The following is a 54651-nucleotide window of genomic DNA, read 5'->3' as shown; positions in this document are numbered from 1 at the left end:
ACTATTTCAACCAGGGGCCTGTACCATGATGGTAGTTGAACAAACTCAGGGTTGCAGGATTGGTTTAGAGTTGACAAAACCAAACCGATGCAATCAGGCCTTATTGGTACCATGACGCAGCTCATCAACTTTCTTTGTCAACTCAGGCTTTGATCCTTAAACTATGATTACTCCACGGGTGCGTGCACATAAAAGAGTGACGTCGGCACCGAACAACCAATCGCGTTCGATATGGATAGAGCAAGAGCTATATATTTTTCTGCGGAGGAGCAAGAGATTATTATTCAGAAATATGAAGAATATAGAAATGTCTTTCAAGCATGCAGTAACACCGTCTCTGCTGCCAAAGCAAGAGAACAATCTTGGAGGAAGATTGCTGATTGCGTTAGTGCATAAGTTAAACAAATACATTCTATAGGCCATTAATGTAAAATGATGTATATAATCATATAACATTTTTTTTTAAATAAAATGAAAATGTGTGTATTCATGTTAATATATAAAACATATGGCTGACTCTATGTTCTGCAGTAGAGGGAAATACAGTATCCCTGTTGAAGCCAGCACACATGCACACAGTCTCCCACACAGAGGTCAGTATACAGCAGACAAAACACAACAGTTTTACAACAGTTATGCCTACTTTTATTTATTAGGGTGAAGCAAATGATGAAGACCCTCTGTCTGTGTGTTCTGAGATAATTGCTGAGGTGAATGCATTGGGCTTTTTATTATGGCACACATTTGAATTTCATAATTAAGTGACTGACCCTTACACATCTCTTTATTGTAGGGTTTTTCACAACCTGACCCAGAAACTGAAGCCTCTACCTCAATGGGCTACAGAAGGAATGTGAACAAGGTAATACTTTAAACCCTTGACATAAATTACAGTCATTCCTATGTTTGTAAAAAGTCATGCCACTTTTTGTGATTTGATTAACCTCCAGAAAACTTGTAATGATTGTTTGTGGTGGAATTGTTTCAGGTGGAAACCGACTCAGTCAGGGCCCTTTACAAAAGGAGTCTAGAACTAGACCGTTCACTTAAGGAGCTGGGCTGTGAGCGGAGGAGGCTCCAAATTAAAAAAATTTAATTGGAGATCAAACAGCTGGAAAAAACAGATCTCAGTGTGTGAACTTATTTAACCAAGTAACCCTTTAGTATGAACACTATGAATATTTATTAATGTAACTTTCTCTTTCTCCCTCCCTAGCCACATGACCAATAAAACAGTTTGAGACACATCTGATTCTGCAGTGTCAATGTGCTTTTATTAAGTAAAATATTGTGTTGTGATTGCATCTCTGACAGCTGTGCCAGCTGGGTGGTCAAGTGTGATGGGGTCAATTTCATCGGGGAGAAGCTGGTTTTGTGGTGGTACTCAAATCAAATCAAATCACTTTATTGTCACACTACCATGTACACAAGTGCAACACTAGGTGAAATTCTTGTGTGCAGTTCCGAGCAACATAGCAGTCATGACAGTGACGAGACATATACCAATTACAGTAAACAACATACTTACACAACACAATTTACATATCAAATGTACACATACTTACACAACACAATAATTATATACAATGCACAGTAAACAATACACACAATATACAATACAATAAGTAAAAAGTATACATTATATATATATAAAGTAGTTGTATTGAGGAGAATATGTTGACAGTCCAGTGTGAGATTATAGATGAATAAAGTGCAGTGCTAATTATTGATCATGGGAGATCAATTGTTCAACAGTCTGATTGCTTGGGGGAAGAAGCTGTCATGTAGTCGGCTGGTGCGGGTCCTGATGCCGCGATACCGCCTGCCTGATGGTAGCAGTGAGAGCAGACCATGACTCGGGTGACTGGAGTCTCTGATGATCCTCCGAGCTTTTTTCACACACCGCCTGGTGTATATGTCCTGGAGGGAGGGAAGCTCACCACCGATGATGTTTCTGGCAGTTCGCACCACCCTTTGCAGGGCTTTGCAGTTGTGGGCGGTGCTATTGCCGTACCAGGCGGTGATGCAGCCAGTCAGGATGCTCTCTACAGTACTAGTGTAGAACCGTGTGAGGATGTGGTGGTTCATTCCAAACTTCCTCAGCCGTCTCAGGAAGAAGAGGCGCTGGTGAACCTTCTTCACAATGGCCTCAGTGTGGACGGACCATGTGAGTTCCTCAGTAATGTGGACACTCGCTCTTTTCTGATAGTGGCTATATTGTGCAGAATGGCACATGCAGCCACTATCTGTGATGCTTGATCTGGTGATAGTCTTTAAGCGCCTAAGGCAGTTGAAACGTGCCTTTAGGATGCCAAAGGTCATCTCGATCTTGACCCTGGTTTTACTGAGGGCCACACACAGAGGGCCCACTGTTTTGTGGCCCTGTCTGAGGGTCAGGATAGGGGGTTTGCAAAAACCTCTGGCATGCATAACCCCCGTCTCCGACCAACAGGCCATCAAAAAGCCCTACCACAGAAAAGGGAAAATTGTGTAAGTTTTGCTGTGTCACAATTAAAATGAACACTTTAAAGTTTTTGTACTGTAACAAATTTAACTTGCCTTCCTCAAAGCGCTGACACAACATAGACTCACGGAAAATGTGTGAGTCATGCACTGAGCCAGGCCATTTGGAATCCAAGCTTGTGATCATGCATTCATGATCACAAGTCATCTGCAGATGAAATGTACAATAAATCATTGTCCTATCTGTTAGTTACTATTCATTTAAAGATTGATCTAAATTGCAAATAAAAATCATCTCACAGCCCTACCTGAACATTAAGGCACATAATCCACCTCATGTTCTCCTAGAGCTGTGGAGATGCAACATGTGTGCACTATTGCTCCAAATAATGACTCTAGGGAATCCTATCATAGGAATAATAAAACAAAAAAATAGGCTACATATTTAAACCCATTCTTAACATGTAGCTACTTTGGACTATTGTATAATACATTGTATTACAATACAAGTGCTCTAAGTGAAATCTGCTTTTTGAAGAAAAAAAAAACAACTGAATGTGAAAGGTTACGTTTGTTCAAGTCACCCTATCAATATATATTTTATGGACATGGTTGTTAAATGTCCAGGGAACACAATGAAGCATTTATGTACCCCTGCAGTGCGAGGACCACCTTGGGAATGGTTCGACAAACTGTGTTTTTCCCTAGATTCTCTGCATCACCGACTGCATACAAGTATGTTCCACTTGCAAATAAACGCAACACAATACATACCATTTGCGGTACAGTAAGTGCATAGCTTCGACGAGTCACATTTGTTATGCAAAGATAAGGCAAGGCAAGGCAAGTTTATTTATATAGCACAATGGTAATTCAAAGTGCTTTACATAGAAGAGATTAAAATAAGAATAAAAAATAAGAATAATTGAAAAAGTTTAGAATAAAATAAAATACAGTACAAACAGTCGGACACACAGTGGCACAGTGCTCATTCAGTAAATGCACAGCTAAACAGATGTGTTATGAGTCTGGATTTGAATGTGACTACTGTAGGAGCACATCTGATCTCTTCTGGAAGCTGGTTCCAGCTGTGGCTGGCATAAAAGCTAAAAGCAGACTCTCCTTGCTTAGAGTGAACCCTTGGTATTTCTAGCTGATGTGATCCTAATGATCTGAATGATCTGTTGGGTTTATATTCAGTGAGCATATTTGCAATATATTGAGGTCCTAGCCCATTGAGTGATTTATATACCAGTAATAATACTTTAAAATCAATCCTAAATGTAAATGGGAGCCAGTGTAAAGACCTGAGGACTGGTGTGATATGTTCATATTTTCTGGTTCTGCTCAGAATCCTGGCAGCAGCATTCTGTATGAGCTGCAACTGTCTTATGGTCTTTTTGGGAAGGCCAGTGAGGAGTCATTACAATAATCCACCCTGCTGGTGATGAAAGCATGCACAAGTTTCTCTAGGTCTTGACTGGAAACAAAGCATCTAATTCTTGCAATATTTTTCAGATGATAGTATGCTGATTTAGTTATTGCTTTGACATGACTACTGAAACTAAGGTCTGACTGTAGAGACACACCAAGATTCCTGACTTGGATTTTTAGTTGTTTGATCCCTAGCGTCAAGGTATGCATTCACCTTGAGAACTTCATCTTTGTTTCCAAACACAATGACTTCAGTTTTGTCTTTGTTTAACTGAAGAAAGTTTTGGCACATCCAACTGTTAACTTCATCAATGCATTGGCACAGGGAGTCAATGGGGCTGTAATCGTTAGGTGATAGGGCTAAGTAGATCTGTGTGTCGTCTGCATAGCTGTGGTAAGCAATTTGGTTCTTTCTCATTATTTGGCTCATTGGGAGCATATACAGGTTGAAAGATAAGACATTCCTTCCGTGGAAAATCTGTATCTTTCATACAAGTATCAGGAAAGTCAAGGGGATTTTGTCTGTCCCTAAAAACTCTTTCTCTATGAAGTGCTCGTCTAACAATTTGCGCAGAGATGTCCACAGGATTTGGAAGAAAAGGTGAAGCCATTGCAACAGAGAACAGAAGCTGGGAATTAGTTACTTCACCTATATGTTTCTTTGCTCACAGCTGATTGGTCAAACTTCAGTCTGAAAACTCGAATCCAGAACATAACCTGCCCCGGACCAGGTTAGCCATGGAGCGTTAGTTACTATGGCGATGAACACTGCTAAAAGCCAAACCACTTTCATGGTGCCTAAAACCCAGGGTTGGCGCAAACTAAACTGAAACATACCTGGCTTGCCACCTAAACCAGCTTCATGGTATAGGCCCGTTAATTTTAGTGAATCAAAAACTCACTGAACCACAATTGATTCATTTCGCAATGTCCTAATCGGGAGACTTAAATCAGAGTAATCACTTGTCATGTCCACACATACAACCTTTTCCATAAAAATTACCTAAAATGTTTAGTTTAGAGGTCACGTGTAAACACGACCCTTTTGAAAATACTGGTCAATTTTGCTCTTTTTTTTTTTGGCTCTATACACCACCACAATGGATTTGAAATGAAACTAACAAGATGTGCTTTAACTGCAGACTTTCAGCTTTAATTTGAGGGTATTTACATCCAAATCAGGTGAACGGTGTAGGAATTACAACAGTTTGTATATGTGCCTCCCACTTTTTAAGGGACCAAAAGTAATGGGACAGATTAACAATCATAAATCAAACTTTAACTTTTTAATACTTGGTTGCAAATCCTTTGCAGTCAATTACAGCCTGAAGTCTGGAACGCATAGACATCACCAGACGCTGGGTTTCATCCCTGGTGATGCTCTGCCAGGCCTCTACTGCAACTGTCTTCAGTTCCTGCTTGTTCTTGGGGCATTTTCCCTTCAGTTTTGTCTTTAGCAAGTGAAATGCATGCTCAATCGGATTCAGGTCAGGTGATTGACTTGGCCATTGCATAACATTCCACTTCCTTCCCTTAAACTCTTTGGTTGCTTTCGCAGTATGCTTCGGGTCATTGTCCATCTGTACTGTGAAGCGCCATCCAATGAGTTCTGAAGCATTTGGCTGAATATGAGCAGATAATATTGCCTGAAACACTTCAGAATTCATCCTGCTGCTTTTGTCAGCAGTCACATCATCAATAAATACAAGAGAACCAGTTCCATTGGCAGCCATACATGCCCACGCCATGACACTACCACCACCATGCTTCACTGATGAGGTGGTATGCTTTGGATCATGAGCAGTTCCTTTCCTTCTCCATACTCTTCTCTTCCCATCACTCTGATACAAGCTGATCTTTGTCTCATCTGTCCATAGGATGTTGTTCCAGAACTGTGAAGGCTTTTTTGATGTTGTTTGGCAAACTCTAATCTGGCCTTCCTGTTTTTAAGGCTCACCAATGGTTTACATCTTGTGGTGAACCCTCTGTATTCACTCTGGTGAAATCTTCTCTTGATTGTTGACTTTGACACACATACACCTACCTCCTGGAAAGTGTTCTTGATCTGGCCAACTGTTGTGAAGGGTGTTTTCTTCACCAGGGAAAGAATTCTTCGGTCATCCACCACAGTTGTTTTCCGTGGTCTTCCGGGTCTTTTGGTGTTGCTGAGCTCACCGCTGCGTTCTTTCTTTTTAAGAATGTTCCAAACAGTTGATTTGGCCACACCTAATGTTTTTGCTATCTCTCTTATGGGTTTGTTTTGATTTTTCAGCCTAATGATGGCTTTCTTCACTGATAGTGACAGCTCTTTGGATCTCATATTGAGAGTTGACAGCAACAGATTCCAAATGCAAATAGCACACTTGAAATGAACTCTGGACCTTTTATCTGCTCCTTGTAAATGGGATAATGAGGGAATTACACACACCTGGCCATGGAACAGCTGAGCAGCCAATTGTCCCATTACTTTTGGTCCCTTAAAAAGTGGGAGGCACATATACAAACTGTTGTAATTCCTACACCGTTCACCTGATTTGGATGTAAATACCCTCAAATTAAAGCTGAAAGTATGCAGTTAAAGCACATCTTGTTCAATTCATTTCAAATCCATTGTGGTGGTGTATAGAGCCAAACAGATTAGAATTGTGTCGATGTCCCAATATTTATGGACCTGACTGTATTTCAAATGTATTCTCTGTTGAACTCACGCTCTGCGCAGACCTCGGTGTAGCAAAATACCTACATAATACTGTGCTTTTCAGCGTCGGATTGCATCTCCACCTTCGGATGCTAGCGACAGCATTTGTTCTCTGTAGTCTCATTTTAAGTCATGGCATATGTTGAGTACATAAATAAAAAATACAAAAACATTACTGACCACACACATTCAACTTCAAAATCATACCCTGCCATGTTATCAAACTTAAAGCCCACATTTCTGATTTTCCTGTAATTTACCTGGTTGCATGTGTGAATGGGGCTACTGACTAGATTATATGTACTGTAGTTAAATATACACATTGATTCAAAAGATCATTCATGAATAAAATATCTTCAGATCATCATTTGTTATCAGACTACTGAGGGCAGTAAGCCCATAATACATAAAATGTGCATTTCTTATTTACAAATATTTTTCCTCAAGTATAAGATTCATGAATGCAATTGTAAAGGAAACAGAACTGTTCAACTCCAATCCCTAAATTCTGTGATCGTCACATTCTTTAAAACATCTCCTGTTGTGTTCCACATAATAAAGTCATATGGACTTGGAACAACTCACTTCATTCCTGTTGAACTGAAAGTCTCTGCATCATTCTCTCTCTACAGGAGACAGCAACAGAACTTCCTTGATGGGAGAGCCCCTGTGTAACTATAACAACCTGGAGTACAGGGACTGACTGGAGAGAAAGGTATTACAGCTGTATGTTCACTCTTGCTTATGAAAAGGCACAACACGGGACAGGACAACACTCCTGGTATAACAACTGAAAAGAAATCAGTAAATGGAGCTGTCAGTGATCATAAATTGAAAAGTCATTGTACAGTATCAAACTGTATCGGTGTGCTGTCAGCACTCCCTTTGACGATTTCCATAAAGCTGAACTCTGCTCAACTTTGTCGTATCGCCAGCGGTTGCTGACGCTTATGTCGCCTCAAAACTCTAATTGAAAACCAGCGACTTCCGGTTTCTTGGTTGCTGCAAATCACTAAGTGTGAACGCCCTTTATTTTCTGGATTTACTGTTATGGGGTAGGTTGAGAAATTAAGACTTTTCATAAACTAACTTGCACTAATGTAGGAGCTAAACATCAGCATCCAAAAACATTTAAGATGCATTTAATAAAAATACTGTGAAATAAAATGATTCATCAAAATGAAAGACAATGCCACAATTATTTGAAGTTTAAAACTTTATTTTTTTGGTCATTTTTATTGTTGTTGTTTTTTTGTATGTTTTCTATGTTTTATTATGTCCTCAGGGAAAGGGTGGAAAGGTAAAGCAAGATTGGTTGGGTCTCTGGGAAAGGCAGGTTGCTACAAGTATAATATATTATTTAAAGTTATTTTTCCTGATAAAAGTCCCATCAGTTATTGTTTCCTTCCAAAATTCTTTCAAATTAAATTTGTGTCTGCATGTTCAATTAAAACATCTTAATTAATGGTGTCCACCCGCAGGTTATTGTTCATCTAAAACGACGATGTATATGCCTCTTCTTTCACAAAAAGCAGAGGATTCTGAAAAAACTGATCCAGACGTGGGTTCGTGTTGTGTGATCCAGTTCCATTAACAGTGTTTTGATCCTGGCTTCATTTACATCCAAACCAGAAGTCTTGAATTCAAGAGAAAGCTCATGATGAGTGGGCAGCTGTGTCTTCATTCTCTTAGTCTCAGCGGATAAGTAGTTTGAGAGGTTCAGTTTCCTGGAGGGTGGAATGGGATCTGCTGTTGAGGATGATGTTGAACCGGAACTGTTGAGAGAAAACAAACATTATGAGCTGCATTATGGCGTGCACAATATTACAACGAGAATGCTTAATGATGCCAACATCATTATAGGAGCCATTTATATTATGTTTATTTTCCTGTATACAACTGATTCATTATTCAATCAGTGTATTGCATGAATAAACAAACTAAAAGGCATGGTCACATTAACCATAGCCTGGTGAAATACAGTCATCATAAGGGGAAACTGTGCTTTGAAGAATTTCGCTTGATGGTTTTTCGGTGGTGAAGAATTTCCCCTCGCAGATATCGCAAGTTCAAGATTGGTGAACTTTGTCAGGCGAATTTGCCACGTTGACCAATAGGAAGTTGCTTGGTTTGGCAGTGACCTCTGTGTGGGCAGTGCTTCGTACACCGCTATACTGAATATTCACAATGGACATCATTTTAGTGGTGCGTTTCTACCAGAGTATAAAGTGAAGCATTAAAAAAAAAAAAAAAAAAAAAAAAGAGGCTGCTTGGCAGTTTTATGTACTTCATCCGCAGAATTTTGCCGTGCAAATGTGACCGCGCCTTAACAGGAATGAATGAAGAAATGGACACAATAATAATGTTTTAGTTTTAACTGTTGTATATGAATTTGTACCCTGATGTAAATAAGCATAGTGTTGGGGTGGTCCTTGATGGGGGCCATGTTGTGGGTGTTGAGGGGAGGAACCTGGGCCAGTCTGAGGGGGCGGGGCGTGCAGCATCACTACCTGTGGTGGTCCATGATTGCCTGAGTGGTGTTGGCCTGACATTGGCCCTGAAACATGAGCCTGCAAAACACACAACCAATTACATCCTAGAGCCTTTGACAAAACCTCTTTGCATCAGAGAAGATGATCTGTTAACAAATAAACAGACTGGTTGAAACAAACTTTACACTCTTTTTAATCATCATTTGTTTTGTCATCAGACTGTATTACCTGAGTGAGCTGACTCAGAGTAGGATATGAGTAAGGCATGGGCTGATGTCCGTGCAGACTGTAGCCCTGGAGCGGGTATGAGGTCTGTGGTGAGGTATGTCCAGGCGGCAGGTTGGGGGGCGTGGGGGCTGACAGTTGCCCAGAGTGATATAACTGCTGCAACTGAGGACCTGTCTGACCCGACTACACACAGAGAGAGAAGGGGAAAGAGAGAAATCAAAAGTAGGAAGAGGAATAAGGAAATAACAAAAAGGAAGCTATCATTTGCTCTGTTCCCAACTGTCTGCTGTCCACATAAGCAGCCATGTCACTAAAGTGACTCATTTCGAACGCTCAAAGTGCGTGAAAGACTCCACTCACAATTGATTTCAATATATTAGCATGTTGCTAAACTAACAAAATTCAATTCACTAATGAGCATAAAAACATAGCACAAACATTGGGTTAATTAGTCAATCTCTATGCTCAAATACCAATACTATTGAAGGAATAGTACTCATCGCATTCTGGGATTGTCTTATCCATGAAGGATCCATGTGATGCTGCCTACATGCCAAATTAGGTCTGGATGGTATGCCGATATACACACACTCTGCACATTATTATGTACACCTACTTATTCATGCAATTATCTACTCAGCCAATCATGTGGCAGTAGTGCATTGCATAAAATCATGCAGATACGGGTCAGGAGCTTTAGTTAATGTTCACATCAATCATCAAAATGCGGAGGGCAGGGAGATTTACAGTCAGTGAGAATCATTCACTTTTACATTTATGCATTTGGCAGACATTTTTATCCAAAGCGACTTACAGTGCACTTATTACAGGGACAATCCCCCCTCCAAAACCTGGAGTTAAGTGTCTAGCTCAAGGACACAATGGTGGTGGCCATGGGGATCGAACCAGCGACCTTCTGATTAACAGTTATGTGGTTTAGCCCACTACACCACCACCACTCCTTTTATTAACTAATATCCAACGAGTCAAAGTTCTTGCATGAAATGATACAGAGACAGATTTTCACTCTCTTTGTTTTGATTATTATAACTATAGCATTGCAGCATTGTATCAGTTTGTTTGCCATGTGAAGTCTCTGATAATCAAAGTACCCATCAAAGTCACAAATCACAAAAAGATCTCCATCTTTGACATGTTTGTGTTTAGTTGTCAGGTAACTGTCACTGGATTTCGAATTAAGTGAAAAGTTACATCATGCGTGATCACTATCGATCATCATTTTCATGATTGATCACTGCTGCCACGTCATAGTACCGAAGTCCTCGTGCCAATCCATAATCCGGTGCGCAACCCCATTTAATTTACCCTGTTGCTCACACTTTCCAAAGTTGTGTTGAGAAATATGTTTTCAAAGAATATTGTGCAACGTACAGCCCAATTTATGTGAATAAATCACTAATATATATATATATATATATATATATATATATATATATATATATATTGATAATCATCTGGAAAATCTTCTGATTATTGATGTGTGAAAAAGGCATCGATCCCAAGACTAGTTTTTTTGTATACTATTAGTGTTCAAGTTCAAGATAAAGAGAAAGTAATCAAATGAGATTTAGTACTTTTTATTAAGTATTCACGGACTGGATTATACAAAAATATGCATTACCACAGAGTTATTTCATATATATATATAACTTTTTGTTGATTTTCCAGAAAAGAATATCTATGACGATAACGACCATCAGCTGGTACAATCATTTTGCGATAATGAACGGACGACTGTAGATTTTCCAGCTTTTTACAAGGCTACCTACCAAATAAATAAATGGACATTAAATACTTGTTCATAAATTATGTTAGTATGTGAGAAGAAATCACAGTCACTAGAAACAGCTGAATTCCAACACCTGTTTGAGTCTGATTACTGTTGGTGTTAATATTGGGAAAATGAACGTCTGACTGCCCGTATCCTGCTTATTACAAGACTACTTGCCAAATAAATAAATACACTGACATACAAGAAATATCAGACTGCTAGATGGTCAATTGGCCGATCAGAATCAGAACGGTTTTCAGAGAACAGTGTATTAAAAACGTGATTTTCAATAACTCTTACCATGATATCGAATTTTGGTCATATCACCCACACCTATGCCAAATTATTCACAGTCATGTCACGAGCATACCTATAATAATAATGCCTTACTATTCTTTCTATTATCACTAGGGTTGGACTGAGCTATAAAAATATAAAACTAAAACACAAGACAATTGCATTCTACACTTTTACACATTTACATATTCATACATTGGAAACTGTAGAACAGCACCAGCTGAGTTAATGTGTGTGTTACCTGTCCTGGGCTGGGTGCAGTGTGTTGAGGGGGCTGGTTTCCTGTCGGTGTGCTGGAGGGTTGAGGATGATGAACGGAAGCTGTATGATGCGAGAACGTCTGTGGAGCTGAACAGAGAATAATAAAACCTTAATAAAAAATATAAGTTCAGCGAGTATTGATGCTGACTACCCCTGGAGTCACGCGTTTGAATCCAGGGTGTGCTGAGTGACTCCAGCCAGGTCTGCTAAGCAACCAAACTGGCCCAGTTGCTAGGGAGGGTAGAGTCACATGGGTAACCTCCTCATGGTGGTGATTAGTGGTTCTCGCTCTCAATGGGGCGTGTGGTGAGTTGTGTGTGGATCGTGGAGAGTAGCATGAGCCTCCACATGCTGTGAGTCTCCACGGTGTCATGCACAACGAGCCATGTGATGAGATGCACGGATTGACGGTCTCAGAAGCGGAGGCAACTGAGACTTCTCCTCCAACACCCTGACTGAGGCAAGTAACCGCGTCATCACGAAGACTTACTAAGTAGTGGGAATTCGGCATTCCAAATTGGGAGAAAAAGTGGATAAAAAAGGTATTATTTATTTTATTAATCAAAAGCCACATTGTAAAGCTGAATTGAATTTTAAATGCTTAATTTTTGTGGGTCTACTTGAAATCTCTGTTCACACATCAAGCAAGTACACTAACTGCTAGGAGTCATCTTACCATACAGGCCTTGCTGTGGCCCCTGAGGGCCATCAGGCTGTCCAGGGAACTGTGTGCCTGCAGGTAGGCTGAGAGCCTGTGGGTGACCCTGACCTAACATACGAGCTCCACTCTGCAACATTGAGAACATCGGCTAAAAAAGAGAGACAGATGGTAAGACAATGCTTCACAAGCATGCTAATTTTATGACATCAAAGACAACTATTTGGGTGTATTTAGTGGAAATGTGGGGCACCTTGAATATACACAGATTTGTTTATTCAAGTTAATTAAGTATACGCTTAATAGGGCAGGTATTCAAAAAGTTGTCACGCTGAAAATGAACACACACTGTTGACAGGCCTGAAAGGGTACAGGTCTCTGATGAAAACTTCACATGCCCAAGCAAAAGCGAAGAGCATTCTGGTCACTCATGTTGTGCTAATGTTACTGATAAGACAGATAAATCGGATGATAATTTGTCATTTTGAGATTCAGCCGATAGCCATCTATGCTTGGCCGATTAACAAAATTGCCAATTAGAATTTGACAAATATCAGTTTTGCTGATTAACTTGCACAGACAGTTGCTTTTGGAACTAGCGGTTATCGACACAAATCAACTCATGATAGTTCACGGACCGTATATATATATATATATATATATATATATATATATATATAATGTGTTCACAAATTGTAATCCATTGTAGCTGACTGCAAGGCTACATATTTTATTTTGCATATCGGAAAGTGTGAGCAGAAATGGAGCACCGACATTTCAAAATAACAATGTATTTTGGGCTTGTTTACTGTTAGAAGTCCTGCATTATGCACCAAATCTGACTTTTTTTTTGGTTATTATTGGGATTTTGATGCACAACTGAAACTGGGACTCTTGTAGCCTTTGTCTGAGCTGCCCTGACATGGTAGGGAGAGACTAAGAAAAATGTTTAACACATCTAATATATCCATTTTATCGCCATTTCCAACACCTTAACACAAAAAACAATATCGGTTGACCTCTACCAAAATCTACAAAAGGGCTTGTTATTTGCATACTTTGTTTTATTTTTGTGAATTACAGAGCATATATTGTGTTAAATAAATCTCAGATGCTACAAATGCACTGTATTATTGGATAGATCTCTAGTTATCAGTACTGACATGGACTAATAGTTAATTCTAACAAGTAGGGATGGGCATTTTATTCATTTTGTATACTCGAGTACTCAGACTAATTACTTGTCAAGTACTCGAGAGGCAATGACATGTTCATAACTGTATATATAATAGCATGTCTGACAAACATCTTTGGCTGCTGCATTGCGTCTTGTTGTTCCAGTATATCATCTATTCATTATTATAGGCTGTTATAAAATAATCTGTTACAAAATGTCCAAAAGATTGCATGATCAAAAGATAATGCATCATAATTTGTCATTATGTGAAGATTAACTGCCCATCTCAATGAAAGAATGTGCACAGTGTGCGTCTGTCTGTTCTTCCTTCAGGTTACTGTAGTAATCTAAGTGAATGTCTGAACAGTATATTTTCAAATCATCGTTGGCTTAACAGGAGACGCCATAACCATCGCGCTTTAAATGTGTGTTAAATTGAAAATCAGTTTTGAAGACGCTGCATTGTGCTCCATTCAGCTGCGATCTGTCTAGCTGTTAGAAACACTTGCCTGCTGTATATGTGCTGCTTAACCTGGTGTGTGTGTGTGTGTGTGTGTGTGTCCAAGTGTTCACTCCTGTGGTAAAAGCCGCAATGCTCTGTATTGTTGTTGCTGTAATGATTCATGAAGCATTCCATTAAACTCAGAGTCGGAATTTCCACATTTCATCTGGTGAGAGTGCAACGGAATGATACTTTTAATTCTAAATCTGAAACTCATACCGAAATCTTTAACTCCCATTTCGTCGAGATGCAGGTGTGTGTTTCGGAACACATTTCGGCACTCAGGGCAGTGAGGTTTACAGTCAGTGACAAACATTTACTTTTATTAACTAATATCCATTAACGAGTCAAAGTTCTTAAATTAAATGATATAACGTGTTTAGCAAACATTTGCAGAGACAGATGTTCAAAACACCGTTAAATACACATTTTGATGATCATAATGATAGCATTGCAGCGTCGAACATCAGTTTGGTTGCTATGAGACTCTCTGATAATCAATGTACCCCTCAAAGTCACAATGTAATAAATCAAAAAATTATAAATAAGCTCCCACTTTGACACGTTTTTTTAGTTGTCAGGTAACGGTCACTGGATTTTGAATTAAGTGTCGTCACATAGGGCTGGGCGATATGGCCCAAATTGTTATCACGATAATCTTTTTCATATTGTTCGATATCGATATTTATCACGATATACATTTACACATTGCACTTTCTTTTTTATTTCAAAGTTGATGGAAGAAAAGAAGAAGAAAATAATTCTAAACAGTCAAAATAGTCTCTATAAAACTGCACAGGGGGTCCAGAGACGGCCAAAGCAGTGGGGTCTGTGGGATCTTTTACCCATTTTACCGTTTATCAATTGAAAATGAATGTTAAAAGATCGTCTGTTTGTTCTGAAGCATAGTGACAGCAGTCCAGTATGTGTTGGAATATTTTTACATTAAAATGAAATCTTTATATTTCTTTAGATTCAGATACCCAATATGGGGAATAGAAGCCCTTGTGACTGTGGAATGATGCTGAATGTGGGTTCAGGGGTGTCCCGAGAGAACATTTTGAAAACGTTTGATAAAAAATGTAAAAAACATTTGTATATTTTCATTAAAGTGAGAGACTAGTGTACCAACTAGTAATTTTAGTCTTTCCTTATACATTCCAGACATCTAATTCATTTTCACAAAATTAGAACAGAAATCGATTTGTTTATTATTAAAGGCTCGTAACATGCCAATTAATAAAGACACATTTAGAAGGGAAAAATGTTTTGGTCTAAAAGGTGCTTTGAAACCACGTTAACTCATGCGGTGCTTCATGTCTACACACATGCAGGGAAAAGAGGCAACGCATGCGGAGCGGGACAGGGCAGAAATGATGCATGTTTGTTGCTAGAGAACAATATTCAAGATTACAGTGCAGAAAGATCAGAGCTGTTGTCCACATCACTGTTGTTCTGTCACGCTCTTTACTAGAGACGATGAGAGAGCACAACCGTTGTCATGAAGTCTTGCGGTGCGGATGGAATCAATCCGGTGTCCGACGTAACCTAATTGTTAGCAAGGCAGCTAGCATTAGCAAGTTCATCCAGTCTGACCCTACGTTACCACTGGCGCGTTGTGAGCGAAGCTGAGAGCGTTTTCAATTAATTCCTATGAAAGCCGAGCATCATGCTCGCAAGGTGGATCGTAGGATTGGCAGCGGTGCGGAGCGAGCTCTCTCCTAGCGCTGTGAGCGCCTTTGAGCGGATTTCGTCTGCCCCTGTGGAAACGCAGCCTGAGAAAGCCGAACTGCTTGTGTTTTAGCGATACGCAGTAAATATCGAAAATCCCTCAAAAGCTTATCGTGGATTTTCTTTAAAACGATATCGATATAGATCACGATATCGCCCAGCTAGTAATAAGTAAATAAAATTAAAAAAAACTTGAACTTTAAGGATTCTTGGGAATGCACTGTTTAATTTTAAAATCTTTTTTATTGGTTTATTATCAGTGTGTAGGGCTAAGATAAAGTAAACTGTGTAGTACAAGAGTAAATAGAAAGCATCAAATCATACAGCTTCAATCATGTATGCTAATTTATAATGTGTTGATAAGCTCTGTTATTTGTACGTGTTGTACCTGTGCATATGGATTCATGGCCTGTAGGACCTGTTGTTGTGTGTACTGCTGCGGGTTGTACTGAAGATATGTCTGATTGTACGGTGACGCCACTATTGATGCTCCCGCAGCAGATGCAGCTGCCTGTAACATGGGTGGCGCTGTTGAGTTGTGATCCGACCGTGAAGCCACTACAGAACCTTGACACACACACAGAGACACAAATATGTGTTTGACATATCCGTTAAAAACTAACAGGTAAAAAATACAAGGCTTTAATTTTTGCTCTGTTTCTAACAACAGCACCCCTTGCGGCAATGCCGAGAAGGCAACCGACTATGAATTGTGTTCTGATTGATAAATGACACATGAAATGGAGCTTGCATAGATAGGAATTTGTGTTCACATACTTGTGTAGAGTATGTTTAGGGCCTGAACTGAATGAATTACTCAAGTAAGAGAAGCCTGAGGGTCTTTACCTTTCGGAGGTCTGGGGTATTTACCCTGGTTAACAGTAGACATGGTGTACTGATACATCTGAGGGGCCTGATCAAGGACAGAGGAGCATTATACTGGAGAATATCACAACACTGGATTCAATGTGCTGAAACTGTATATGTATTTGTGTGTTACCTGTACAGAGTGTATCTGGGGTAGGTAGCCTAAATAGGAAGTGTTGTAGATGTTCTGTCCATGCTGAAGTACCACAGACGGGCTGTGTGGAACTGGACGAGGGGGTGTGGGAACTGTAGACGGCTTTGACTGAGACACACAAAGAATGATGGGATTTTATTTATTAACACTCATCTATATGGCACTGTATTTGTATAACACAATTCAAATTTACTTCACTGGTTACTGTGCTTACCAGATTCAAGTCTGCTTTGTTGGGATTAAACTCCTTTGCATTGGGGTTCAAAGTGGATTTTTTCAGTTGTCTAAAATGGAAACCAGATGACACGTTTAATATTACAAAAGAACTCCCCCCACTCTTGAAATGGTTAATGATTAAAACCCTTCAATCTTCAATAAAAAAATCTTCAATCTGTCGGCACCATAGAAATAACACTGTTGAATGACAAGCATGAAGGGTGGGTCTGAAAATGGGACACTCAGTGGTGCAGACGTTTACTCAAATTGGCTAGGCATGATGGGACTGCATCATAAATCTCCTATTTTAACTCTATCATATATAATCCATTAAATGTGTTTTAAAGTTTGTCAGCATCATGATTCAGGCACAAATTGCTGAAGCAACACATAGATGGTTAATGGGAATCGCAAGCAATGTAACGATTCCATATTCAATTCTGGTTACGATTAAGTTTATTTCACCCCCAAGGGTGGAAATTCTTCACCACCAGAAGTATATTGCACGGATACCCATTGCCAGTCTTTTTCCCACAGAATTTCCCTGTGCGAAGGTAAATGTGACTGCGCCTTTAGACACTGTTCTCACATGATCCTAGTTCATGATTACCGAAATTCAAACAATCACTCATTTACAATTGTTTGTGCTCACGTGGTTCTCCTGTTGTTTTTTTGGCAAGCTCCAAGTGACAACAAATCAGAGAGAGTTTTGAGGGAGTCATTATGTCTGCTACCCCTCCACTATTTTGCATCTGCAAGTCTGTCGTAACTCGGACTAAAGAGTGCGAGATCTCAGAAAAACAGTTAACAAGTGAGACGCCCTCAGCCAAAATAGAGTTGTTCGAAGTCTGCTAGTGTGACTTATAACTTTAAAGGCACTATAACTTTGAAATACACCGGGGACTCTTATTTTTTTTATGTGTGCGCCTCACTGCTTCCAGCTGCTCATTCAAACAAGGGATATAAAATGTGCTCTCCTACATTGATCTACAGCGTATTACAATATAAACAATTAAAAACAAACATTGTCATATTTCATCAACACAACATCATCATCAGCTGATCTTTAGTGATAGCTTGTCATATATTTCAGATATGGCTTAATGATTGTGAACTTTTCTAAAACAGCTGAAAACGCTCATAAGCCCCCACGTGACTGAAGAAAATACAACAGCGATGCATTTTCACTCTGAAGGACGCAGCGCATGCATTAATTTAATTAAATCATATTATTTTGAAGTTTGATAAATCACATTAGGTCACATCACGATTCTGTCTTTCCGCCCCCAAATTTAAGATCTCCTTAAATAAAAATTAAGACTTTTGTTGTATCATTTAAGACTTATGGATCTGCAAGAACCCAGACTGTAATTTCATTTATTTCTCATTTAAATCAGCATACATCTATAACACAGTGACACTTCTGGTGTAATTCAGTAGTAATTATCTAGCAGATCCAGTTTAAAGGGTTAAAACTAGGGATGCACCGATATGACATTTTTTGGCAGATATGATACAGATTTGAACAAAAACCTACTGGCCAATACGATATTTTGCCACTTACCGTATTTTGTCATCAGATCATCGTTTTACTTAAATGATTACATGATAATTGATATGAATTTTTTTTATTTTGTACTTGTTATTTTGCTACGGGGGGATTGTCCCTGTAATAAGGGCTCTGTAAGTCGCTTTGTATAAAAGCGCCTGCCAAATGCAGAAATGTAAATGTAAAATATAGTTACCAAAGGAACAAGTTAAATTGTGGTATAATGGAAAATGCCATCCAGACCGCTAGAGGGTGCCGCTTGCTTACACAATGCTGACTGAAGAGCTAACTGAAGTGCTGATTGCAGACTATTTCTAAATGAAGCCTTTCAATCTTTTTGCTTTACTATTTTTACATAATTTAATCATGTTGTAATATCCTTGTAACTTTATCAAACATAAGTTAATATTGAGTATATTTTCTGACAATTTCAAATTGTGTATATAGAATCTTTCATAAAAAATAATAATAAAAGAAAGGTTCTTTTCTGTATAATAGTTTTTTCTACACATATAGAGACACATCCTTCCAGAATATTTAAGCAAGATGGCAATTCCAAAAAGGTGGAATAATGTTTCTACATGTATAGGTAAGAGCCGCTTTCACAAGTGTGTCATCTTTAATGATGGCTTTTCCTCATTAATGTGAGAAAGAATGAAAATGAAATATCTCATGCTCTTAGGAGTGCCAACCCATCTACATTCTGTAGCTATAATTATTTCTGAATTGTACATTTGAATTTAAAGAGTTTGAATTACAAAGTGTGTCGATAATAATTATAAATTAACCATCAGTCATGCTTAAAACTGATTTGCAGATGGTTTTAATTTGGTCAATATTTGGCCAATAAATATTGGTGGCCAATACATTGGAGCATCCTTAGTTAAAAATGCAAAAAGTAAAAGTTATCGTATCAGGCACAATGAGCTGTGAATTATCGGTTTCAGGCCAGAAATTCCATATCAGTGCATCCCTAAATGAATTGATTACACTTTTAGTACAAAATCTCTCCAATGAGAGTAAAAACTTGAGATTTGAACCTGGCTCAAAAGAGGATTAAAAATTCTGAGCTACGAAGTGCCGCCTGGCGAAAGAAGGTAAATCTTATTTGCGGCCCAGTGCGCTGCACTCACTCTGTTGCTGCAGTGGAGTCTGGTCTGGGGTCCTCACTGCCTGGGGTCCTGGCTGGCTGAGGCGTTCCTGGCGATTGTCCATCTGCGAGAGGGACGCTGGTCTCTTTCTCTTTGGGATCTTCAGCTGGAGGGGCCGAGGCAGTATTCTGACCCTGATGGCTCTGGTTTAAGCTGGGTTTCCTCTCTGGCACAGGACTGGTTGGTTGTGTGGTGGGTTTAGTTGAGCTAGGCTGGGTAGCACTGGGAGTCTCTAGTGTGGGTGCTGATGGTACACTGGGAAGACTGGGACTGCCTCCATTGGTCGGGAGCTACAGAGATGAGAGACAACAGTAAAACATCTGACAAATTAATCAAACACATCAACAACAAAACACTCCTGACAGACATTTAGACGTTTGACCCCTTTAAATGATAGAGAAAATGTGAGTGGTGTCTGCCTGTGAAAAACTCACTACCACAATATTAAGGTGTTGAGGGTGGTTGCCAAGGTGTTTTGTCAAAAGAGTTAAAGTTTCTAGATATGGTCCCTTCTTCATTGTAACTCTTAAATGATCATTTGCATTGTGCATGATTTGAGATATCATTCATGTCTACAGCACATATGGTGCAGGATGTGGTAGGTGCTGAATTTTATTATTAAACGCTTTGAAGGTCTCACCCTGAAGTCGTTGCCAAATTGGCGAAGCTCTTCTATCTGATTGCGCTGCTGAATGCAGGATGCTGAGGGGGGAAACACATACACACACGAATATTCAGTCCTGCTCCAGTGCTGCAAAATCCATTTGCCAAAAGCAGTCATGCATCACTGCTACAGTTTGACAGCACAGCTGTCGATCATTCTCCAAAAAATTATCTGCTGTTATTTGCGGTCACATACACACCTTTGGTCTTGGATTCTTCAGTGCTGGGATGAGATTCAGCTGGTTTCTCTTTCCCTGCAGAGCTCAAAATCTCATTAACTATAGGAGGGAAAACATGGACAACTTTTATCATTTCAATATTAATAAAAATCTATTACACATCTCTCTGAACAACTGATTTTGACTGATCAAACATGACATTGTCATAAAACATTTTTATATAATGTGAGCTAAACTCTATAATTAATTAACCGTTGAGACAGGAAATGGATTTCCTACACGGTGGTTGTTTTATGTCCCTCTTATCTCGGTCTTCTCACATATTAAAATAAATTCAACTCCAATAGTTCCTTCCAATTTATTTATTCAATTTGTAGGTAGTAGTCATGTAATAAGCTGGATAGCGTACAGTCAGACGGTCATTACAGCAAAATAAACCCCTATAAAATGACAAGAAGCCTCCCCTTTGCTACCGATCACATTGTCGAGGTTTATTTTGTAATAGAGCACAAGTGCTGGCCACTTTTTAAGCCGTCTTGTTTCCCCAAAGTATTTTACTTCAATAGGGATTTCATAAAAGAGTTGTAAGCAATGAAACAAACCAACCTGCTCCAAAGTGAATCACAACATTGCAAACTTTGATTTGAAGCAAAAGTAACTGAAAATTGGACAAAAAGATGAAGTACAAGACCGAAGGTTCTTTCTAGGTATTTAACGTTTTTAATGAGGGAATGAACCAGAATCCCATGAAGCATTGCAAATGACGTAACTGAATTAGAATCAATAGAAATAAATACAACTATTGGTTTTAGATTATGAATTATAATTTAAGTTATTGCAAAATATATAGATATAAACAATTCTAGAAGTAGTTTGAGAGTGCAGGATGAGCGACTCGATCAGTCACTGCAGCGCTCTTTTGGCGCTTTGTCACTTGAAATTCTGCTATTAAATTCAAATGTATTAAGTCAAAATAACATGGACTGCTACCTTCAAAAGAATTATTTAACAACCTCAGAGCTAATGGCAGGACTGTGTTTAAAGGTTTTAAGGTATTGTAAAAAGACTGTTGCACCTCTATAAATGACCAGCTGTACATTATTCCTTTAAACTGATGGCACTAAATTGCAACAATGATATTAACAATGTTGAATAAGTTTAACTTGTTTCTTAACATTTTCCTGAAAAAAGTTCATCTTTGGTTTACCATCGACTGGAAACAAAGGGGTAGGGCCAGAAGACTTCTGTTTGAGGTTGTCCAATGATATGGAGCTGGAAATAGAAGCGTCTTGTGAAGGAACGTCAGATTTTGGAGGCCGAGAGGCTGTAGAGGAAATAAGACTAATGATCAAGCCTGTACAATCTCTTAAATCGAAACCATTTATTTCTTTTGAACTATTCAAACTGTTTCCACTGTGTAGATAGATATTTTTTTTCAGTCTTCCCCTCTGTAGCTCCAAATCTCATTCAATTCATAAACGTTTGGTAAGTTACTAAAGAAAGTAATCCACAACAAATCACTTCTCTAAAATTGAAAAATATTACTTTGTAGAAAAAATTACATCGATTACTATTTCCTTTTAAGCTACTTTCTAAAACACTTTTCACACAGCACCATACATTTCTCTCTTACAATGACTAAGAGACTCTTCAGCTGTCACTAACAGACATGCATATCAACACAATTCATGCTTTGTAGTACAATTTATTCTACATAAATAATATTATTTTAGAATAATGTGTAACCCGAGTAATGTGCTTAAAAGTAATCAATTTAATAGAAAGTCAGTAACTGTAATCTGATTAGACAAATTAAAAAATTTGTTTTACTACTTTTTGGCTTAAAAGTAATTTGATTAAAGTAACCAATTACTTTGTAGTCAGATAACACCAAACAGTGGTCGCAAGAAAATTCAAGATGTTAAATCTTGAGAGCTGCGATGGCAGGTAATTTTAGTGAATGTTGAATACATTTTTGGTTTGTTCCTCACACAAAGCTTTTGTGAGACTTATGTTTTTACCCAGTCCTCATTCACTTTCATTGTTTCATGTTGGAATGACCTGAGGGTGAGTAAATGATGTCAGTATTTACATTTTTGCGTGAACTATTCCTTTAATGTAAGATTTAGGGCACAAACCTGAGGGGGGAGTGTGTGTGTTGGAGGTCCGAGCTGCTCTACTGGTCTGTGGGGGTCTCTGCGACTTTGGAGACGTTTTAGAAGATACTGAGAAACACAAACACAAAGTGATTGAATAGTTTGAGTTGTGGAAAACGTCAATGTCAGAAAAAAAAAAGTAAAACATTACCAGTGTACTCACCTCCGTTGATGGTGCGGGGGGCGTCAGAGAGTGCGTGCGGGAGGGAGTGTGAATGTGTAATGGTGGTAAAGGGGTGTGAGTGTGTGTTTGGGATGGGAGAGGTGCTTGCTGAGCCCACTGAGGGAAGTTCACAGAGCCTGGGAGAGGATGTGTTGGGTGAGTATCCGCCCCGGGCGAGAGGGCTGCTCCGCTCTGATGAGGGGGGTGGCTGTGAACCCCCAGCAATAAGGGGCAGACGCTGAGATGAGCTGGGGGGTGTGGAACGGTTTGGGATGTAGGTGCTTCCACCACGGCTGCTTCTGTTGGACGTGCCCATTTCTCTCGCCCGCTGGGGTAAAGGAATGTATTTACCCTCCCTGAGAGAAAGACAGATGTGCTTGAGTGTTCATAAGGACAGACAACAATGCATCTACGTACTAGGGATGTCAAAAGTACTAGTCCTCTAGTACCAATTGATCTTAAAATAATAATAATAAAAAGAAAACATGTAACACATGAAAACATGAAACAGGGCACGGGAAGTTTCAGTGGGAGGAGTCCTGATGTACCTGCTACAGAACATCAACTAGCATGGCTGCGGTATCAAGAACATTTCTTTGGTCCATTGAGACTAAGGAAAAATTTGTGTAACATTGGCAGGAGCACCAGTGCCTATTTAATGTTTCCTCTGAACTGAACCACAACCGGGTGGAGAAAGAGAAGAGTTGGAGAGAAATGGCCAATTCTCTTGGACAGTCAGTTAAGCAAACAGGTAGATTTTACAGTAGGCGATACTTTATCATATTGTAACCAATAAAAGATAGGATGCCTTGAGGTGATTAAAAACATATACATAATTTTCTGAAATGAATAGAATATGATCATGCATTTGTTTTCGTATCTCCTATCACTTCTCGCATGTACTCTGTTGTGAAACATCAGGTATTTTCCTCATTCATTTCTTCCATAGAATTTAAATAATATCCTTCATAAAAGAGTAGTGTGCCAAAAACCAAACCAACCAGCTCCAAGGAGAATCATAACATCACAAACTTTGTTTTGAGGCAAAAAAGTATTTGATAAACTGACATAAAGACAAAGGTATGAGGTTGCATATGTACCATCTTTCAAGAGGGCACAAACTACGATCCCATGAAGCACTGCGAATGTTGTAATTGAATAAAAACGATGGGAATATATAAAATTACTGATTTTAGGTTGTTGATTATAGAAACAATATATTTTCAGTCTATTGCTAAATATTCTGATGGCCAAAAACATATAAGTAGTTTAAGGGTGAAGGGAGACTCGATTACGTCATTCACAGTGCATCATGGGAGTGGGCAAACACTCCAAGGCATGTTTCGTGGGTTTCGTTGCCCGTGGTTCTCTGGGAAATGTTGTTGTTCACTATTAATTAAGCTACCAAACACAATTTTTAAACAATGAAGTTGAAAAACACAGATGGATGGCTTCAACGGAAGCATATACCAGCGATAAACAACAAAGTTTATTCAACATTCAGCCACAACATTAAACGTAGGTCCCCCTCGTGCTGCCAAAACAGCTGAGGAATGGACTCCATAAGACCTCTGAAGGTGTCCTGTGGTATCTGGCACCAAGACACTAGCAGCAGATCCTACAAGTCCTGTAAGTTGCAAGGTGGTGATCTGAAAGGTTCAACTCTGTTCAAGTCCTGCAAGTTGTGAGGTGGAGCTGCCGTGGATCGGACTTGTTGGTCCAGCACATCCTGTAGATGCTCAATCGGATTAAGATCTGGGGAATTTGGAAGCCAAGTAAACACCTTGAACTCTTCATCGTGTTCCTCAAACCATTCCTGAACAATTTTTGCAGTGTGGCAGGGTGCATTATCCTGCTGAAAGAGGCCACTACTATCAGAGAATAACATTGCCATGAAGGGGTGTACGTGGTCTGCAACAATGTTTAGGTAGGTGGTACATGTCAAAGTAACATACACATGAATGCCAGGACCCAAGGTTTCCTAGCAGAACATTGCCCAGAGCATCACACTGCCGCCGGCGGACTGCCTTCTTTCCATAATGACGCACATGCAACCGGCTGTCCACAGGATCTAAAAGAGAACGTGATTCATCAGACCAGTTTACCTTCTTCCATTGCTCCATGGTCCAGTTCTGATGCTCAAATGCCCATTGTAGGTGCTTTTGGCGGTGGACAGGGGTCAGCAGCTATGCAGATCCATACCCAGCAAGCTACGATTCACTGTGTTTTGACACCTTTCTATCATGTCCAGCTTCAAGTTTTTCAGCAATTTGTGCTACAGTAGCTCTTCAGTGGGATCAGATCAGAAAGAATAGCCTTCGCTCCCCACGCACATCAACGATCCTTGGGCACCCATGACTCTGTCGACAGTTCATCAGTTGTCCTTCCTTGGACCACTTTTGATAGGTACTAACCACAGCATGGACAGCAGGAACACCCCACAAGACATGCATTTTTGGAGATGCTCTGACCCAGTCGTCTAGCCATCAGAATTTGGCCCTTGTCAAAGCTTCTCAGATCCTTACGCTTGCCCATTTTTCCTGCTTCCAACACATGAAATTCAAGAACTGACTTTTCACTTGCTGCCTAATATATCCCACCCCTTGACAGGTGCCATTGTAACAAGATAATACATTTTATTTACTTCACCTGTCAGTGGTTTTAATGTTTTGACTGATCAGTGTAAGTGTTGAAACTCAATGAGTCTATGGGATAAAAGAATGTGTTAATTACTTCTGGAACCAGATTGATGCGCTCTATTGTCTTGTTAATTTTAATAAAAAAACAACATTGACAAATATCTTTGATATTCATTACTGACAGTTTGCTTGAATAATTACTTTAAAAACTTGAAGTACTTAAATACTTAATACTTAAACTTAATAAAAAAATACTTGAAGGCTACATGCCATTGCTAGACCTTGTCAATAATTTAAGTTAATATTTTTTGTAGTACTCAGTATCACAAAATTTCACTGGTGTTACTGAAATATTGATATCGTGGCAACACACGTTTACCTGTTGACACTGCTAGGACTGTCTCTGCCTCTCTCTCGTGGACTCTCTCTATCCTTCTCTCGTTCTCCATCTCTCACGACAGCACTGTATTTGTCCTCCTCACTCTTCCCTTCATCGTTCTCTAGTGAAACCCGTTGACGGTACTGTGGGCTGGACTCGATCTCATTGGCCAATCGGGCGGCTCGGGCTTCACGCTGCCTGTAGCACTCGGAGGTGTTCCGCTCCAGAGGAACCCTGACAGAGAGAATTGATTTTAACTTCTGATTTCAACTTTGAGCTTGGGTGTTAAAGTGATATTTAACCCAAAATGAAAATTCTGTTATCATTTACCCACTTTCATGTTCTTCCAAACTTGTATGACTTCCTTCCGTGAAACACAGATAATTTTGGTGAGTTTTTGCCTGTCACCATTTACAGTTGAAGTCAGAAGTTTAGATACACCTTAGCCAAATCATTTAAACTAAATTTATCACAATTCCTGACATTTAATCTTAGAAAACATTCCCTGTCTTAGGTCAGTTACGATCACTTTATTTTAAGAATGTGAAATGTCAGAATAATAGTAGAGAATGATTTATTTCAGCTTTTATTTCTTTCATCACATTCCCAGTGTGTCAGAAGTTTACAAACACTTTGTTAGTATTTGGTAGTATTGCCTTTAAATTGTGCAACTTGGGTCAAATGTTTTGATTTAGATTTATGGCCCATTCCTCCAGACAGAACTGGTGTAACGGAGTCAGGTTTGTAGGCCTCCTTGCTCGCACATGCTTTTTCATTTCTATCCACAAATTTTCTTTCGGATTAAGGTCAGGGTTTTGTGATGGCCACTCCAATACCTTGACTTTGTTGTCCTCAAGCCATTTTGCCACAACTTTGGAGGTATGCTTGGGGTCATTGTCCATTTGGAAGACCCATTTGCGACCAAGCTTTAACATCCTGGCTGATGTCTTGAGGTGATGCTTCAATATATCCAGATCATTTTCCTTCCTCATGATGCCATCTATTTTCTGAAATGAACCAGTCCCTCCTGCAGCAAAGCACCCCCCACAACATGATGCTGCCACACTCATGCTTCATGGTTGGGATGGTGTTCTTCGACTTGCAAGCCTCACCCTTTTCCCTCCAAACATAACAATGGTCATTATGGCCAAACAGATCAATATTTCTTTCATCAGACCAGAGGACATTTTTCCAAATAGTAAGATCTTTGTCCCCATGTGCCCTTGCAAGCTGTAGTCTGCCTTTTTTATGGTGGTTTTGGAGCAATGACTTCTTCCTTGCCGAGCAGCCTTTCAGGTTATGTCGATACAGGACTTGTTTTACTGTTGATATAGATACCTGAATACCTGTTTCCTCCAGCATCTTCACAAGGTCCTTTGCTGTTGTTCTGGGATTGATTTGCACTATTTGCACCAAAACATGTTTATCTCTAGGAGACAGAATACATCTCCTCCTTGAGAGGAATGATGGCTGCATGGTCCCATGGTGTTTATACTTGTTTGTACAGATGAACGTGGTACCTTCAGGAATTTGGAAATTGCTCCCAAGGATGAACCGGAATTGTGGAGGTCCACTATTTTTTATCAGAGGTTTTGGCTATTTCTTTTGATTTTCCCATGATGTTAATCAAAGGACACAGAGTTTGAAGGTAGGCCTTAAAATACATCCACAGGTAAACTTCCAAATCAGTACACCACCTATCAGAAGCTAATTGGCTAATTGTCTAAAACAATCGGAATTGTGATTAAAACAATTAAACTATTAAAAGTGAAACAATCTATCTATAAACAATTGTTGGAAAAATGTAGATGTCCTAAACGACTTGTGAAAACTGTAGTTGCTAATATTAGACCTGTGGAGTGGTTAAAAAATGTGTTTTAATGACTTCAACTGTACTTTCACTGCATCTTTGTCCATCTTCTGAGTTCCACGGAAAAAAGAAATGAATGTGGGTTTGGACAAAAATGAGTTAATGATGACAAAATGTTCTTCCTTGGGAGAACTGTTCACATGTTTGATGCAATATGACAAAACAAAGTTCGCATTTGTGAATGACTATTTCAGTCATTCATATACTTTCAAGCTTAGTAAAACAATGCTAAAATGTCAACTTATGTATGTTATTATTAATAACTTTCTCCCCATTATTTATTGATTCACCCTGAAACAAGGATGGCACACAAAACTAGCCTACTCACAGTCTTTGGGAAACTTAATAATACACAAAAAAGCACATACAAAGTCACTGTATAAAGCAGCAACAAAATCATTACAATTAAATAATAAATATTTAATAGATCTCCAAGTTATATATATTTATAATAATATTTTAAGTTATACATAATTAAAAAATACATTACTGGCCAACAAGTTGTTTTAAATGAGACCATTGAACCAAATAAATAAAAAAACCTTACGTGTACATAGACAGAGTGGAGTCATATGTTGATTTGACGCCATAGTTTTCTTCATTAAAGCGAAACATCTCGTTCGCATCCCACCCGTTGGACTGCAAACCAGAAAAAATTTGTATTGCTCAGCTGAAGTCTGACAAATGAACACTGCTGTACACGTCAGCAACAAGTTACCGTGTCTGTTTCGAGGTCAAAATTCTCTCCGTTGCTGTCTCCTCCATCCCATCTCTGCAGCACTTTCTCTTTATGTTCCCCGTTCACATGAGGCAGACTGATCGCTGTGTCTGTGAAAGTATCTGATAGAAGGACAGCAGAACAATAATGTAAAAATCATCATCTGTATTAATAGATACAACTCATGGCCACTGTACATAAGGCACGATTCCTTATGACGTGCCAAGATAATCTGCTGTTACCGTAATCTCAGCAAACCATTGCACCTTTGTATATTTCACTTCACATTAATTGTCTGTACAGTTTTTGAGGAATATTTTGGGGAAACACAATTGAAACACTATAGACAGAATCTGTGATGATTTTAGTTGATTACCACAGAAAATTATTTCCACTAATCCCTGTTTGTTAAAAAGAGAATAAGAAAAAAAGAGCCTAATACTGAGCCTTGGGGGACACTACATTTAAGATCAACTGCTGCGGGCATACAGTGCACAGTAGAATTACGGCAGACTATAGAAATAGTATGAGCAGTATATTACCATGCTATTCCAAAACCAACCCCAGAAATAAGTAACTGATTAGTAAACTTGACCTTCATTATTGTTGATTGACCTTTGAGATGTTCTGTACCTCTAGTGGCAAAGTTCAGGTCCACATCCCGGCACGTCATGGTAACGACATCTACTGGGTTGAATATCATAGTGTCTGTGATCTCCTCTCTCCTGGGAGGAACAGACAAGCCATCCTCCTCACCACGTATGTGCACGGCATCCACGGCCAGCTCACACTGAAACAAGATACAGAAACAGACAAGGTTAAGTACAACTGATTAACAAAATCTGCAATAAGTAAAGAAACTGCTGTTGCAACCCACCCTTGAGCTAAGTGTCTTAAAGATTCCCTCATACACACTCCCATTCTTCACTCTGATGTCACACGTGGAGCCCTACAGGAAAACAAAGATGTCAGACAATTATGTGACATGACAATGACAAAAATAAACAACTCATACCAACAAAGTTTCTTTCCCATACGTGTCTGAACATGTCAATAAATCTCATAATAAAAAACCTAAAACTCTTGTGGACTTATGTGGACATATTTTCTATTGAAACAGGAAGCTATGGCGGGACATATTTTCCAAATAGACAATAGCCTTTAGTTTACTTCATAGGCATAAAACATGATTTGCAACAAATGCATATATCTGCTATACTTTTCAACTTTTTCAAAGACATGAGCATACACAGATAGTAGGGGTGTGCGATATAGTCTATGAAAATATCGCAATTGTAGTTTTAATGATATGCGAAATAACATTATCAAGTATGCCACTAATTTTCAAAAACCTATCAAAATGCTGTATTAAGTGTCCACCAATTCACTGCGTGCTGTAGCAAAGTAGTATAAACTACTGCACATGCGCATTCGGATCGTGATGTTGCACATTAGATTGGGGAGTGTATGACAGAAGTTAGAAATGAGCGAAGAAACAGCGAGAGGAGATCATCAAACACCAACAACCTTGCAACCCACGCTAGATTTAATTGCTAGATGTGGGTCGTCATCAATAGCATGGAGGTGGTTTGGTTTTGAAAGGTCAGATGCAAGTCAAATGACACCAATCTGCAAACTGTGACAAAAATCGTTTAGTCAAAAGCAGCTCAATTAACCAACCTGTTTCACCATCTTCGAACTACCCACCGCACTGAATATGAGGAATATGAAAAGCTTTGCGAGTCAACTGAACACAACACGCCTGCAACTGACAGGGTAAAAGCAAAAAAAACTCAAACTTCGGCAGAATCATTTAGCAAAAAAAGTTCCTTACGACAAAAAAAGCGACAGATGGCGAGATATAACAAACACGGTCACCAATTACACCGCAAAAGACATGGTGCCAATTCAAGCAGTTGATAGAGATGGTTTTAAACAACTTTTGAAGACATTAGACCCAAGATACACACTGCTTTGGCTTTCTTTTTGCATCTTTGACTTTATGCAAAATTTTACAGATGGGTGTAATTCGTTTATAAATGCAATTTTTTTATTCTTGTGCTGTGTTTGAAAGAAGTTTGCATTTGTTGACTTATTACAATGCCATATTTTTGCATCTTGCTTGTAAGCTGCACAGTTCACCTTACAGAAGAGCAGTGTTCTGTATTGTTCTTACTTGAATGCTTCAGTTTTAAATAATAAAGACCTCTTTTCCTTCAATATATTGTTTCGCTTAATAATATCAACAATCAATTTTATCATATTATGTTATTAATATGTTGTATGAGGGAAATAGTATAAGACTTCTACAACAATTTTTTTTGAAGGATGCAAAATATCGTCCGTTTATCATTATAGGCAAAATCCCCAAAATATGGAGATATCATTTTTTGTCAATATTGCACACCCCTAACAGATAGCATTTCTGCAACAACTTGGCAGCATTGCAACACTACTACAGAATCAGCAGTGCGAAACATACAACGCTTTCTACCAAAGAAATAACTTCTTTCAGCTAGTTGTTTTTGTGCATAATAAAATGTTACGAACCACAGGTCATTCATGCCCGGCATGAAATTAGTTAATTAGATATTAGTTAATTACTGGATAGCTGTTGATATGACAATGCATAGTTAAACACACACACATTATGAGTTTTGTTGTAATTAGTGGTTATTTTATAAAAAAGTATTAAGATTTTTTTTATTTATTTAAAAAGGTCCGTTTAGACACCTTTTGCACTGTGAAAATGTTTTACTGATTTGGCAACAGACTGAGGGCAGAAAAACCAATGAGAATTGCATTTCTTATTTCCAATCATTCCCATCCCTAGTTATTATTTTATTGCCACAAACATATGTCTTTTCACAAGCTGTTGGATGACAATCAATCAGGCTTCAAAAGTGAACACTTCACCGAGACTGCCCTGCTGTCTGTCAGAGTCGCTGAGACAGGAGAAAGCTGGATCCAGATCATCCGGCCTGATTCTACTGGACCTTTCTACAGCCTCTGACACAGTCAACAATCAGATCCTACCCTCCACCCCCTCTACTCTGGTCATCACAGGAACTGTGCTTGACTGTTTTAATTCCCATTTCTCTGATAGTTCCTTCAAGGTAGCTTGGAGGGTCCAAGTCACATCAGCTACTTACTGAGGTACCTCAGGGCTCAGTGCTTGGGCCACTTCTCTTCTCTACATACACAACATCACAGGGACCCATCATTAAGGCACATGGTTTCTCTTAACACTGTAATTCCGATGACACGCAGGTGTACTTGTTTTTCCAGCCCAATCACACCATGGTGAGTGCTTGAATCTCTGCCTGTTTGGCAGGCATCTCGGCCTGGATGACCATCTGCAACTTAACCCAGCCAAGACTGAACTCCTGGTCTTTCCAGCCAACCCTGCTGTTCAACATCATTGTGCAGATTGGTTCAACAACAGTAACGCCTTCCAAAACGGTCAGAAATCTAGGGGTGACCATCGATAACCTACTAAATTTCACAGACCACATCTCAAAGATAGCACGATCATGTAGATTTACACTCTTCAACATCAAAAGATAAGACCCTTCCTCTCTGAACATGCCACACAACTTCTTGTTCAGTCACTTGTTATAACTAGGGGTGGGTATTGGCAAAGGAATTCACGATACGATACATGGATCATGATATGATATATATTGCGATATTGCACAGTTCACTGAAAATTTTAAAACAGAGCTGAAATACAAGTTACTGTGTATGATCTGGGTAGTCCTAATACATCACAATGATAAATGAAATACAGCTGATAATGTTGGTGTGGTCTCCTCTGACATAACAAGTGTAGCTACCTTCATGGGCTTCATAGCAGTGACCACCACTTCAGCAGTTGTTATGTCTGACTCACTGAGGGTGCAGATCATCTCTGTCTTCCTCACCTCAGCTGAGAGGAGGGCAGCATGGATGACTGGCTGCTGTTCTAAGAAGCGGTGCAGCATGTCATGAGCACTATTCCATCTGGTAACGATGTCAATGAGCAATTTGTGTTGAGGCAGATTTTGCAGCTTTTGTTTTTCACACAGTACACAGCTGGATGTTATTCTCACACTTCCCAGCAATCGGGCGACTGGTTTTAGCTGCAGTACGCGCTGTGAAGCCACAATCAAGGTATGCGCGAAAGATTTAAAATGTAGCAAACCAACTAGCTGCGCTGGTCATGTTTGATACGTTGTCTGTAACTATAGCAGGGTCCTCCTTGCTTTTTATGTCCCATTCCTCTAATGCTCCTTTCAACAGCTCGGCGATGTTACTGCAAGTATAGCTCTCATGCATTGCCCTCGTCAGCAAAACATGAGAAATCAGTTCCCAGTCCTCATTGATGTGGTGCGTTGTGATCGTAACATAAGATCCAGTGGCTCTCGATGTCCAGCCATCGCACATAAGGGCCACTCTTTCTGCTGAGCCAAGAGATGTTTTTACTACTTGCTTCACCTCTTCATACATCCTGGTCACAACTACCTCAGTAATGTGTTTGCGAGTCGGGATCACATAGCGCGGCTCCATGATGTTAACCATATACCTGAGGCCGGTGTTTTCAACGACATTGGGGCGCAAATCAAACGACTCCGTTATTTTTAGAGCTCGAGCTGAGTTAGATGAAAGTTTGTTAGTGGTGTTATGCAGGCTGTTGTAACGTTATATCTGCATGGCATCTGACAAGGTGCGCTCGCAAGTTGGTTGTGTTACCTGAATATTTTATAGCAGCGTGCCAAAGCTTGCATATTGCATTTTTTTATCCAAGTCCATGCTGCCAGGTTTGTTTTTAAAACCGAAGTGCACCCACATATAGGCTTTATATTTTGATGGGGCCGCTGTCGTTTTGTCAGCTGCGTCTGCCATGTTGCTTCCAGCCTTTCACTCTACCGAAAATGTCACCCGGCAATTCTGGGCAGCTAGCCGTACTGCGACATCAACAGGAACGGAGCTTGTAGTTTGTTTTTTTTATCGATTTTTTTGAGCTGGAAATCGATGTAGTATATCACCAAAATAAATATCACAATATATTGCCTAATCGATTTTTTAGCACAGCCCTAGTTATAACTAGACTGGACTACAGTAATGCTCTCACTGCAGGCCTTCATGCATGCACAATTAGAACCCTGGAAATGATCCAGAATGGAGCAGCACGCCTGGCCTTTAATGAACCAAAGAGAGCGCATGTTACACCACTCCTTGTCTCTCTTCACTGACTGCTCTGTTGATGCACATATAAAATTCAAGGCTCTGATGCTGGCACACAGAACAGTCACTGGGTCTGCTCCAGAATACATAAAATAATTTCTGCAGAGCACATTCCGACCAGAATCCTGCGGCTAAGGAACGGCGCCTTGTTCTACCAACAACCTTGTTCACATTTTACTATCCAAATAAGGAAATTTAAGCAAATATAGAAATGCCACGAACAGCACGTTTTTGTGCATTATTTTCCAATGTCATTGCATTACGAGAGCACCAAATTAACTCTGACTGTCTTATTGAGCCGCACCACAAGATTAACCGCTTCTGAAGCACTTTTAGAATTTTGCGCTAAACTCCTGCAAAAATATAACATCACTTTTGATAGTGAAAGTAAAGCGCTCAGTTTTTATTTTGAAGTAACAGTCAAATGTTCTTGGTCGTTGTGGAATCATACACAAAGTGTTATGTAAAATTATCAAAGACAAAAGTTGAACAAAAAAAGAGAAAGTATTTGAAAATGTCTAGATTTTTTAAATATAATTTTTCTTGACATTCTTCCCTGATTTCAAGTTTAATATGAATAAAAGACTTCTTAAGGTGTATGAAGGACACTAGTGGTCAAGTGATATAAATCGCTTGTTTATTATCGGGCCGAGTAAACTGGAAGTGGTCAGTAGATTGCTGCTCTCGCTGGATCCGCACAAGAGCGATAGAGCAACTTCAATGTAAAGACACTTTTTCAAGCCAACCTAATAAGATATTTAAACAATAATTTAATATAATAAAAAGTATATTTAAACATGTAAATAACAATTTTAAGGAACTGTATCTGTATAAATGACTAAGGTCAATAAATATTAACACAGCTGAAGTCAGAAGTTTACATACATCTTTGCCAAATTCATTTAAACTCAGTTTTTCACAATTCCTGATATTTAATCCTAGAAAACGTTCCCTGTCTTAGGTCAGTCAGGATCTCAACTTTATTTTAAGAATGTGAAATGTCAGAATAATAGTAGAGAATGATTCATTTCATCTTTTATTTATTTCATCACATTCCCAGAGGTTCAGAAGTTTACATACACTTTGTTAGTCTTTGGTGGAATTGCCTTTACATCGTGCAACTTGGGTTAAACATTTTGGGTATCCTTCCACAAGCTTCTCACAATAAGTTGCTGGAATTTTGGCCCATTCCTCCAGACAGAACTGGTGTAACTTGAGTCAGGTTCGTAGGCCTACTTGCTTGCACATGTTTTTTCAGCAGATTGAGTTCAGGGGTTTGTGATGGCCACTCCAATACCTTGACTTTGATGTCCTTGAGCCATTTTGCCACAACTTTAGAGGTATTCTTGGGGACAATGTCAATTTGGAAAAGTCACTGTGCTGATGTCTTGCGATGTTGCTTCAATATATCCATATAATTTTCCTTCCTCATGATGCCATATATTTTGTGAAGTGCACCAGTCCCTCCTTTTTGATTTGCACTTTTTGCATCAAACTAGGATCATTTCTAGGAGACAGAATGCATCTCCTTCTTGAGTGGTATGATGGCTGCGTGGACCCATGGTGTTTATACTATTGTTTGTACAGATGAACGTGGTACCTTCAGGTGTTTGGAAATTGCTCCCAAGGATGAAGGATGAATAAGGATGAATGTATAAGGTCTTGGCAGATTTCTTTAGATTTTCCCATGATGTCAAGCAAAGAGACACTGAGTTTGAAGATAGGCCTTAAAATACATCCACAGGTACACCTCCAATTCAGTACACCTCCTATCAGAAGCTAATTGTTTAAAGGCTTGACATAATTTTCTGGAATTTTCCAAGCTGCTTAAAGGCACAGACTTGCCAAAACTATAGTTTGCTAATATTAAATCTGTGGAGTGGTTAAAAAATGAATTTTAATGACTTCAACCTAAATGTATGTAAACTTCTGTCTTAAACTGTACAACAGACTGGGAAAAATATTAATATCCTATATATTTTGCAGGCCTATGTGTTAGAACGTTGCATGACAGTGACACCAGAAAGTGCATATTTTATATCATTTTCATGATAAGGAGCCTCTAAAAACCATTAATGTTATGTTTTACACATAACGTTCTCTCATTTATGTAAGCACATACACTCACCTAAAGGATTATTAGGAACACCCTGTTCAATTTCTCATTAATGCAATTATCTAATCAACCAATCACATGGCAGTTGCTTCAATGCATTTAGGGGTGTGGTCCTGGTCAAGACAATCTCCTGAACTCCAAACTGAATGTCAGAATGGGAAAGAAAGGTGATTTAAGCAATTTTGAGCGTGGCATGGTTGTTGGTGCCAGGCGGGCGGTCTGAGTATTTCACAATCTGCTCAGTTACTGGGATTTTCACGCACAACCATTTCTAGGGTTTACAAAGAATGGTGTGAAAAGGGAAAAACATCCAGTATCGCGGCAGTCCTGTGGGCGAAAATGCCTTGTTGATGCTAGAGGTCAGAGGAGAATGGGCCGACTGATTCAAGCTGATAGAAGAGCAACTTTGCCTGAAATAACCACTCGTTACAACCGAGGTATGCAGCAAAGCATTTGTGAAGCTACAACACGCACAACCTTGAGGCGGATGGGCTACAACAGCAGAAGACCCCACCAGGTACCACTCATCTCCACTACAAATAGGAAAAAGAGGCTACAATTTGCAAGAGCTCACCAAAATTGGACAGTTGAAAACTGGAAAAATGTTGCCTGGTCTGATGAGTCTCGATTTCTGTTGAGACATTCAGATGGTAGAGTCAGAATTTGGCATAAACAGAATGAGAACATGGATCCATCATGCCTTGTTACCACTGTGCAGGCTGGTGGTGGTGGTGTAATGGTGTGGGGGATGTTTTCTTGGCACACTTTAGGCCCCTTAGTGCCAATTGGGCATCGTTTAAAAGCCACAGCCTACCTGAGCATTGTTTCTGACCATGTCCATCCCTTTATGGCCACCATGTACCCATCCTCTGATGGCTACTTCCAGCAGGATAATGCACCATGTCACAAAGCTCGAATCATTTCAAATTGGTTTCTTGAACATGACAATGAGCTCACTGTACTAAAATGGCCCCCACAGTCACCAGATCTCAACCCAATAGAGCATCTTTGGGATGTGGTGGAACGGGAGCTTCATGCCCTGGATGTGCATCCCACAAATCTCCATCAACTGCAAGATGCTATCCTATCAATATGGGCCAACATTTCTAAAGAATGCTTTCAGCACCTTGTTGAATCAATGCCACGTAGAATTAAGGCAGTTCTGAAGGTGAAAGGGGGTCAAACACAGTATTAGTATGGTGTTCCTAATAATCCTTTAGGTGAGTGTATGTCAACATCATCATATATGTCTAAAGGATTGAACTATCACGTAAAAGATTCACTTATTGATGTCATTCAGTAAACTGTTACTCCAGGTCGGAGGCCTCTGTAAATATTTTGGTTTATTCAGAGTTTCGTTTTACCCAAGTTTAATGGTGCAACAGACTGCAACTATAAAAATGCTTATACACTAGCACAAATGCTTACCACGACTGCTGTGAGGAAGTGGGTCATCCTAGCGTTGTTGTACACACCTTCAAAAACCTAACCCACAAACAATATCACAATCAGTCAAACAACACAACACAGCAGTAACATTACCATTTTATCATAATTGCATCGAGATAAAGTATCTCTGTATCACCTCCATTTTCACATAATCACCAAAATAGGTGCATATAGTACTCATCAAGCTGAACTTTCAGATTTATAATTATTAGCTCCATCCAACAGGAAGTCAGCCATTTTGATTTTCTTTTATATTGCAGTCTCTGAACTTTTAAATGTTCCTCCTAGGGGATTCATGAGACTGTACCACATATAGACATCATTATACAAAGACATTGAAGATGCTAAATTATGAATTATGAAGTGTCTCATATCTTCTGTGTGCAATATGTGATTAGATAAAAATTGAGACGCATGTTTAGATTTGGGGGCTAATCACATGGATTTCACTATTTTGGGTCATGGTCATAACACCACCACATGGCAGCAGGAAGTGTGGCTCTTAAAACATATTTTAAAATAGTCCTCTTATATTTACCCAAATTGCTTCAAATAATGTAAAATGCCAAAAGCATGTGTCCACCTTGCATTGTTTTCAGAATACCACTGGGTGGAAATAGACCCATGTGCTTGGGCCCATCATCGCTGCTTGCAGCTATATTTTGTGCATGGTATAACAGAGTACTGGTTTTTCAATTTACAAAGATGTATGACTACTCATTTAATAATGCAAAAACTATGACTTGTCAAACTTCTGGTGGAAAATGTGAGATTTAAATAATAACTCACGAAATAGAAAGATAATAGCACTTACAGAATGAGATGAGAATGTTGGTTTGCTTAATCGACCCCTGCAGGAGAGGTGAGAGGATAAAGATCAGCAAAACTGTCAAATCATACTTTTGTTTGATAAGAAAAACACACTCAGAACTATTCAGATGATTGGATGGTCAAACATTTTTAGCTTGATATATATATATATCTATATAAATAATTTCAACACTGATTCAACCACATTAAGACCAGGAACATGTCTTAATAAAGTAAAAAAAAGGCCATTTTTGATTTGATGTTGGTTTTAAATAGATATATGCAGATAGACAAATAAATATATATAGATCGGGAGACAAGACAGACTTGTTTGCTGCAACAATAATTTAGTCCCTTCATTTCTGATTGGACAATCCGTAAATCAATCAAACGTAATCTCCTACTATTGGTTATTAAGTCCTGACTGCAGTGCGGACACGCCCACTCCACACAGGTAGTGACCGGTAGGCCCAAATAAATCCCCGCCCTCTCCTAAGTACACACGCCGACAGCACTCACCTCCCCGCGGCTAACCTGCTGACCGCTGCAGGCGCCCCGTTGGTTGGTTTCCGGACCGCAGAGGCCGCCTGTGGTTTCAGCATGATCCAGATTCGATTAAAATCAACTAAATCAGCCGATCACTCAAGACTTCAGTCCAGTTTACAGACAGATGCACTGCTGCAGATAACAAACAGCATTATCATCAATCACAACCATGTAAAAATAACAATATCTCCTCATTATCGCTTGTCGTTTAATGTAGTATTTTCGCTTATGAAAAATAAAGCATAATTTGCATCAGGAATTATTGTCACTAATTATTTGTGACTGTTACCTGCAGTTTTCCGCACGAGTCACAGGATCAGCAGCTGCGTGCACAATTCACGCGAGACGCGCTCAAGTAGAGCGCGTGCGCGTGAGGTGCTGGATCGGGAGCGCGCTCATCCAATAATATACGGGCGCGTTTAGTACTAGCCAAATTCATTGCATTAAAAATAGTCGGCGGTTTAAATATGGTAGAACTAACTTACAGGATTAAATGAAGAAGAAATTAATACAATATATATATATATATATATATATATATATATATATTTTTTTTTTTTTTTTTACCTAGATAAATTAATGAGTATCTAAATAAAGTATTTTTTTATTAATTCTGAAATAAAGAAGTATAAACACATTTAACAAATTATTATAGAGAGAAATTAATTCTGACTTAATTTAGTTAAACTGAAAGATTCATCTCATTGGGTCAATTGATTTTAAATGGGTGTCTATGACTGTTATTACGGTATTAATTGAAAAGACATGGCCGAGCACTGTTTTGGTTGACGTAATAGAGGATGTCCACTGTCATCTCAAATTATTTAAACAGCAGAGATCACATTAATATCAGTAGGTGAGTACCAGTCTGCTCTATAGCAATGAGTTACAGCATTATCGATCTGGCATCATGAGGGTTAACAGTATTGTGACATGCCTTTGTGGAACACATAACAATGCATAACATTTATGAACTATAATGACACTATTAAGTCTCTTTTACTACACTATTGCTAATTATTATGAAGTAATTACCTGTTACTTAATAAATATTACTTGAGTAAACCTAATTTATACTTCTCATTTATGCTTCTTATTTTACTAGCATCTAATTTTCTTAGCCTTTCTAAAATGCATATAATTTTTATTACAAACTACTTAATATTAATTATTTATAAGAACAATATAGGCTATCACTATTTATTTCGTTTAATAATATATCCAATATATCAATTATTATATGTAATATATATATATATATATACACACACACTGGCGTCCAAAGGTTTGGAATAATGTACAGATTTTGCTGTTTCGGAAGGAAATTTGTACTTTAATTCACCAAAGTGGCATTCAACTGATCACAATGTATAGTCAGGACATTACTGATGTATAAAACAGCACTATCTAGACAGGCCCCATTTCCAGCAGCCGTCACGCCAACACCTTATCCTTGAGTAATCATGCTAAATTGATCATTTGGTACTATAAAATCACTTGCCATTATATCAAACACAGCTAAAAGCTATTTAGTTTGTTAAATGAAGCTTAACATTGTCTTGTTTGTTTTTGAGTTGCCACAGTATGCAATAGACTGGCACGTCTTAAGGTCAATATAAGATAAAAAAAAAAATGGCAAAGAAAAGAAACAGCTTTCTCTAGAAACTCATCAGTCAATCATTGTTTTGAGGAATGAAGGATTTACAATGCTTGAAATTGCCAAAAAAAAAAAAAAATGAAAATGATTTCGTGTGTGTACAGTCTTCAAAGACAAAGAACAACTGTCTCTAACAAGGACAGAAAGAGATGTGGAAGACCAGATGTACAAATAAACAGGAGGATAAGTACATCTGAGTAATAGACGCCTCACATGTCCTCCGCTGACAGCTTCATTGAATTCTACACACTCAACACCAGTTTCATGTACAACAGTAAACAGAAGACTCAGGGGTGCAGGACTTATGGGAAGAATTACACAGAAAAAGACACTTTTGAAACAGAAAAACAAAAAGAAAAGGTTAGAGTGGACAAAGAAACACAGACATTGGACAACAGATAATTGGAAAAGAGTGTGATAGATCTTAACCCCGTTTAGATTTTGTGGGACCAGCTAGACTGTAAGGTGTGTGAGAAGTGCCCGACAAGACAGTCACATCTATGACAAGTGCTACAGGAAGTGTGGAGTAAAATGTCACCTGAGTATCTGGACAAACTGACAGCTAGAATGCCAAGGATCTGCAAAGATGTCATTGCTGCACATGGAGGATTTTTTGATGAGAAATCTTTTGAGTTTAAGAAGTTCTGAATTGTAATAGTAATTTTTCACATTACTGATGTCCTGACTATTCATTGTGATCAGTTGAATGCCACTTTGGTGAATAAAAGTACCAATTTCTTTCCATAAGAGCAAAATCTGTACATTATTCCAAACACTATTGCCAAAATTATATATATATATATATATATATATATATATATATATATATATATATATATATATATATATATTATACTATTTACTTTTACAATGGCATTGGTAACTGAAATCTTCTGTGTTTGAATGATGCGGCATCCAGGCCACTAGGTGCCACTGTAAGCAACTTCAACATACTTCAAAAAATTACTGAGCGCACCTTTAATTGATTCACAATTATTTACACAAATATGGTGGTGCTACAGTAGTTGTTGGTATTTTGGTACCTACTACCCTGTTGAAAGAAAAAACAACAACAACAAACATAGAAACCCTCACAGAAATTATTATGGTTATATTGGTAATTATATTGTTTTTAATTCAATTATAATGGTTCTGTGTTAGCCTCTTATGGTGGTATGTCATATCTAGTGGATACTATTAGGGACCTACAGTAATACAAACTAATAAAAACCAATAAACATCAAATGGATCATGGCCCAAAACACACTACACTCTGTAACAGGGTTAAAATAGGAAAGGAGGAGGTGGAAACTGGCTGAACAGTCAAAGTAATATTTCATGTAAATTTAAAACTCTCTCCCGAACTGCCGCATCTGGCTGCTCTTATCACTCTCATCGGCTGATTAGCACGATTGTTGGCCGGGTGTGTGTAGTCACGGCCCAGACACGCCCTCCTCCTCGTCACACTCCTACCTTCTTTTCCGTACACCCCCCGCAGCGGACAAAGTGCGAGGCAGAGCGACAGTGGGAGAGAGAGAGAGAAAAAAATTGCTCGCCGGTTCCCAGACACTCGTCGCATGGTCTTCGACCACTCCTCCACCCTCTTGCGGATGACAGCTGCTCCTCCCCGGGCGGACAGCAGCGAGTCCTCAGACCCCTGGTGGATAGAACGCCCCTCTACGTCCCTGACTTCCACACCCAACTCTATGATGTCATTGTGGTGGGCGGCGGTCACGCCAGGACTGAAGCCGTGGTGGCTGCAAGCAGAGTTGGTGCAAACACACTGCTCATCACACAGAAAATACAAAGGAGTCAGCGGTTTAACATAAGACGTTATTCCGATGATTGTCAGATAACAAGATTAACTTTTACATGTAATTTTGTGTTTGTCCAGCAGGGGTGCTGTCGCATAACCCGTCACTGGGGGATGTGTGTAAAGGTCATCTAGTAAAGGAGACTGACGCTTTGGATGGTGTGATGGAAGAGCCGGAGACTGGCAATCACTTCTCTGTCCCCAACCAGAGTAAGGTGCCCGCAACTGGACCGCCAATGCTATAGACACTTCATACAGGTTATGTTCTGTCTTTCTTACTCACATACAGAATCATTAGTGAGGCAAGCATTATTAGTACTATTACTCATCCTTGAACAGACCCCTAACCCTAAGTATTACATTTTAGCACGTAACTCAAGTTTTAGTAGGCCTATATTATACAATTACACACAGTTCTGCATTTAAAGCTTAAAGTATGAAGCCATTTGAGGCCATGTGTTACACTGTTTTTAGCACAGTTAAGGGGTGGTGCATCACTTTAAGGCACACTCTATTCTTTAGTGAAATCTTGGAAATCTGAGCAGGGTTTCGTGGTAACAACATTTTCACATCTTCTCTTTCAGTCAGAGCTGTTGTTTACATTCAGACTGACAGTCATAGAGGGGTCTGTGGAAGACCTGTTGGTGTCTGCGGCTGACCCTGAAAAACCAGGAGTACATAAAGTATATTGAAAAAGATTAGGTGAGAAACATCAAAGCACTCATTGCTCATACATTGAAGTCGCGGTAAGAACAGCGTGACGTGTTCATGTTTTGAGTGTATAATCTCTCTGGCCGCTCATGATGGAGGTGAAGTCCATTCCCGCTCTGTGGTTCTGACCACTGGCACTTTCCTCTCCGGTTCTCTCTTCATGGGGCAGAGCTCTTCTCCTGGGGGGCGGATGGGTGATCCCTCCTGCTGTACAGTTCTCTCTCATAGTCTGAAAAAGATTTTGGAATTAAAAAGTCTCTATCACATTACACCACAATATACAGATCTGAAATGTAGGTGGCGCTCTAAAGCATTTTAGGCCTCGAAGATGTGCTTGTCCATAAACATTCAGTCTAATTTTCAGTTTATGCACCATCCCCATTGTTTCATTGAAAATCTCGGCCTCTAAGCGGACTAGAAGCTCACTCTAGGTGCCATTAGAAAGCTTGATGATATATAACATCAGTAGTTGAAAATATATTTTCCTGATGATTTTCTGATGATATTTTATTCTGGACATCTAAGATACAGTATAACATTGGATTATTCAACCAAGCAAGCTCACAGACAAGGAAACAATTGCAATTTTGTTTTATAAAATTACCTATGGTAAAAGCAGATATAAAATGTTTTGCTACTTGGGTCTTACAGCAGCTGTTATCAGAACATAAAAGAGATGTTTGTATTTGATGACTTACAGAAATCATATTTCACTTTGTAATTCTTTTGAAAATCTTTCATACTGTGGTATTAGGGAAACAAAATTAACTTTACAGTCACAGTCCATTTAGGTGCTATGTGAAAGACTTTTATTTTCATAAAAATATTTCTACCCCATTACCTCTAATTTACAACGCAAATTTTTGAGGCTTTATTTTGTTATTTTATGTATCATAAATGGAGAAGTGTCTATCTCTGAAAAGTTCAGATTCTAAGCTTTCAAATGAGACCTCATAGGCATGACGTATGTATACAGAGAATTTAACGTTTTAACGTAAACTTTTTTCGCAATATAGCGACAGCAGTCCAGAGAGTGTAACAGTCACACACTTCAGCTTTAAGTAGACATTGGCAAAACTGATAAATCTGTAGACCTCTAAAAGCACCTGTTTACTATATAAATGTGCAGCAACCATAAAAGCCAATGTTAACCTTATTTTATATGTCAAGGACTGCCTGCAAAGATGGCAATTAACATTTTAATGATATTTTGTGTACTTAATATTTGTATTATATAGGAATAGTTTTATAAAAGCAAAAAGCACTCTCATTCATTTTACGTAGAGATAGATGTAAGTTGATGTAAGTTGATGTAGTGATTTAGTATTTTGCCCTCATCAACAACAAAACTGCACGTTCCATTGTGGCGTTATGAATGTTGACATATAAACAAATAATTTCTGAATCTGAGGATGTGAACAGGTCATAGTACAATCTCAGAGATCTTGTAATTATGGCAGTTCAGTGATGTGAAGGCAGCCTTATTTTATGTGATTATGTGCTAGAAATGTTCTACATCCATTTTGCAGGTACTGCCCTTCAGTTGAGTCAAAGCTGCTGCGGTTTCCAGGGCGACAGCACCAGGTGTGGCTGGAACCAGAAGGTCTGACCTCTGACTTCATGTACACTCAGGGTTTGTCCATGTCGATGCCCCCTGACAAGCAGCTCTGTCTTATAAGATAGATACCTGGACTACAAGGTGATGATATTCAAACTCCAGGTACAATACAGTCTCTCTGAATCAGACTTTTGACTTTAAGCATAAAGTCTAGTCCACTTTACTGCATATTCTGGCCAAGAACTACCCACTTGGAAAGGAAGAGACCAGCCACAGTTTGTATTGATTTTATATGTTGTTGAGTAGTGGGACCGTTTTAGAGGTAGACCGATATATTGGTTTTACCGATTAATCTGTGCTGATCTGTGCTGTTTTTTTTTTGGAACTATCGGTAATCTGTAAAATTTGATGCTGATAGTTGCCAATTGTTTTTTTTATTATTATTATTATTCTGTATTACAATCACTTGGGGATTTGCTGTATCTAAATCTTTCATCATTCACTAAATATTGTTTTTGATTAGATAATCAAGCATTCAAAATTTAAGCATGGGCATGCAAAGACTATATGAATACGTGCCCCATCATGTGTCTAACTTTATAATAATTAAACTAATGCTGCCTTCATGTGCTATCAGAATTATCCTACATCCCACTTCTTAAATTGTAATTGTGCTTTGTTGTTGGAAATATGGAGGACTCAAGACAGTGGCTTTTGTGTGAGACATTCTTCAAACACCTCTCCCTCCTTCCTTCTCAGGTCGCACTTCTGGCTTATAGCCATAATGGATGCACCAAACATTGCCTTTGGGTCTATGTGGGCATAAAAATCTCTTTTTCAGAGAGACAAGTTCAGCCAAAGGGCTCTCTCACCTACCACCGCCAAACCCATGATTCTCCTGCAGCTTTTAACCGCACCGCGAGACATACACAAGTTTAAGTCTGCGATAACGCAGATCTCCTCCCAGAGAGCAGGGTTGAGAGATCTGGAGTCAGGCAAACTGCTCAATGTCCTGGTTGCAGGTGATTAGTAACCGATAATTCCACCGGAACGACATGTCCCCATGTCTCCCATTCCCTGGAGGTTGAGTCTCAAGAACCCTTTCGCACTCAGTGAGAAAAAGGCTTATCCCAAAATTGCGTAATTTCTGCCACACAAGCCGGTATGACTGGGTGGAACTGCTTCACTGGAAGGAGGTGAGATGGGAGCCTCTTGCCATCATATATATCCCTTTCAGCTCCCATACCCGCTGGCTGTGATGGCCAGTCGATCAAAAGCTTAGCTGTGTCCTTGACGTAGACCTCAATAAAATTCAACTTTGACTGAACCAGAGATGGAGAGCACTCCTCCTGCATGCTTGGTGGCTGGGACTGGTCCACGGGCAAAATGGAATCTTCTTCGCCATCCTCGTCCTCCTGAAAGATGTCCAACAAAACTTCATCCTCCTCGTCGTCTTCCGCTCCCGCCAGTGCATCCTCAAACAGCGAGGGAAGGACTGGAGACACATTGTCCATCATTTCGCCCCATGAAGGGGCCTGCGAATACTCTGTTGGCTCTTCTCTAGCCTGAGAAGAGACAGGTTATTTTTGCCCGCAACTGTGACCCTCAACCCTGAATCTTGGTCGAGAAGGATGAACAATGGAGACAACTCTCTGTGCTGGACAATGCGGCCTGAGCATGTTTAGCTCCCAGGTACAAGATACAATGTGGATGAGAATCTTTTGTGGAGATTTACGTGCTGCTTATGCACATAACCGTGGAGGGTGGCCTTTCCCACCCGAACTCTCTGGCTCTTTGGTTGCCATACTTCTGAGGTAAGTCCACCACGAAGTGAAATCTTACACAGAAAATACAACAAGCCAAGAATAAACTCTCTTTTACACTGGACTTGAGAAATCCGATGGAAAAGATGTTACTGGGATCCTCATATTGGAATGTGGTTTTGATAATCTTGTTTTTGACACACAATCTATTTTTTCTTATATATCTAAATGTCAAATGTTTTATGAGTGGATTCTCTCTCCACGTGGAATGTGAATGGGTTGGGGTGCCCCATAAAAAAGTTAAGTTATTCATCTTCTTAAGTGTGAGAAATATGATAGTGTTTCTCTGCAGGAAGCATAAAAAATTGGAAAGTTATGGGTTGGGCTTTTTTTTGTAGTGCTAGCTCAAGAAAGAGCAGGGGAGTCATTACAATACAAATGCTAAAGACTGAAATCAATGTCTATATAGAGACCATCTGGTCCTCAGTATCCTCTGTGGGCGTGGCTTGAGACACTAAAGGCAGTTCTTAGTGGCTGGATCATACAGTATGCCTCATTCAGCAAAAAATCCAGAGCACAAATACATGTGAAATTGGAAGAGAATATTAAAAGTGCCGAGGCAGAGCTGAAGCACTGAACGTCATCTGAATTGATCCAATTTAAATACAGATATAACACAATTTTTTCGCGGAAGGTGGAGTTTTGGTCTATTCAGGGCAAGACAGTCATATTTTGATTCAGGGACAAAGCAGGGAAGCTTCTGGCTAGATATATAAAATGGAGAGAATCTTTTTCTACCATTCCCTCATTCCCTCATTCCCTCATCCCCTCATTCCCTCCATCAGTCTGATTCTTACAAAGGACAAAGCTCCAAGCGAGTTCAAGAGTTACCGTCCAATTTCCCTGATCTAGCTAGATGTAAAAATATTGGCAAGAATCCTGGCTAACTGTTTAAGTAAATTTGTGACATCTCATATACATATAGATCAGGTGGGGTTTATTCAGGGCTGCAGCTCTTCTGATAACATTAGGCATTTCATCAATATCATGTGGTCAGTGGTGGCATACTGCCCAGTAACGGCCTTCCAGCCGGGCGCCTTGCAGTGGCCCAAACAGGGCATTATGTATTTGGGCATTTTATTCCTAGCAAATTTGTGTGATTTAATTTTGACCCCTTAATACAAAGGATTTTGAAGTTGGCTTCATTTCATTTATCTATGATTGGGAAGGTTAATGTTTTTAAAATTAATAGTTTTCCAAAATTCAACTACCTGCTACAGTCTCTCCCTGTAGATGTCCCCCTCTCTTATTTTAAGCAATTTGATAGCATTGTGAAGTCCTTCATTTGGAATGGAAAGCGTCCTAGATGACATTTTAATAAGTTACATAGGCCGATCAACAAAGGCCGGCTGGGCCTACCCAAATATTTTTTATTATTAAGCAATCGGTCTTAGACATTTGGCTCATTGGTCACATCCACCTGAGAGAGCCATTCCCTGGTTTTGTATTGAGCGGGAAGATCTTGCCCCTATTTCGCCTTTGAAAAGCCTTTCTATCAAACAAATTGGAGAACTTAAGTTACAGCCCGTCATCTTGCATTTGCACTCAGTATGGACAAAAGTGTCCAGAATGTTTAATTCGGACATTTATTTAAATGTTGCCTCAAGCATATGGCTGAACCCTAAATTATATATTGATAAGTCCCCTTTCTGCTGGTCAGAGTGGATTGTGAGGGGGGTTATTACACTCGGTAACCTATATGAGAGTGGAGTGTTGAGATCTTTTGAAGATTTGGTTCAACCTTTTGGGATTCCTAGATCTCAGTTCTTTAGGTATTTACTGCTGTACCACCTGCACCACAATGCAGTTGACAGTATCTCGAGAAGCAAGACCTGATCATCAGTTTTCTTAGAGGAGCGAGGAGGTTGAATCCTCCCAGAATGCGCCTCATTCCCTCGTAGGATATTTCTGTGGTCCTGCGGGGAGCCCTGTTTGGGCCCCTGGTGTCAGTTGAGCTAAAGGTGGTCTCTTTGAAGACTGCCCTCCTGACAGCGCTCACATCCATCAAGAGGGTAGGGGACCTGCAGGCGTTCTCTGTCAGTGACACATTCCTGGAGTTCAGTCTCCAAGTCGGTACTCGAACAAAAAAACTTTTACGATACCAGAATTTCTGAAGGTACCGGAGTACCGAGTACCAGGTCTACCTGGTCCATGCAACGTCCATGCAGAGTCGGGAACTTTCGAACACTCACAACAAGCAAAAGATGGTGACAAGCAAAGGAGCTGCTGCTGCGGAGGCTCAACTTTTCTTTTCGAAAAGAAAAGTGGAAAAAGCCAGGTTTGGACATTTTTGGATTTGAGGCTGATGAAAAGGGAAACATCATAGATTAGCAAAAACATATTTTTAACGGTGCTTTCGCAGGAAACACATCAAACTTAATAAAGCACCTGAAAGACAGACACCCGGATTTATTCAAGCAACTAAAGCAGGTGAGTTTAAAAGCATATTATCATTTGCATTATGGCTGAAACGATTAGTCGACATTATCGACAACGTCGAATATAAAAAATTGTCAACAGACATTTTGGTTGTCAAATAGTCGTTTGATTTCATTTAACGTAACACAAAAATCCCATTAAATTGTAATGATGAAGCGAGAGCAGCACTGCAGTTCACGCCTGACGGAGGGGAAGAATTACACAGATCAGTCCAGATGCACTCTAAACTTTCACAGCTACATCTTATGTAGATCCCAAAGTATTATGGAATTATAAAAAAAAAAGAAAAGAAAAGTAAATTCAGAAGCACTCTCGTTTTGGAATATGTGGAGCCAGAGCTCTTTAAAGGAAACATCCTGGCGTTATATCTTAAATGCAGTTATATTTAATGTGTTATTGCTTTATTTTAATGTTCAAACAATACAGAAGCAGATCATGTTATTAATTATAAACTCAGAAACTGCCATTTCTCTGTGCGGTCGGTGCCTCTTCTATGAGTTGCGCAAATGTCCCGATCTAAGGGAGAGAGATTGAAACTGCACCCGGCTGAGAGAGACTCTCATCCCTCGAGCGCGGACGCTTAATGCAGCTAGATTAGAACGAGATGGCTCGCGACTTATTTAATCATAATATATGTCACTGTGCATTTCTTATCGTGAAGAATATTGGCAATATGCAGCTTTATTAATACGAGAGTACTTTGCACATTAGTTTGGAAATGGTTTTTTATTCATTCTATTGTATGCTTGTTTATTTGTTTTTTTTTAGCAAAAGTTGCAAAAGTTGAAGCAAATATTATATACGTTTTCAAAAATACTTTAAGCATACATTGTACAGTTTTGTTATAATTCAAAAAGAATATATTTAACTTAGGGCTGTTGATTTAACGCACTGCTCCCGGACCATAATAGGGAAGATTCCTGAGAAATGCAAGCTTGTAGTACCACCTGTTTACTCCAGAGGGCAGTAAGTGACATTTCAGCTCTATGAGCAACGCACAGTTTATACAGTGAAGAAAACACTTCAGCAGCAGAACAACACAAACATGTGTTACGTTCTTGCATTCAAAACTCTTGATGGAGCGCAAATGCGAACTAAGGGATCTCAAGATGTGTTTGAAGATTGAGTATTAAACTATATTTAACTTGACACAGTGACCTAAACATTTTATGTTTATGACACAACACACCCGAGACGCTACACAAGCATGTCTGACACAGATGTAGATTGACGGGCTCTTAAACAAGCCCTCATAATAAATCTTGAACTGATTGACAAATTCACTTGTGAAATGGATTGCTGTGAACTGTATGCCAATGATTGACTTCTGATCAATAATATGGGAGTAAACAATACATTGTATTCTACAGCCACTTTTTGTATTATCTTATCAATGATGAACTCTTCTGCTACAAGAATGTAATGCATTTTAATTATCTGATATATATATATATTATAATAATTTTTTTATATTTAAAGATAGCTATGTATAATTATGTATTGATATTAATATGTATAATCTTTATATATTGAATTATTTTATATGAGTGGCTTTCTCAGCAAATATTTGTATATGCGATTAAACACGATTAATTAAACGGGACACCATGTAATTCATTCGATTAACATTTTTAATCGATTGACAGCCCTAATTTAACTTAAAGTGTTGCTCAATGGCATATTTTTGTTCTTAGTTCTGCTACTAATGTTTTGCTAACTTTGTTAATAAGAGTGTTTTTCAGTAACCTGTTTTTGTGTTTTGCTGTGGTACTGAAAATGGTATCGAGTACTGTGAAATTTCACTGGTATTGGTACCGACTACTGAAATTTTGGTACCATGACAACACTACTACAAAAGTTAGGGAATGGTGACATTAGACATAATGATTGCTAGTCATATCAGATCAAATCAAATGGTGGAAACTATTATAACTTAGCTAGCAGGCAAATAGACCAAGGTTTAGAGATCGGTATTGTTACCAGCGCAAAAGTAAAAAATGTTCCATTGTTCTTCCTTCCACAAACATTTTTTTGAAAGCACTGCACTTTTTTTTTAAAGAAAAATCTCTGGGTCTGTTTTAAATCGTTAAGGTTGCGGAGTTGTCACCACCTCTGAAAAGCCAATCCGATGTTGTTACACTTCTACCACTCACTTGACATTGTGTCGATGTAGTGACACTAGGGTTTGCTCTTGAGAGCCCCGAAACGGCTCAATCTTTGAGAAAAGGCCAATGGGAATTGGCGAATGGAATTTAAATGCCACTCCTCTGGACAAACGGGTATAAAAGGAGAAACAATGCCCGCTCTCATTCAGATATTTTCTTCAGAGCCGAGCGGTTGTGTATCAGCAAGCTGAATACTACTGCTGTTCCATTCACCTCGAAGAAGTGTATGCTGTTGGATATACAGCGAGTTCCAGCAGCTTTCTTTCCTTCTGCACACCTAGTGCAGATTACACCCCTGAGTGCTTCGACAGCACTACTAAGAGAGTATATTTCTGCTGAAAGAGTATATTTCCTCTTTCCTCTTTAGCAGACATCTGCAGAGAAGCGGGCTGGGCAACACCCAATACCTTCGTGAGATTTTACAATCTCCGGATTGAGCCGGTTTTGTCCCGTGTTCTTTCAGGTACGAACAGGTAGAGTTTGGTAATACGGAACAGCTGGCCGGGTGTGTCGCTTGTATACAGTGCCTTTCCCCTCCCCTGAGGCAAAAACTTTCGCTTTTACCCCAGTCGAGTTAACAAAGTCTTGGACCCTGAATGTCCTTCCTCATTAGCCCTGTGGCTCGTGAATTCGGCAGAGCCAGACCCACTATGGGTTTTAAAATAACCTGTACTGGGATAGGTGCTCCACAGGTGCAGATTAATCTGGTAACCCCCTGTGACGTATTTTCCATGGTATGGTCTCCCTGTTGGCAGACCTGTGTCTCCCTTGGGCAGAGCGCTCTCTGCCCCGGACCCTAGTGTCACTATATCGACACAACGTCTCATTCCCTCCACCAGGGAATGGAGATTACGTCAGTAACCGAGACATTTTGTGTTTTATTACGGGCTCTGTCGCTTTCCTTTTTTGCTTACTCGTCTCGGTTTGGGTTTCTTTATTTTGAAAACGGGTGATTATCCAGTGCTCATTTGTTGTGGATAAAAGCTTTCAGCTTCAAACTACAACCACACTTATCACTGCACATATACACATGCTGTGGGACCTTATTTTCTTCATTTACGGACATGACGTTAACATGCACGGACGAATGGCAGAATTGGCGGATTTCCCACCAAATCCGTCCTGAAAACTCTAAAATATAAACTAGAAAAAAAAGTTTGTCGAGACAAACTTTAAGTTGGCTTGTGAAAGTTTGGACCAGAAAGTTTGAAGAAGTTTAAAGTAGTTTGAAGTTTAAATTAGTTTAAAGTAGTTTATAGTTTAAAGTAGTTTAAAGTTTAAATTAGTTTGTAGTTTAAACTAGTTTAAAGTTTAACTTAGTTGCTAGATAGATAGATAGATAGATAGATAGATAGATAGATAGATAGAGATAGACTCTCAGATAGATACATAGATAGATAGACACGTTTTTAGCATGTTTTAGCACTTTGCTAGGCGAATCTAGCATGTGTTAGCATGATGCTAGCACGATTTTAGCATGTTTTAACACTCCGCTAGGCGATGCTAGCACGTTTGTAGCATGTTTTAGCACTTTGATAGGCTATGCTAGCATGTGTTAGCATGATGCTAGCACGTTTTTAGCATCTTTTAGCACTTCGCTAGGCGATGCTAGCATGTGTTAGCATGATGCTAGCATGTTTTTAGCACGTTTTAACACTTCGCTAGGCTATGCTAGCATGTGTTAGCATGATGCTAGCACGTTTTTAGCATCTTTTAGCACTTCGCTAGGCGATGCTAGCATGTGTTAGCATGATGCTAGCACGTTTTTAGAATGTTTTAGTACTTCGCTAGGCGATGCTAGCATGTGTTAGCATGATGCTAGCACATTTTTAGCATTTTTTAGCACTTCGCTAGGCGATGCTAGCATGTGTTAGCATGATGCTATAGACGCTTTTAGCATTTTTAACGCTCGCTAAAAACGTGCTAGCATGTGTTAACATGATGCTAGCACGTTTTTAGCATGTTTTAGCACTTCGCTAGGCGATGCTAGCATGTGTTAGTATTATGCTAGCACATTTTTAGCATTTTTTTAGCACTTCGCTAGGCAATGCTAGCATGTGTTAGCATGATGCTAGCACGTTTTTAGCATGTTTTAGCACTTCGCTAGGCGATGCTAGCATGTGTTAACATGATGTTAGCACGTTTTTAGCATTTTTTAGCACTTCGCTAGGCGATGCTAGCATGTGTTAGCATGATGCTAGCACGTTTTTAGCATTTTTTTGCACTTCGCTAGGCCATGCTAGCACGTTTTTAGCATGTTTTAGCACTTCGCTAGGCGATGCTAACATGTGTTAACATGATGCTAGCACGATTTAGCACTTCGCTAGGCGATTTTAGCATGATGCTAGCACATTTTTAGCTTGTTTTAGCACTTAAACTTCAAACATACAGTGTGACCAGTCTGATTACAACATTAATGACTCTAATGAGCCAGTTCTTTTGAATCTACAGTGTGAAACATACAGTGTGACCAGTGTAGTCTGATTCCCAAATTAATGACTCTAATGAGCCAGTGCTTTTGAATCTAAAGTGTGAAACATACAGTGTGACCAGTGTAGTCTGATTCCCAAAGTAATGACTCTAATGAGCCAGTTCTTTTGAATCTACAGTGTGAAACATACAGTGTGACCAGTGTAGTCTGATTACAACATTAATGACTCTAATGAGCCGGTTCTTTTGAATCTACAGTGTGAAACATACAGTGTGACCAGTGTAGTCTGATTCCCAAATTAATGACTCTAATGAGCCAGTTCTTTTGAATCCACAGTGTGAAACATACAGTGTGACCAGTGTAGTCTGATTCCCAAACAAATTACTCTAATGAGCCGGTTCTTTTGAATCTACAGTGTGAAACATACAGTGTGAGCAGTGTAGTCTGATTACAACATTAATGACTCTAATGAGCCAGTTCTTTTGAATCTACAGTGTGAAACATACAGTGTGAGCAGTGTAGTCTGATTACAACATTATTGACTCTAATGAGCCGGTTCTTTTGAATCTACAGTGTGAAACATACGGTGTGACCAGTGTAGTCTGATTACAACATTAATGACTCTAATGAGCCAGTTCTTTTGAATCCACAGTGTGAAACATACAGTGTGACCAGTGTAATCTGATTACAACATTAATGACTCTAATGAGCCAGTTCTTTTGAATCTACAGTGTGAAACATACAGTGTGACCAGTGTAGTCTGATTCCCAAATTAATGACTCTAATGAGCCAGTTCTTTTGAAGCCACAGTGTGAAACATACAGTGTGACCAGTGTAATCTGATTACAACATTAATGACTCTAATGAGCCGGTTCTTTTGAATCTACAGTGTGAAACATACAGTGTGACCAGTGTAATCTGATTACAACATTATTGACTCTAATGAGCCAGTTCTTTTGAATCTACAGTGTGAAACATACAGTGTGACCAGTGTAGTCTGATTCCCAAATTAATGACTCTAATGAGCCGGTTCTTTTGAATCTACAATGTGAAACTTACAGTGTGACCAGTTTAGTCTGATTCCCAAATTAATGACTCTAATGAGCCTGTTCTTTTGAATCTAAAATGTGAAACTTACAGTGTGACCAATTTAGTCTGATTCCCAAATGAATGACTCTAATGAGCCAGTTCTACAGTGTAGTTTTAAAAAAGTTTAACTTAGTTGCTAGATAGATAGATAGATAGATAGATAGATAGATAGACACTCACTCAGATAGATAGATATTTACCCTTAGATATATATAGAGATAGATATAGATAGATAGATATTTACCGTCAGATAGATAGATAGATAGATATTGACCCTCAAATAGATAGATAGATAGATAGCACTTTGCTAGGCGATGCTAGCATGTGTTAGCATGACGCTAGCACGTTTTTAGCATTTTTTAGCACTTCGCTAGGCGATGC

At 39.2% G+C, this 54651-nt stretch overlaps 1 protein-coding gene across 1 annotated transcript; it reads right to left on the bottom strand.

Annotated features, from left to right (window-relative positions):
• Positions 1–7817: 7817 nt before the first annotated feature.
• On the bottom strand, positions 7818–38940 carry LOC127626760 (ataxin-2-like protein). The gene is made up of 24 exons (XM_052102778.1): positions 38874–38940; positions 38558–38716; positions 38043–38079; positions 37208–37264; positions 29315–29386; positions 29071–29227; positions 28438–28559; positions 28267–28358; positions 25850–26083; positions 22832–23187; positions 22651–22737; positions 21720–21836; positions 20534–20611; positions 20311–20372; positions 19653–19960; positions 16969–17038; positions 16734–16862; positions 16580–16646; positions 16122–16300; positions 12342–12474; positions 11646–11752; positions 9316–9498; positions 8994–9165; positions 7818–8370 (listed from the first exon to the last, which is right to left on the bottom strand). The coding sequence occupies exons 2-24, from the start codon at positions 38638–38640 to the stop codon at positions 8315–8317; spliced, it is 2958 nt and encodes a 985-aa protein (XP_051958738.1). The 5' UTR covers positions 38641–38716; positions 38874–38940; the 3' UTR covers positions 7818–8314.
• Positions 38941–54651: the final 15711 nt, after the last annotated feature.

The sequence above is a fragment of the Xyrauchen texanus genome, chromosome 33 (genome assembly GCF_025860055.1).
Source record: "Xyrauchen texanus isolate HMW12.3.18 chromosome 33, RBS_HiC_50CHRs, whole genome shotgun sequence".
Lineage (NCBI taxonomy): Eukaryota > Metazoa > Chordata > Actinopteri > Cypriniformes > Catostomidae > Xyrauchen > Xyrauchen texanus.
This window is presented reverse-complemented; position numbering and strand designations above follow the sequence as displayed.

Bases quoted from the DNA above. Each gene is read 5' to 3' on its own strand.
- LOC127626760 (XM_052102778.1), bottom strand. From the start codon at position 38,640: ATGCTGAAACCACAGGCGGCCTCTGCGGTCCGGAAACCAACCAACGGG. The intron at 29,387-37,207 runs GTAAGCATTTGT...GTTTTCCTGTAG, and splicing joins ACTTCCTCACAGCAGTCGTG to GGCTCCACGTGTGACATCAG. The intron at 12,475-16,121 runs GTACAACACGTA...TCTCTTTTTTAG, and splicing joins CCATGAATCCATATGCACAG to CCGATGTTCTCAATGTTGCA.